Below are 68125 nucleotides of genomic sequence, written 5' to 3' on the forward strand. Positions count from 1 at the left end.
GATGGACTAAACCTGACGATGGATGGCTCTAGTATAATTTTGATGGCGCCTGGGAAGAACGAACAAACCGTGGAGGATTGGGGGTAATCCTCAGAAACAGCTATGGTGATTTTGTTGCTGTGCTCTCTGCGCGAGTCGAGTTTGCGGCATCAGCGCTGCATGTGGAGCTTCTTGCCGCGCGAAGTGCTCTCCTGTTCATCAAACAAATCCATCATCATGAGTCTCGGGTTGTGCTGGAAGGGGATTTTCTTATTACCATTGCCACCATGAACGGCCATGGAGATGATAGCTCTCCCCTGGGTCCAATAATCAACGATATCCATGCGTTTCTCAGTGACTTTTCGCAGACAAAGCTCCATCATGTCAGACGGGAGGAAAACCAGGTGGCTCACAGGCTTGCTCGCGCTGGAGTTGGAAGCTTTCAGGAGCTAATATGGCTGACGGAACCTCCGTACTTAATTTTGGATGCTTTTATTTGAAGATGCATCAAATTAATTTGTATTTGCCTGGCGATGTGAGGATAGTAAACACTTGTTTATTTGTGCGAGATGTTTTTTTTTTTCCTTCCATCAGGTTGAAAGCTCCAGGCTCTTGCATAGGTTTTTACTGAGGTTCATGTTAACACACTATTCATACTTTGTGCCGATTCCTCTCTTATCAATGAATATCATACTCAAAAAAAAAAAAAAAGGACATTAGATGAAGGCCAAATTCCACTTTTGGTTCATATCGTTGGCCCAAATTTTCACTTCTATTCATGGCGTTTTAGTTGGACCTTTCAACATAGGCATGTTACGTGTAGAAGCATTTTTGCAAAAGTTAAAAGAGATAATATTTACTAGCGATATGAGCGAAGTAAGTGTAAAATATCACATTGTAATTATAACACAAGGGGATGACAAATAAAAGGATAGATACTGATGTTATTGATTTTTCTGTATCACATTGTAACTATAACACAAGGGGATGACAAATAAAAGGGATAAATACTGATGTTATTAATCTTTTATTCCTCTCAGTATTTTGATAGTACATAGAACGCTCTATTTATAGAGCAACTTCAACGCACACCTTTTAAAAATACAATTCTTCTTCATTTCCCAAGTCAGCATGTCTCCAACTATTAAGTACTCACTCTTAATCTATATAATTAAATTCAGAGAGAAATCACACTCTAAACAAATTTTCTGATTCCACTAACAAAAAATTACTTCCGCCGACTTTCTCTACGTATCTTTGTATTTTATTTTGGCATCCATCAACAGTTAAGCACCCAAATTCAAATTAGAGAGCGGAAAGTAAATGACAAGTTTTATTTTGGAATAAATCACAAGTTTTTAGGGAGTGTTTAATAATTTTTTTACTTTATGATTCTTTTCTTGGTCAATGTGAACGGGATTTGATGTCCAAACCAAAGGCGGGGTTTCCTTCCCTCATGAATTCACAGAATTGAAGCTAAGCGCCCACTGTTGGACAACAACGAGCATCAATGGCAGTGGACGTTGCAGAATTTCAATGGAGAAAGTTCTTGAGCTCGCTTCGAGACGCCGAGTCGGAATTATCAGGTTCAATTTCCATCATGTACTTCAGAACAATAAAAAGTCTCATCTCTTCCTTCAAGTCGATCAAAAATGGGGCCAGAGAGATAGATATAATGCCCCGCCCTCCTTACGACAACTCTGAAATCATCGATTTTCTCTACAAACTCAACGACGCGTTGGCCGAGTGCCGAATCTTCGCAAGGGAATGCAAGGAGCTCAACAAGAAGCTCTTACTCTTCAACCCTTTTGGATTTTACTTCATCCAGAAGATGAATAATCGACTGGATGGATTGAGGAAGGAGCTGGAGAGTTTGGGGGGCGCCCGGCGGCTGGACAATGACGTCGGAGATTGTTGGGCTGAGGAGGTGGAAATACCACCTTGTCCAGTTGTTGATGGGTTTGATGAGCAGGTTGTTTATGGGTTTGATGAGCAGGCAGAGAAAGTTGAGGACTTGCTGTGTGGGGAGGGCTCTACCGGAAATGGGTTTAGGACAATTGGGGTGTTGGGGATTGCTGGTGTGGGTAAGACCACCCTGGTGCACAAGGTTTTGAAAATGGAGAGAGTTAAGGGTAAGTTTAATCCTATAATTTGGTTACCCTTTTCGGGTATGAGGAAAGAGGAAGAACAGTATAGTAGGTTTAGCTTTGAGACGTGCATTGTCGATAATTTGGGCCAAACTCTGGATGGGAGGATAGTTGGCCTTGGTAAGCTCTTGGAAAGGCTCAACCAACTGTTTTCTGGTAAGAGGTATCTGATTGTGTTGGATGATGTGCAGCAGCGCCACATTAACATTGAGGATCGCTTATGGCGCGGATTGCCTAAGGGTAGCGGTGGTGCGGTCATTGTCACTAGTAGGTTAACAGAAGTGGCTCGAAAGGTGGTGGAAGAAAGGGACTTGATTTATGTTGAGCCTTTGGACAAAGAAATTTGCTGGAGCATATTTGAGGAGACTATGAAGAATAACAAAGAAGTTTTAAACATTTCATGTCACACAACTTTGCGTAAGATTGAGAATGAAATTAAGGATCAATGTCATGGCCTTCCATTGGCTGCTAAGGCGCTTGCAGGAATCATTCCGGAGCAGATTCGTGAGATTGAGTATTCTTCTAAACCCCTCTTTTTCGTTGATGGGTTTTGTAGATATATGGGTGAATTTGTGTACTTCATTCTTCAGTGTAACTCCTTTATTGTGATAGTGTTACATACATATAATATTGAATTTCGTGGAGTATAGACTAATGCTTAGTATTTGATGCTGCTGTACCTTGAATTTGTTTCAAGTTCTTTTATATATGAAGTGAACTAAATAAGGTGATTCGTATATTTGTTAAGATTTGGCTCCCCAAAATTCATATTTACATGCAATAAGAATACTGTGGATCAAATTGTAGGTCCAAACGTTTCTTGAAGGAGATGTATATACCTGATGAATTGCTTAAACATGATTTGGTTGGTGAACCTTCTGTCGACATACCAAGCTGCCCAGTTTTAGTGTTTGTTGATATAAAAGATGAAAAGCTTGGAGTACAACTCCATAACGAATTTTGCTACCGTCTTAATAAAAAGCAGGTATTATTTTCTCTTTATAATTGTCTCTCCTTGAGGAAAGGCATTTTGAAATGATTATTTTAAAAAAGAAATCTGACCTGTATGATTGTAAACATGCTTAACTTGATAGTGTTCAAATTATAATTTCTTTCCTAGGTCTTTGCTGTGCTGGAAGAGGACTCTGATTCTAAGGGACCAATAAAGGTAGAGGATCCTGAGGGCGTGCTAAAGGAGGTTTATGGTGCTCTACATAAGAGTAAAAAATATGAGTTTGCTGATGATATTCAAAAGAGGATGAGAATTATAGTGAGTAGCATGTTAAATTTATCCCTATAGCCAATTGTTCAACACTTTTTCTTCTGTTTTTGGTTTTTGAATTTGTATTTATAATTTCAACAATTTCTGACATACATTTTGGATATTTTTCCCTTAATTAATCTTTGGGTTGTGCTGTAGCTGTCTTTCTAACATATATTTCTTTTCAGATTGTTGGTGGGGGTGATGTGGTTAACCGGATTCTTGGAGTTATTTGTGATCTGAAATTACCAGAGTCGCCCTCCATTGTGCCAATATCACATGGGACTGAAAATAACATCCCACTTTCGTTTGGATGGGTAGGACATCTTTTAGTTTATGAAAGCATCTTTCAAGGGATCAATTATTTTTCTTCTTTTGTTGTTGATTGAGGTGGGTTTTAGGAATAAGGTGAGGTTTTGGGAAGAGTGCTGGGTCGGGACAACTTTGAGCCCTTACATGATTCCAGAGCATGATTTGATAACTACTATTAAGTATATACAGACATGTAGAAGGTGTGTGTGGTTTAGAGCTTCGGAAGAGGGTCTAATTTCATTGTCACATTAGAATGAAACTGAAAGTGGCTGTTACCTACTTCTGCACTTTCTTCTTCTGCTTTCTGTCTAAAATTTGTTTGCTAGGTCAGTATTGTATGCTTCTTTTAAGTTATAATTTGTTTGCTATTTTGCAGGAGGTGCCTAAAGTTGATCGTCAATCAGTGACATCATTCCTGTATCAAGTAAAAGAGGCACAACAGATAAAAACTGACAGGTCTAACTCATATTTATTGTTTTCTTATTAAAACAAGTTGGAATTTGAGGAAAAGTACAATAAGGGTTTGGGCAAACAAGCCAGGCTTGAGACAATATATTGATAGACCGTTTCCAGTAGACAAACAAGCCAAACTTGAGTATGTTTTAATGGATCCCATAATTTGGTTCTAAGAAAATTTAGAAATTGAATGGTGTTGGGTTATATATGGGGCTTTTGTATGTGAATTGCATATTTGTTATAGGCTTCCAGTGGTAATCTTATGTGATTATTATTGGGTTTCAGCTGGCATATTCTCATTAAGATGAGAACTACTCAAAGTTCTACAGATCGTAAAGAAATACCACACTCTTTTCATGTATTTCGTCCTGTTCACAAAGGGGCCACAGAAACTGAGGTTCACAAAGGGGATACAGAAACTGAGGTTCACAAAGGGGCTACTGAAACTGAGGTTCACAAAGGGGCAAGAGAAACTGAGGTTCACAAAGGGGCTACAGAAACTGAGGTTCACAAAGGGGATACAGAAACTGAGATTCACGAAGGGGATACAGAAACAGAGGTTCACAAAGGGGCAACAGAAATTGAGGTTCACAAAGGGGCTACAGAAACTGACGTTCACAAAGGGGCTACAGAAACTAAGGTTCACAAAGGGGCTACAGAAACTGAGGTAACCAAGTGCTCAATTCCCCATCCCCAAACCCCCTACTCTATCCATTTGAATCACTTCTTTGAGATAAAAAGAAAGATCACCATTTTATTTGGACCAACAAAAAATCTCTCATTTCATGCCTTTACCCTCTAGTGTTAAGTATTATTCTCAACGGGCCTATCTTTTCTGTGATCCTGAGATTAATGAAGTAGTCAATGAATGATGATGACGTCATACTTTAACTTAAATTGTAGATTAGTTCAGTTTATAGAAAATATTTGTTACTTGTCAGTTGTCAATTTAATATATTTTCTTAGACCTTTGCTCTTGATTTTATTTCCTTCTCTTCTTCAAGCATCCTTTACCTTCATAAATTATAATATCTTTGTAGATAACACCTTGGCAGTGGAGAAATCCATAATAGAGGGCTGGCTTAACCATAATGGTAATCAGAGGTATGTGCTGACGTTAGTACCACACAAATGCTGGTGGCAGCACTGTAGAAATTTTATATTGCGTGGACTGCATCATGTTAAGTCAATCACATCAAAGGTGCAGATCCCATTGCAACCTTTGATTACTCTATGACAGAAAGACTTCAAAGCTTTCCTTGTAATTTGAGATAAAATGTGTTCACCACTACATGGAGAAATATTCCACCTCCCTCCTATACACCTCTAAGTTTCATCTTTGGTATTTGTGGAAGGTTGGTATTGGGTCCTAATAGGCTTGATGTAGGCTTCTTGGATCCTGATTATAGCCTATATCCAACGGATCTTGAATTTCCAAAAATACCCTTGACTTCAAGAACTTGAGAACACAAACATGAATTCATTAAGTTTTCTAATTTAAGTAAACAAAACGGTTTAGGCATCCAAAGGTTTTATGGGTTTGTTTCACACTGTTGTGACAATAACAAAAGACCTTCCAGATATCAACAATTCTTTAGGTAGTGTTTGGATAAAATAGACAGAGGTGCTTTTATAGTGGTTCCTGGAGAAACACTTATTGCTTGCTAGTGAATATAAGAAGCACTTGGGTTACTACTTATTAGAGGTTTATGCTTTTCTTAAAAGTTCCCACTAATTAGAATACTACTAAGTAGAAGTGCTTTATACAAAGTACTCTCAATTAGGTGAGGAGTGCCAGTATGAGAGTCCTTGTGAACTTAAATCTTATTAACGTTGGCTAGTTTGATATTTCTTGGGCCTTTTCTGCCCCGTCATGGTTGGTTCCGATTTATTTGGAATGATCATCAATATTTACTGGGTGAATCAAATGGTTAGCCGGATTCATGGTGAAATTTCTTGTAATCACCATGACTTCAGGGATATGATCCTGACTTGTTTGTACTTTGAATTGGCGGTTGGTAAAAGAGGTTTCAACATGCAGTACTGAAGGACCACATATGAACAATCTACTTATGAAGTCTGTACTTTTTCATTTTTATTTAATTCTCCTTACCCTCACTTCTCATTTTTTTAGGATAATCTCGAATTATCAGGAGGATTCTGGAGCTATTTCAGCTTGGGTAAGAGTATACAAGGCAGCCACCAAGTTTTTGGATTTTGGTTTTGGGTTTTTGTTTTTTATATTTTCGTTTTCCTTCTTAATCCTGTCAGATATTCCCTTTTTCCATTCATTGATACATAGCTGTATGGTTTTCCCTTTAAGAATCAATTTTGCTAGAAATCAGTTCAATAGGAAACTTTTAACCATTTGGTTATTCGCTAGATGAAGATGTCATTGTTTACCTGAAATCCATGCTGCAATTTATTTGATTTACTCGCTAGATGTCTAAATGCTCCGTGAATGTTAAATAGGCATTCTGAAAACCTGATGGAGTGTAAACCTGATGGAAAACAACAAAACTGATGGATGATAATGCGGAGAACTAAAAATGAGTGCAGAAGCACATGAAATAGGAAAGACTGCCAATAAAGCATTATTAATTCTTTTATTCAAGATATAGTGTAATGAGATGGGTGCATGGACCTTTTAATGAACTTTTCTATATTCTAATAGGACCACAGTTCCTGATTATATACTATTTTTCCAATGAAAACCAAATATATTACCATAAAAACAGACCAGGGTTCCTGTTGTGTTTATGTTTATTGGTTTGAGGACTTCATCATCTTCTTTAATTGACACATATCTAAATATTGGTAATGTTATATTCTTGTTTTCTTGGTATGGGGTCCATAAATTACTTTGTGAAGATAAAAATTCTCTTTCATTTGGAGTTGGTCTTATGATATTCAAGTTTAATGACCTTAATAAATACTATAAGTACAGTGTCTTGTCTATTTATATGCCAACAGGAGTTGATGCTCCAAGATCATGCGGAGGTTACTGGTCTACTGCAAGGTAGTTATTTAGCTTATGTTCATGTAATTGAGAAGTTGGTTTGAAAACTCTTGTTATATATTTTGTATCTGTTAGTGATTGTGTTACTACCATTTTGTGTGTTGTTTAAGCACTTTAGACAGTCACAGATGTGCTCGTTAGATTTCTATCAAGGGAAATCGAGAAGATCTATGGTCATGCTGGTGGCAAATGCACATTTTTAAATACATATATCTAACTTTGTAGTTTTAAGTTTTTTTAGTGTACTTATTTTTATTAATATAAGGGTTAATCTGTTAGTATTGAAACTCTTGAATCTTAACCCTTCAAGACACCAACAAAAGCCATTAAAACTATAGAATCCCTGAATCAGGTCATGTTGATGTCAGCTTTAATCATAATAAGCCTTCACCATGACCTGCTAAGTTACCCTGTTGGTGTCATACAGCATTAAACACAAAAACTGTACAGTAAAGGCTACATGAGCTCAATCTTTAAGATGAGGACTTAATTTATGCATTCCCTGGCCTTTTTCGTGCTTGTTTACATTGCCAATTAGGTGTTAAAAATCTAGTCTATTGGTGTATACAATACCCTGTTTTCATTGCTGCGTTGAAATTACCATCAGTTTTTACACAATGGTTTTATCCCACGAGTCATGACGTATGATTTTTATAGTTACCGACGTAATTAGCAGGGTGTAACGCTTCATATATACTTTAAGCCAAGTTGAATACATAATGTTACTATGAATAGTCATTGAAACATGCTGGTTAAGGAGCAGATGTCCACAGTACAAACTCCATGTTTTATGAATTTCTGGTACTGCAACATGAATACTGCTGGTGGCCTGGCATGTATACTTGTGGTTGACCAGCAGTGCAGAAGCATGGAGTCTGCACTTGATATTGAATTAATATGGCACTCCAGCTCAGATGTTTTAGGTTTTTTGTTATTAGAATATTCGTTCTTTGATGTTAAAATTATTTTTGTCCCAAACAGGTCCTTAAAATCACTTGTAAACGTAGAGGTTATGAAGCATGGTCGTTTGGAACCACTAAAAATTCCTAGCGGGTAAATAATCAAACTTATATTCACCTCATTTTTGTTGCTTTTGACTCGAACACTTACATTTTAAATTGATTATACTAATGTGTAATTTAGTTTCTTAAATATGTTGTTATGAACCATGCTTCATTCTCTCATCTCAAATCTCACTGGTTTGCATGATTAAATGGAGAAAAATTGTTTCTTGACTTTTCATTATGCCGTCTTCCCGCCATTTTTCCTTTTTCCCCCTTGGATTTGATAATTGTTTTACTCCAAACAGATGGAAATTTTCATTAGTGTATCAAGTATTGACGAAGCGACTATGGACTATTTATTTCCCCTATCTTGGCATATTTCTGTCATTGTCAAACAAACTGAAGGGCAATGCTCTGTACACACACACACACATATACATTCTTCTATTACCAAGCCATCTTTTTTCATGATATGTATCCATGTGTGCATGGACAAATGGACAACAGAGGAACAAATTCACAAACATGCATACTGATGCGGAATTCTTGCTGGCATTCTAAGTTTCTTTTTGGTGTACAGAATCAAGTCAATTGTTTGTCTTAACTTGCCAAGCGATCTTGGGGGATCATCCAATATGAACAAAGATCGAAAAGTGAGGTTCTTTAGTTTTTAGCTCTTTACCTTTTATTTGTGTGAGTGCACAGGCTAATGATTTTTGTATTTTTCGTTAGAATTTGCAAACAGTGTTCTTCGTTATTTCCTTTTTACAGTCGTAAATTAACACTTTATTGGTTGGAATTGAACAACAGAACATGAACCCATCGGTCATAAATGATGGACAGCTTGAAATTGTCGGTTTGAAAGGAGTTTTACTGGCTCAGAATGAACGTATTTATCTTGATCAGGTCATATAACATCTTGCATTTATGTTTAGACTTTTCGATTGTTTCTTTCTTTTATTTTATTTAATCTCTAATTTGTAAAACTACCCAGATATTACACATACGCATCAGGCAAGAAAAATATACCATAAAGCCAAATTTTGATTTTTAGGAACTTGATTTCAGTACTTAGTTCTTTATGTGCTTGTAACAAGCGAGCAAATTTATGATATGTGTTTGAATTTTAGAAATGAAGTCACCGATGAATTGCTTTTCCCTCCTCTGTTAGGTACAAGAAATTCGTTTTGAGTTTAAGGGTGCTGCAGAATCTGTAAAGATGAGGATTGATGGATCACCATTGAAACAAATACCACCTGGGATGATAGATATTAAAATCTCTAGACACTCTCAAGTCAACATTCTTGGCAACGGAGATTGCGCGGCAAAAACAGGTACCTCTGACTCATTGGAACCCCGTGCTTCTGGAACCGATGATAATAGCAATGCGAAAGATAAGTCAACTGAGGAAAGTAGCAATGCTCAAGATAGCTATAAAGAACGTAAGAAGTTTGGTTCAGCAGACACTTTCAAATACTCTGAAACCGAGGATAATAGCAATGCGAAAGATAAGTCAACTGAGGAAAGTGGCAATGCTCAGGATAGCTCTAAAGCACATAAGAAGTTTGGTTCCGCAGGCACTTCCTAAATCCGTAATCCTACAGCCATCACTCTCTGTATTTTACTTGCCCAACCCCCTGAAATTACATTGTCCTCTTACACATTTCACCATATTATATCAAACAATTTTGCTGCATGAATTTCATCTAATTCGTCGTTGTAAATAGTTTGGATATTGCCATAACTCATGAACTTGTATCGAATTTCAAGTGGAGAACAAAAGCAATGTGTAGCAAGAGGACTTTCTTCTACTTGTTTCTCAATTGATTGTTTGAGAAGTTCAGTGTTCCAGTCATCTAGCACGTTGTTCATCTCATATGAGACATCTTTCAGCTTCTCCAACCAGTCTCTCACAGAGGCTTCCTTCACTTGCCTCGTCTCTGCATCGGCCATTCTTGGCGTCGGATTTGGTTGACAATTGAAGAAGAAAAACAAGGAATATATAAAGTAAGAAATGCAGAATGGTTCTGCTATTGCCCTTCTTCTCCCCAGTTTATGTATTGTCCAATACCAACTCCATGTCAACTATTCCAGCAGCAAAGAGAATAATGGACCGACTATAATAATTTAGTATCAAACGTGTCATTCAAGTTAGTTGAATCTAACACATCCAGCTTAATTCCAAGCAAGAAAGAATATCACCAAACCAAAATGTCAACTAGCAATTGATAGTTGTAATACAAGGGCAAGTTTCACATATTCCCTTCAACATAGGGGGCATCTCAATCGTTTTGAGGTTTGTCAATTTCCTCCATTTTACCACAGGTAGGAAGCTCGATATTAAATTATTAAGTTTGATTTATTGTGATGTTTAACCTGCACCACATAACAAACGTTATCTTTATTTGGATCTCGACCTAAAACTAAAATTTCGAAGTAACCTAGTGGGACCAAAATTGAAATTTGTGCAGGGAAAATTTCTACTACATTTTCTGGCTATTTTGTCCCCATTTTGGTGTCTTTTTTTTTGTCTCTTCTTTATTTGCTTGACATGTGTTCATTCACTTAAATCAAGCTGAGGAGGTGTTAGTATAATGTCACAAATATAAGGGAATTTTGTGAAAACTCGATAAATCTCAAAGAGTGTTAGTGTCATTAAGTCATTTTATGTCAAGTAAACGGACACATGTCAAAGAAAGAAGGAGACATGAAAGGGACACCAAAATGGTGACACCAGATCCGCAGCCACATTTCTCACCACCAAGTGCTTCCATATCCTGTTATCAACGACATTGTTCACTCGTTTGGTCCTTCCTTCAGCAAACCCCCAAAGCAATGGAAGTGGAAGTGAAGCTCCGCCTCCCAGACGCCGCCGCACACCAAAAGCTCACCGACCTCCTCTCCCCCTTCCACACCCAAACCCTAATCCAAGAGAACATCTTCTTCGACGGCTCCAACTCCGAGCTCTCCTCCAACCTCGCCATCCTCCGCCTCCGTTTCTACGACGTCGACAGGCGCTGCGTCCTCTCCCTCAAGGCCAAACCCGTCATCTCCGGCGGCGTCAGCCGAGTCCTAGAGCTGGAAGAGCCCTTCGACCCTGTCCTCGGCCGCGTCTGCGTGGCCGAGCCGTGGAGGCTCACGGCCGTTGACTCCTCCGACATCTTAAAGCGCGTGAGGGAGGAATACAGTGTTGGAGGAGGGCAAGGGTTTGTGTGCTTGGGTGGGTTTAGGAACGTGAGGGGTGTGTATAAGTGGAAGGGGCTGAAGATAGAGGTGGACGAGAGTATTTACGATTTTGGGACGTGTTACGAGCTCGAGTGTGAGAGCTCCAACCCTGACAGGGATAAGCAGGTTCTGGAAAACTTGTTGGAAGAGAACGGGATTAGGTTTCGGTACTCGGAGGTCTCCAAGTTTGCGATTTTCCGGTCCGGGAAGTTGCCGGAGTGAAGGCTACTTTGGAACTTGGACGCCAAGTAATTGGTGTGTAAATTGCATTGGGATTCAAAGCTTTCTCATGTAGAAAATGTAGTGCTTGTGCATTATCTTTCAATTAACAAAATAATTCCCTAGTAACGTGCAATTGTGCTTATGCTTAACAAACCGTGAATGACTGTTAGCCGTTGATGATGTGTGTTGGTTCACTTCGGTTTTTTCCTCCGACGCGATTCTGTTTTTCTTTTGGTATGGTTCTTCCGAGTTTAAGTTCCGTTGCGGAAATGGGAACAGTGTGTAGCAGAGACTCAACAATTCAACTTTTAACGACTACAAACAATAAGAACAGATCGGAAAAGATGGTAGATGCCACAACTTCCGGGACTGATAATGTTGTAATAACAGTAATATTTTCCGACCTGCCCCAAGTTTCTAAAGAAACAGTCTAAAACACTGCGAAACATTTTATTTTACTTTCTTTCTTTCTGAAGGCAACTTGTTAAGCTCCTCGTCATCCTCATCCTCCTCATCATCATCGTCTTCATCATCATCATCACCATCATCATCTTCATCATCATCTTCATCATCGTTTTCTCCATTGCCATTAGCCTCAACCTCATCATCAGAATCTTCTTCGTCATCATCACTATCTTCTTCCGAATCATTACCGTCATCCTCATCATTATCGTCACTGTCCTCATCGTCGACATCTTCATCATCATCAGAGTCGTCATCCTCTAGTTCACCTGCATCGTTGTTTTCAGCATCAGGCTCTTTCCCTTTATTAAGTTCGGACATTGGAAACCTGAAATGCAGTCTCATACGCACTGCCCCATCACTTTCCATTCCCCATACTATGGAGATACAACAAACAATACAAAAAGTATATGCAAAATGTCTTTCCTACCTCTGATCTGTTCTCACTGAATCTTGAAACACATCACGATCATCACGCAAAGATCCAACCTATTAAATAACAAACATAAAGCCAACCTGAGAAATGTAATAAAATGCATAACATGTATCTAAAAACGTAGAATTTGGAATCAAGCAAGCTCTTCACTCCAATCATTCTTCATTCAAAGAAAGCAGAAAATCCATATCCTTCATTGAAAGAAAAAAAAAAAAGCAGAAAAGTTCCGTATCATATACGAGTAATGCAGAGACCTCGAGAAAAAAAAAAGGGACTGTTAGGCAAAATGTTATGTCTACATACACTATCCCACCAGTATGATCCATACACGGAAATATAAGCATCTTTCTTTCAAATTGTAACATCAGAAATGCTCAAATCTTCAGCCCGCCATTGTAGCCCCAAATAAAAAATGCTCAAATGTACATGTTTAGACAACATTAAAGAGCATGATGGTCTGAAAACCAGTTTTCTTCTTACTATAAATAAGATAAAGCTAAACCCATCACCACAAGAGCATGTAAATATATCATTGGAATTAATCGCTTCTGCAAAAACGAAGCTTGTATTAAAGGCTTCCAAGAAAACATTAGTGCTTCAATTGTGGAAAGGAGAACAGTTCAATCTGAAAGCCTTACACTTTATCATTCTATTTGCTGATGAGAAACTGTAAGAAAGGAAAAATCAAATAGAATACTAACGTTCGATTACAGTTGTACTTCAACAGAAAACCGTGCATATTCAATCTTGATGATGTTTAATTATGTTGGAAGAAATTTCAAGGAACCCACTTCACTCCAAGACGTATATTTTTTTTTTTTACGAAGAAACGATAACGTTTTTATTGATTTAAGTATAAGTACAATCAACTAGGAGAAAAACCCGATAATATATGTTGGTGCCTCGAACCAAAAAGAAGAACCCTAATCTGAACCTAAGAAGTGTTGCAGCAGGATGCCCCCAATAAGTAAAAACAGCCAAATAACACTTTGCATCGAATCAAAACCTAAACGTAGAGGTAGACGCAAGAAAATTCACAGACTTGTTAATGGACGACTACAAATTAACGCAAGCATTCATAAAATCATTGATAACGACCCAGAGAAAAAGAATCATCATAGTTCAATCAATTGTATCAATTTTTGAGCTTCATGGTATATATAATTCACGCAAGTCAAATTCAAAATCACAGAAAAAAATCATTTGGTAATGAATAGTGAGCCCCGGCAAGAAATGAAATTCATTATGAGCTAATTGGAGGAGATTATGAGCAAACAAGTCAAAATTAGAGAAAATAATTATAAGAAAAATAATAATATAATTAGGGATTGAGTGATGAGTACCTGAAAAATCAGTAAAAGAAGAGATTGGTGAGCAAGAATGGCAGCATCCACCAGCAAAGAAAGCAGCGTAAAATCAGCTGCAGTAGTGTGGAGGGAACTCTGGATCTCCATTGTAGCAGAGGGGAGTGGTGTAGGCTGTAGCTAAACTACGAGTAGAAAATATCACGCACTTGACAAGTAGAGGGGACAAGTGTTGCAATTCGCTCAAACCCTTGGAGATGGTGGCTGACTGCCGGTGCTGCTCGCGGCGGTGAACTTTTCTGTGTTTCTCTCAAGCTTTTTATGCCGGATTAGTTGTTTGAAAGGAAGGAGAAGGGACAGGCAATTAACACAACAGGGTCATTTAAGTCTTTTTACGTGTAACAAAGGGCAAAAATCTAAAAACCGTGGAAACAAGGCAAAGTCTTTTTAAATAATTCATCAAACGAAATATCAAATTCAAGATAAAATGTATGAATTTCACGAGGTACATTATGGGTTCAAATTTTAACGTTTTTCTAATACGACAGGATGTTGACTAGAAAAAAAATAAAATATCTATATAAGTCTTTTTAATTTTTGAAAAACTGAATTTGAGTAACGAAACCATAAACTGATTTTCTTATATAAAAATGAGTTTATAAGAATAAAAAATATTTATAAATTATATAATAGGTTAATAAAAAAAATACATTAATAAACAGTTAAATAATAAATTATAAAATATAATTTAAATAGATATTTCTATCGTTACCCCTTTTCCAAAACCGCGGGATATAAACCTTTGAGACTCAGAAGAAAACCCATCAAATCCATCTGGTTTTGCAGAAGCTGTAGGCATCACGCCCCCTATCGTTCTTCTTCTTTCTTCTGCTGTGACTGTAAGTTTTCCCTCACCTCCTTCTTCTGCTTATGTAACCGTCGTTCTCTTCATTTCATTAGCATACCGTCGAATTGGGGATTTTTTTCTTAGTTTTGTGAATATCAGCTTAAATCGATAACCTTGTTGCATAAATTGATTAACTTTTTCTTTTTTCAGTTTCAATTCTATTGAGTGTTTTCTTGTGTAAAATTATATATATATTTCAAGATTTTGGTGTTAGGATTCTTGGGTCTCTTTAGTTTTTTCTGTTTTGGATATCCTATGTCTTGAATATTCAATAATTGCTGTAGATTTTTGTTTGACTGCAGGAACTTGAACCATGGAAGAAGAAGATGATTATTCTGAGTATGTTCCAGTGACGAAGCGACGAGCAATGGAGGCTCAGAAGATTCTTCAGCGCAAGGGGAAGTCTTCCGGGCTTGAGGAAGAGTTGGAGAAATCGATGCTTGCTGAAGCAAAACCTAGCCTTCTTGTAAAAGCATCACAGTTGAAGCGTGACGCTCCTGAGATTACTCCAGCTGAGGAGATTCTGCAACAAGAGAAGGAAATGATTGAGCACTTATCAGATCGCAAAACCCTCATGTCAGTTCGCGAATTGGCAAAGGGAATCACTTACACGGAGCCTTTACTGACAGGTTGGAAGCCCCCATTGAATATAAGGCGGATGTCGAGCCAGCAATGTGATTTTATTAGAAAGCAGTGGCACATCATAGTTAGTGGCGATGATATTCCACCACCTACTAAGAATTTTAAGGATATGAGATTTCCTGAACCGATTCTGAAGAAGTTGAAAACCAAGGGGATTGTTCAGCCAACCCCCATTCAGGTGCAAGGTCTTCCAGTGATTTTAACCGGGAGAGACATGATTGGTATTGCATTTACGGGTTCAGGAAAGACATTGGTTTTTGTGTTGCCTTTGATTATGATAGCATTGCAGGAGGAGATTATGATGCCAATTAATCAAGGTGAAGGGCCTTTTGGATTGATTATTTGCCCATCCAGGGAGCTTGCAAGGCAAACTTATGACGTGGTGGAAGAGTTTCTGCATCCTATGAGAGAGGCTGGATATCCAGAAATAAGGCCGTTGCTTTGTATTGGTGGAGTGGATATGCGTTCACAGCTGGAAATTGTGAAAAAAGGTGTCCATATAGTTGTTGCTACTCCTGGGAGGTTGAAGGATATGCTGGCAAAGAAAAAAATGAACCTCGATAGTTGTAGGTAGGGAATGCCATTATAAAAACTCTTAAAAGTCATTATTTTGAGGTGTTCCGTCTGCATTTCTATTAGTGTAATGTATAGCTACTAGAATACTGATATTTAGCAAACAACACTGCTTTTTCCTGTATACATAACTGAATCGTGAATCCCTAATGATTTTTATCTAATTGACTCTGATTTTTTTTGTAGTCCTTAACATGAAGTTTGTACATTGATGCAATTGAATTATGAGAAGTTCATTTTTTGGGTAGTTTTCCAATGATTTTAAGAATGCTTATGTTATTGGTTGTCGTCCATTAACAAGTGTTTGTGCATTTTCTTGCTTTTGCCCATACATTTAGGTTTCCAACTTTCGATACGGTTGTCTGATTTGGCTGGTTTTAGTTACGTTAAGTTATTGGGGCATCCTAATTCCTAGGTTTAAATAAAGATTCTGGCTATGATATACAATCTTTGATATGGAGAAACTTTTACCGTGCTTCGTAGACTTATGCTACTTTTATTTGCAGATATCTAACTTTGGATGAGGCAGATAGATTGGTAGATTTGGGCTTTGAGGATGACATAAGAGAAGTTTTTGACCACTTTAAAGGTCAACGACAAACACTTCTATTTTCAGCCACCATGCCCGCAAAAATTCAGAACTTTGCTAGAAGTGCTTTGGTAAAGCCTGTAACTGTAAATGTGGGAAGAGCTGGAGCAGCAAATCTTGATGTGATTCAAGAGGTTGAGTATGTGAAGCAAGAGGCCAAGATCGTTTACCTTCTTGAATGTCTACAAAAGACCCCACCACCTGTTCTAATATTTTGTGAAAACAAAGCTGATGTGGATGATATTCATGAGTATCTTCTGTTAAAAGGAGTGGAAGCAGTGGCCATACATGGAGGGAAGGATCAGGAAGAGAGAGAGTATGCCATTTCTTCTTTTAAGGCAGGGAAGAAAGATGTTTTGGTTGCCACTGATGTTGCCTCAAAGGGTTTGGATTTTCCTGACATTCAACATGTCATTAATTATGACATGCCACCAGAAATTGAAAACTACGTTCACAGGATTGGACGAACAGGTAGATGTGGCAAGACTGGAATAGCAACAACTTTTATAAACAAGAATCAAACTGAGACAACACTTCTTGATTTGAAACACCTCCTGCAAGAGGCAAAACAAAGGATTCCACCCGTTTTGGCTGAGCTTAATGATCCAATGGAAGATGTGGATGCAATTACAAATGCAAGCGGGGTTAAGGGTTGTGCTTACTGTGGTGGTCTTGGTCATCGTATCAAAGATTGCCCCAAACTAGAGCATCAGAAAAGCATGGCAATTGCCAGCTCTAGAAGGGATTATTTTGGATCCGGTGGTTACAGAGGGGAAATATAAGATTTATGTATACCTCCTTCACTGTTCACTTTACAAGCTGAAACAGGTGAAACTTTGATCGTTTGAACTCTTTTTTGTTTATTTAGGCATATGTAGTGAGCCTTTCCCTAGACGTGAGCCGTAACTTTAATTTGTTAGTGCTTCTAGACCATCTCATGTATGTCTTATAGATGTTTACATATTTGTATCTCATAATATAATATCTACGAACACGTTTTTGCATTGCTGTGAGCCTCTTTAATGGAAGAGTAAATGTTTAACATGCAGCTGTTAGAACAACTTATATAGAGATTATTGTCTGTTTAATTATGATATAACAGTAAAGTTCTAGCCATGAAAATAACAGAATATGGTTGTCTATATTAATAGAGAGGAGATTTGAACATGGTGTTTACAAATACTATCTGGGATTACATGTTGATGGAATCATCTATATAGTTTACAATAGATGCATCACATGAGGATCGCCAAAGTATTAGCTCTAAGATTTCTGTTGACCAGAGATGGATTTTGATCTCGGCGTAAAATATCTGACAAACTAGCTCCCATTCTTTGATCCTGTTTATCCATCAAATGCATTGAAATCAGTCAGCCAAACATTTCAGCATATGAGTGCTGAGAAAGAATGAAATTTTGTTTCAAACTTCCAACCAATAACTTATATATGTATTGAGGATATAGCATAATTTACCTGTGACGAGTAGATACTTGTGTTTCCATCGATAGACTTGAGTTCTATTGCTGCCAAACATCTGGGATCAATTTCTAGCATCTGAAACTGCTGATATATCTCCTTCATCAACTTGTTTCTCTCTTCTGCAATCTCCAACATTTCTTGCTTCATAGTTTCAGTTTCTTCTTCAAGAACTCTCAGTCGCTCATTTAGTTCTTCAACTTCACCAGTGCACACTACAGCCTTCCCCTTACCGGAAACATTGAGAGCCTTACTCGTTGAACCACCTCCAAGCAGCAGCTTTTTCTTCTCTGCTTTTTTAGAATCCGAAGCGCTTGAATCCTGCAACGGTTTTTTACCACTTGACAGAGTCTTCAACTTGCACCGAGTAAATTCTCTTTCCTTTCCTATCCTTTGGTGCACCAACATAGAACCATTGTCGTCAATTCCTTCCTCACTAATGTTTGCACTTGCACGCTTCATTCTCGAAAGCTCTTTTGTCGATGAAAATGTTTCGAACTCAGGTATAACAATTTCCATTGCAGAAAGTATAATGATTTTCCTTGGAATTTTTATAATTTGACAAGAATGTTAGGGCATACGACAGGTAAGAATTGGTTAAAGGCCATGTGGGGGGAGTGGCTTATGATTGCTTCCATGCTTTTGCTTCACTTGTAAGAAAGACGGTGGTGTTTGTAGTGTTATCATCAGTTATGGCCTATGGATGCGTACTTCAGAATTGCAGTACTGAGAGAGAGAGAGAGAGAGAGAGAGAGAGAGAGAGAGAGAGAGATAGAAAGGAAATTGCAAAGCAGTTGCAGGTATTGTCCTTTTCTGCAAATTTGGCCTCCATTCTTATTGGGAGGAGGAAATGTCAGCAAAATCCAAGCGAAGCGTAAGTTATACGCAAGCCCTTCCCTTCTGTTCTGATAAACAAGAAAATCGTCAGCTTTGTATGGTGGGCGAATTTGGCTCCATTCCAATTTCGAGCTGAGGCTTTCTAGTGAAGGAATCAACATAGAACCAAAGCTTCAGAAAATATTAGTCAAGTCCTTCACTTATTTGCCGATAGCGCTTACTGCAATGGCAGAAAACAATCATGCTTATACACCCTAGTGCAGGTTCGATCCCTATCAATCCTTCTCCCCTCTAACAATTAGCAATTTAACCCACTGATGTTATCGTTTTTTACCAAAAAAACAGTCTTTCCGCCTATTTCTACAACCACGACAAAACAATGAAATTGCACCATGAGGTTTTGAAATCAAATAATGTGAATGGTTTTCATTTTGAGATACAAATGATCGATTAAGCAAAAGACGAAAGCTCTAAAATGACAATTTTTTGGCCCATGGTGCAAGTGTGGGTACCTCATCAACATTAAACGGGTCCCATAATTGTCACATCATCATTTTAACAAAGAATCAGAAGTCCAATAACTTAGAAGACGGATTTAAAAACAATAAACCTGAAGGGTGCAAACGTAGTTCGCCCTTTTTTCTTCATCCAGTATCAATATTCAGTAAGCAACAAGGAAAGCCTAGGAATTTGTCTTCAACAGAGAACAAACAGAACTCATAGCACATCCTATGTTCCGGTATATAGTGTGCGTGTGAGTGTGCGCGTAGTTTCTGAAATACAGCGAAACGTATAGACACAATGTTCTCAACTTCTCATTTCGACGGGAGGGATCCCGCTCCAGTGAATGCGTAATGTACGAGACCATAACAACGAAAGGTACAAAATCATTTACAGAGGACCTGGAGAAGTAGCCATCCACAAAATTGAAGAGAAAAAGAAAAAAACAGAGATTTGACATTTTATTGTACTCGATACACAGGTTGGTTGCCTACTCTGTTTTATTGAATTTGGAAACAGAGAATAAGAAGCATTCATACAGGGTGTCCGCATCATCTAATTTGTGCAGCAGGGATTGTCGATGTAGTTTACCCGCCACTTCAAACTTCTTCTTGAATTGATACAGGGGGGAAATCGAACGGAAAAGAAAAAACCAGGCCAGCTAACTTAGTCGATTGGCACTTCAACCTCCATTTTCAGACCATAACTACCAAGAACCTGCATCAGATACAAAGCCATAATGAAACATGTTAAACGCCTGATGAAAATTTCAGAAGTTAATAAAAACACGGATAGGTATTGCAGAAGTAAAAGTTGTTCATCGCGTTATTCATATTCAATGTCTCAGGAGCCATCTGGAATTTGAAATTGGGCTAATATGGGACAACAAAACAGTATAATAAACAAATGCAGACTTTTATAAACCTGCAAGTTTGTTTTTTCTATGTAGAGGCAGGTAATCAGATGATTATTTCATGGTTTTTAACTGGGAAAGGTGCGAAACCAAATGCTCGACCCAAGAATCTAAAACCCAAGTTCGCCTTCGCCCTGAAAGATAAAGCACACTCGTGCATTTGGCTAAACTTCCATCTCTATGACGGCATTTCCACACCATTCTAATGAATGACTCCTTTTTCCAGCTTCTGGGTTGGGATTAAAATTTTACTCAAAAGATAAATTTCTAAAGAAGAAGAAATTTACATGCTGTAATACTGGGAACACCTATATGAGCAATTTAATTATTCATTAATTAGCGAGCATTGGCAATATACCATAGCCCGGCTTAGCATCTCACAGCTACATGAAGACTAAACACTATGTTCAACTTTATAATGTAGGCTTCTGTAACAAGTTCGATCCACAAAATATGAATTTCTGATATAAGTTACATCCTCAGTTACTTAGCTAGCCACCTACTTTCTGAGTGTCTGTAATGCAACGGTTTTTTATACTTCCTTAAGACGATAACTTCATGAAGCAAAGCAAAACACAAATAACTGCACTTGATTTTTTAGCACAGACTACCAGCTGTGGAGACACACAGGGTACTACTTATTGTATGTGTCATTGGGTGCTAAGATAACAGATAAAACAGTGATGTATGGTTCGCTTTCCTTTGTCCCTTCTAAGTAGAGCAACTTTTGTTATTGGACTAAAAGGAATGCAATAGTGATGTATGCTTCGCTTTCCCTTGTCCCTTCTAAGTAGAGCAACTTTTGTTATTGGACTAAAAGGAATGCAATGCTTAAACATTTTAAACGGCGTTCAAACAATTCAAGATCTGTAAACGTTCAACTTTGACTTCTGTTGTTTGGCTAGGCTCCATATAGACCTCTAAAATAACAAAGGTAAACTTAATGTAGATAAGCCTCAATTATCAAATATGTTTGGACATAAGATCAGCCGCTGTAAGACTTTTTAGTTGGATAAGTTTTCTGAGTTTCTTTCTGTTTAGAAAGGAATCGTATGTCCTTCTCATTTTTTGAAATGAGAAAAAAATTATATAAATAACAGCCATATCAAGTTTCGCATCATTAAAAGCCTAAGAAAGTTCTGAGAAAGATATAAGCCAGCAAGCGTACACATTGTCTACCCCCTTTGCTATGATAACTGTTGTCACACAAAAAAAATATGACAGCAAAATGTAAATACCTTAACAAAGTCATCTGACGTCAAATAAGATTCCCTTGTATACCCTGCTTCTTGCAGGACTTGAGTCAACACTTTCTGCATTTGAAAGACATAGAGCACAAGGCAAGTTAATAATTTGGTCCCTGGCTACACAACATTTCAACAAAGTAAAACAACTTATCAATGTATCCTAGTCAAGAACTGTCAAAAAAACAAACAACGATAAAAAAGTCGATGCCAAGACCAAGACCTAGGACTCACATGTGTAACCAAACATGCATACCTAATCATAGATCAGATATAGATGATGAGTATTCCAATTTTATCTTTTAAATGACTAGTCTGAAAATGTTACAGCTTAAATGATACTTGTGGAAAATGACTATTGAACTGATACTTTGATATAAAACTCAATATCCACCAATTAGGTGAGATTCAATCAAAAGCATTTAACTCTCGTCCTGCAATGCTATGACTATATGAACAAAAGTGGGTAAAACCATGATTTTACCTCTCTTTGCTGGTCAGACAGGAATGAACCCGACAAATCACGCAGCACTTCTAAAATATCATTGAAAGACACCTTTCCACTACAGTCTGAGTCGTATACCCTGAAAATAACTGGAAAAGAGACAATGTCAATGTTAATCCACCACATAAACACGTTCCTCAGAGCGCAGATCTTTCCTAATTGTCATGAATGCAAGAAAAATATATGAACATGTCACACAGATGCATATATGTATATACATATATATACATACACACATGAAGTATTCAAATGAGTATTTGAAACAGTCAATAACATCAATAATGTAAACGGAAATACGAGTAGTCCCTAGCCCACTCATTACGACAGCCAATAACTTATTTAGAACAATTGTACTCAAAATAAACCAAAAACATCACAACTGTAAAACTTAGCATGACCAATCACTTACGTTCACTTTTTTGCTGCATACTGGCTCTAGCGCTGAACGCAGACAAGAAGGCCACAAAGTCCTTAAAGTTCAACCCATCGACCATCTTAAGCAACCTCTAAGGAAAGAACAAAGCAGAGCCATAAGTTACGAAACACACACCATGCATTACCAATTAAACAGACGGAGTGGATTAAACAACTACGCTCATCGTAGCAGTGGAATACCTGAGAGAGTGGATTCATCGCAAACTCGGGGACCGATAGGAATTCATCAGCCGAGATAAAACCCTTTGCATTCCTGTCTAGTTGACAAAATCTTTGATACAAGGATACAATTTCTTGCTGAGAAACTGATTTTCACACAAAAATCAGACAAACAAGTATTAGTATTAGCATTAATGACAACAATAGCAAAGGGAACAAAAGAAAGAGAGACAAATAGAATATCAAAACAAAAGCTTACATAAAAAGTTGCAGTGTTCTTGGACTTCTTCAATGTCGTACTGAGTTAGCATGGAAGAGGCATTCCCCATTGGCTCTAACAACAAAACTGAAAATTTTGAGCAAAACAATATAAACCCATTAAGCACTTGCACCTGTAAGACAAAACCCAGAAACCAATAAATAAATAAACACTAATTTCCCACTTCAAAAGATTTGGCAGCAGTGTTTGGCAGCCGAGAAAACTTGCCAAGAAAAATCAAAACTTGAAAAAATCTGATCTTGTCTTATAGCCAAACATAGTTAATTTTATTAATTTCTGGGGCAGCGATTCAGTATAGGAGGCTTGAAAATCAAAAGAGTCATTACCAGAATTCCTTGCTTTCTTTTTCTCGGCAGCCAAACAGAAAGTGAGAATAAATAGGAAAACGAGAGAAAAGGTCGCTGGAATCTGAGCCAAATGGATTGGTTGGACGATCAGATAAGATGATGATAGGATAGGTTGGGGAAAATATAAGAGAGGAGCTAGAGTTTGTCAGCAACGATAAACTTGAAAAACAGACATTGTTTTTGTCTTAGGAAGTGACGACAACGATGTGGATGCGTTTGGGTAATGGCTAATTCCCAAAACAGTTCGTCAGGGTCTATGGGATCAGCGTCACGTAGCGTCAGAATCAAATTGAAATGAAAACACGTAGCGTCAGAGTCTAGTTGAAAAAAAAAAAAAAAAAAAAAAAAAAAACTTACAGGATATCATATATTATGGACTACAAAACGACGGTGATGTTGGGAAAAACTTTTTAAATCTGTAAACTTAAGCTTGCTGCTTAATATATTGATGGCTAAGAAGCTCTGAATTTCATAACTTTAAATGAGAAAGATTACAACTTAAATAGGCAAACATCCCTACTGCTGCAAGTAATACAACGCTACTTTGCAGATTTTGTGGAGATACATCCCACGACTCCAGCATGCAAAAACAAACCCTAACCATGACTCCTACAACTTAGGGATCCTAACTACAAGCAACCACTTTATTTAAAAAAACAAATAACCTAAAGATAAATTTTAACACCCTCCCTTAAACTGATTTCTGCAGAAAACAGTTTAAAACCGATCTTTAGCTTCACTTTTCTTTAGCGTGAGTCCCTCCCTTGAACAAACTCCAAGCATACTTCTGAGCTTCTCGAACACTGGCTGTTTGAGAGGTTTTGTCATGAGATCAGCCACCTGATCTTCACTCTTGCAGTAGTGCAGCTCAATCACACCTTCTTTGCATATATCACGTAAGAAATGGTATCTAACATCGATATGTTTGCTTCTTCCATGCATGACTGGATTCCTGGATAGCTTGATTGCTGAAACATTATCACAATAAATTAATGTTGAGTCTTGTTGCTGATTACCAAGAACTCCTAGCATTCTTCTCAGCCAAATGGCTTGACAGGAACATGAAGCAGCTGCCACGAACTCAGCTTCAGTTGTGGATAATGTCACGATTTGTTGTTTCTTCGAGGACCATGAAATTGCACCTGAACTCATTAAAAACACATTTCCAGAAGTGCTTTTACGATCATCAATGTCTCCTGCATAATCACTGTCAGTAAAGCCAAAAAAATGCGACTTTCCTCCCTTCTTATAGAAAATCCCAAAATCTGTTGTGCCTTTTAAGTAACGAAAAATTCTCTTGGCTGCCCTGAGATGCATCTCAGTAGGATTCTCCATGTAACGACTTATCACACTTACAGAATGCATGATATCAGGCCTTGTGGAAGTTAGATACATCAGACTCCCTACTATCTGTTTGAAATAAGTGTTGTCAACCCTTTCCCCTTCAGGATCTTTACTCAGCTTGAACCCTACCTCTGCAGCTGTTCCGATGGGATTGCTGTTCAACATCTAAAACCTTTCCAATATTTCCAGTATGTATTTCTTTTGGCAAACAAAAATGCCAGTTTCTGATTGTGCTACTTCTATGCCAAGAAAGTAATGCATCAATCCCAAGTCGCTCATATCAAACTCTTCCATCATAGATTTTTTAAAAACATCAAACATATCAACTCCACTTCCAGTAAAAATCAGATCATCAACATAAAGGCATATAATGAGCATTTTACCTTCATCTCCTACCTTAACGTACAAGGTATGCTCATATGGACACTTTTGGAAGCCTTGTTTGACAAAGTATGCATCTATGCGACTGTACCAAGCTCGTGGTGCTTGTTTCAGTCCATAGAGTGCCTTCTTCAACCTCAAAACCTTCTTCTCTTTTCCTTGCTGCACATAGCCTGTAGGCTGATCAACAAACACTTGTTCTTGCAGTTCACCATGTAAAAAGGCGGATTTTACATCTAGTTGATAGATAGGCCACGAGTTTTGAGCAGCGAGAGAGATTACCAAGCGAATTGTGTCTTGTCTTGCAACCGGAGCAAACACCTCTTTGTAATCGACACCATACTTTTGCTTGTATCCCTTTGCTACCAAACGGGCTTTATACTTGTCCACCTCACCTTTTTCATTCAATTTGGTTTTGAAGATCCACTTCAACCCAATAGTCTTCTGACCTCTCGGCAAATCTGTAAGCTCCCACGTATCATTTTTCTCAATGGACCTAATTTCTGCACCATTGCCTTTTGCCATTTTGAGTCTTCAACTGCTTCCTCAAAGGTGAGAGGAGTGGAATTTGCAAACAAGGCAAAGTATGCAGTAGTGTCATCATCAGAGAGTTCATCTCCACTTACATAATCAATCATCCACGATGGTCTTTTCCTCGGTCGTTGAGTTTGAGGTGGCTGGTCATCCGTAGGTTGAGCATTTTCTGGTGGGATTTCGTCAGGCTCAGGAGACTGCTCAACCCTAACTTCTGTTTCTTCAAAGTTAGCCGGTATTTGCTGCTGCTGCTTGCTCTTTCCAGCCCAATCCCACGTCTTTTCTTCATCAAAAAACACATCTCGACTGGTAACCATCTTCTCCGTTGTTGGATTGTACAACTTATAAGCTTTGGAGTGTTCACTGACTCCAAGGAAAACACACTTTGCGCCCTTGTCATCGAGCTTCTTTCTTTTCTCGTTTGGAATGTGTGCATATGTTATGCAGCCAAATATTTTAAAATGATCTACTGAGGGTTTCCGCCCACTCCAAGCTTCCTCTGGTGTCATGTTCTTAACAGAAAAAGTAGGGCACCTGTTTAAAACATGAATGGACCACAGTACAGTTTCAGGCCAAAAACTTTTAGGAACACCTCCCTTCACTAGCAAGCTTCTGACCATGTTGAGAATGGTTCGGTTTTTCCTCTCGGATACACCGTTTTGCTGAGGTGTGTATGAGGCAGTGAGCTGCCTTCGAATCCCTTGCTCATCACAGAAAGCTTCAAACTCCTTTGAACAATATTCACCACCACGATCAATTCGAAGGGTTTTGATCTTTCTGCTACTTTCAGTCTCAACCAGTGCCTTAAAGCTTTTAAATGCATTAAAAGCTTCTGATTTTTCCTGCAAAAAATACACCCAAGCCTTTCTACTGAAGTCATCAATAAAAGAAATAAAGTATTTCTTTTTACCATTCGACATGGGACTGATTGGACCACAAATGTTCGAATGTACTAGCTCCAATAGGTTTTGAGCTCTCCATGCCTTTCCCTTTGGAAATTGATCACAGTGCTGTTTGCTAATGACACATGCTTCACAGACTTCAGATGGAGGTGTGATCATGGGAAGGCCAGTCACCATTTGCTTCTGATGCAGTGTCCTCAGACCGCTGAAATTCAGATGGCCATAACGTAGGTGCCACAGCCACGATGAGTCGTCTTCTTTAGCCATCAAACTAGTTTGAACAGTTTTGATCTTAAGCGAAAACAATCTGTTTTGGCTCATTTGAACAACAGCAATGACACCCCTTACTGGATCATATATCTCACATGCATCTTTCTGAAGAGTTATTATATAACCCTTTTCTTGTAGCTGTCCAGCACTCAACAAATTTGTTTTCAAACTAGGCACATAAAATACATTCGAAATCGTTTCAACAAAATCATTCTTAGTCCTAATTTGAATATCACCCTTTCCCATTACATTGACACGTGACCAATCCCCAAAGCTCACAGTAGTTTGAAAGTTTTCATCCAAAAATGAGAAAGATGACTTACTGCCAGTCATATGATTGCTGCAACCTGTGTCAACATACCATACTTCGAAATCAATCTCCTCCTTGACGTGGAAAGCCATCAACAGTGTCTCATCATCCTTCTTTTCAGCAAAGTTAGACTTCTCTCCTTTCTCTTTGTCTTTTGGCAGCTTTGTGTAGCATTCGTTGCAATAATGCCCAAGGTTTCCACACCTATAGCACTCGATGTTGGACTTGTCAACTTGTCCTCTGCCTCTATTCTGAGAGTGATCATCATGTCTCTTGGAACTTTGGTGTTGTCTGTCTCCATCCCGGTTGCCTCGACCACCTCGACCTCTTCCTCTACCTCTACCTCGGCCTCTTCCTCTTGAGCTTAAGGATTCAAAAAAGGTAGAAGCTTTCAGAGCTTGTTCTTCTGAGTTGACACGTTCTGTGATCCCACGGTTCAGCTGCTGCTCATGGACCAACAATGAGCTTTGAAGCTCATCAATCGACATCTTTGCAGTGTCATTTGACTCTTCAATAGAGCAAACGATATAGTTGAACTTTGGAGCCATAGATCTTAGGATCTTCTCTACATTGGAGCCATCATCAAGCTTGTCACCATGGATTCGCATTTTCTTTGCAATCCCCATGGTCCTTGCAAAATACTCGGTGACAGACTCTCCATTCTTCATTTGAAGAGTCTCAAAGTCTCGTCTCAGGGCCTGAAGCTGTGCACGCTTCACTCTTGCTGACCCTTGGTACTTTCTCTTCATGGAGTCCCAAATGTGCTTGGAAGTATCCTTCTGGAGAATAGTCTCCAAAATAGCACGATCAATTGATTGGAATAGGTAATTCTTTACCTTCAAATCCTTCAACTTCAGTTCTTCAAGCTTACGTTGTTGCGCAGTCGTAAGCGTACTTTCTTCGGGTATAGTATAACCTGTTTCCACAAGATCCCAGTATTCTTTGGACCTTAGGAAATTCTCCATCAACATGCTCCAATGATCGTAGTGACCATCGAAGCGTGGAATCACTGGCTGAACAAAGTTTTTTGCTGGCTTGTCAGACGCCATGAATGCTTGCTACTGCAAGGACAAAAGCTGCTGCTTCTATTAAGAAACTCTCGACACAGGCCCAGTGGGGGCTCTGGTACCAAATGTTGGGAAAAACTTTTTAAATCTGTAAACTTAAGCTTGCTGCTTAATATATTGATGGCTAAGAAGCTCTGAATTTCATAACTTTAAATGAGAAAGATTACAACTTAAATAGGCAAACATCCCTACTGCTGCAAGTAATACAACGCTACTTTGCAGATTTTGTGGAGATACATCCCACGACTCCAGCATGCAAAAACAAACCCTAACCATGACTCCTACAACTTAGGGATCCTCCTGTAGACTAGGTAAACAATCCTAACTACAAGCAACCACTTTATTTAAAAAAACAAATAACCTAAAGATAAATTTTAACAGGTGACAGTAAATCCATTCATTCATGTAAGTTTTTCTCTAATTTTTAGAGAATGGATACATTATCTTTATCAACTAACCTATCAAGTAATATTTTCTTATAAAATATGTATCATGCAACATTTCTACACGAGATGCTATCAACTTTCGCAACTTTCTTTGTTTTACTTTTTCGACTCTCATTCTCATTTTGTAATGTTGCTTAATAAACAAAACAGTCTACTTTTTAAATGACCCTTTCCAAATTAACCATGTAAAAATCTACCAATAAAAAATTATTTAACTATTTGATCAACGTGGTCAAAATTTGAGTGTTTAAATAACTATTAAATGGCTAGCTGATTTCAGATTTAGTTAATTTTTGCAATGACAATCTTTAAAGGGTGATCTAAAAAGTGGACAATTCCAATCATAACAAAGCAATGTATGATGAAAAGGAAAGTCGATAAGGTCCAAATGAGAAGGCTGCTAGCATCCCGTTTCGTACCTCATTGGTGATTTGGTATCATCTACCGTTTTCCATCAACTAGTAGTTTGGGATGACACGGTACAAGTCCTGACATGACACAGTACAAGTACCTGCATTTTGTTCCAAGTCTCAAAGTTGTACTCATGTATGATGCATCCAGGGCACGACATACACCGAAAAATACTAGAATTTCCGCCCAAATACTTTCCAATTCACAACGACCTTAACGTTTTTGACAACTCAGTTATTATAAAAGAAGAAACAAAGATTCAGGTGGTTTAAGTTCTGGATATTAATTAAAAGCTGTGAAGGTTAAACCACGGCATATTGAAAGACGAAAACATACACAATTACATCACCGGCAGAGATAATACTGCCATCTTAGTACAAAAAATGGTCGAGCATAACAAATTCGACAAGTGCTCACAGCAAAGGGAACCCTGACAGCATCAACCTTTGCTTTATTAGAGACATGTACCATAGTTTTAACATGCGTCAAGATCCCGGCACGGAGGAGGTTTGGGCTCACCAAGCAACGTGGTATTTCCTCCTTCTGGACCGCACATAATGCGCTTAGGATTCTGAGTACCATGCTGGAAATGTGGAAAAATGGTATTAAACTTCATAGCAACAATATAGATAATCTAAACAAGAGCAATCAACTAGGAAGAGGAAAAGTTTCACAACGTAACAAAACCTAGTTTCCTTACCGGTGGCTTCTCGCCCTTTTTTAACTTCTCAACTATTTCCACAACTCGCTCGGGAGTAACATCTTCCTGAAATTGACAAGAATACAAATATAAACTCCAAAATTTTCTGATCAATATTATAGGACATGAGTAATAATAAATTTATAAAGTCATAACTCACGTAGTAATTGTACGTATATCCCTCTGATCCATTGGAGTAATCAGCGACTGTAATCATGGGAGCATTCACACAGCTTCCCTGTAGACAACAAACGACTTATATGAGTCCATGCATCACTCGTTCAAAATGAATGGCAATAATTGTTGGAAAGGAACATTACAGAAAAGAAGTGGGTAAAAACAGGGTCAATAGAAGTTATTTATCATAGTTAGGGTCACAGGCTGTCAACCGAGGAATTGTAGGATGGTGAGGACAACTAGTGAAATTCCATACCAACATTAACTCTTAATTTGTGTTGATATGAGATGAGTCTTTTCTCTGTCGGAAACTGTAACTAAGTTTTCAGGCACCAACCTTTCTAAATTTTATCACCAGACATTATAATAAAAGTTTCATGAACCACTACTCACCAATGTATCTATTTGTTTCTACTGTTATTTATCTTATTCAAGATGAATCACACAAAACCAGTGCTAAAGACTAGCCAGAAGCGGAAAGTTCAGACCACCAAACAGTTAAGAACAGACTCACCATGCATTCCATTTCTCCAACAGAAAATAATCCATCCTTGGTTACTTCTGCACATGGCCAATACACAGTTTACTTGTACATGCCATTTTATCTTAGAGTGGTTTAAAATGAAAAAAATAAAGGATTTCAAAGCCATATATACTGCATAAGACTCACCATTGCGCTTCACTCCTAAATGTTTCAGTAAAGCTGCTTCAATGTCTCGTGAACCACGAATCATACATGGTGTTGTGCCACAAACCAAAAGGTGGTACTTGCCCACCTAAAACCAATCAAAGAAATGCACATGGGTACAGGAATTGGCATAATGACAAAATGATACATAGATAATAAAATCGAAAACTTTTTTACCTTAGTCCGATTGAACATTGAGTAAAATGTTGCAACCTCATATACACGTATAGGTGCAACTTCTATTACCTTCGCTACCTAGACCATCCATGAAACAATAAAAATAAGTTAAACTGTTCATGTAGCCTCTTTAATTTCCAATAACTGGAACGTCAAATCACCACAATAATGAGTTTTTTAACATGTTAAGCTGTGAAAAAAATACTATACTAAGGACCAAATTGCATTTCAAGAGCAAAGTTTGAATCTCACAAATATGTGATGCAATCTAGGGATAGAACTTCACTTAGGCCAGTCCAACCAATCTGAAGTTCAAGGACAATTGGTAAATAAAGCAAATACAGATGTAATTTCTTAACCTGAATTAAAAGTTGGACAATTCTTAAACTATTGGGCAACACTTAATTCAGGTTAAGAAATTACATCTATGCTTGTTTTATTTATCAATCGTCCTTACTTGTTTGCCCGAATTTCAGATTGGTCAAACAAATGGACAAAGTGGATACTGACAAACACTGATAGACACTAACCCTCTAGGCTGCTCATATCCACCCCTAATGCAGAAAGAATGACACAACACATAACGCACACCAAATTCATAAACAAATCCTCACGGATAGATGAACAATTGACCAAAAGGACCACCAGCCTAATTGAACAGAAAACTTATGAAACAACATCAGACAAATAGCTAGCCTGGCAATTATAGATGAAAATTAAACTGCAACAACACAATCTAAATATCACTATTTGTTAAATATCAGTGTCCAACAAGTTTTCATCTAGTTAAATAAACTGAAAGCAGGAACTGCTGGTTGTGCAAACATTCATATATTCTAAATTAAGAAGTGTCAGACTAGAATTATTCTATGGTATTGGAAGTATGACCTTCAAACAAACAGCGAAAAATGCTCAAGGATATTTTTTTTCAGTTAAGGCCTTTCAATAATTTAACGCCTGCCGATTACTTCTTTAGTAGTGATGACAGCATTATTACTATGCTTCGTACAATTAACTAGGCAAATGAGTCTTAGTGAATCACTCTGATCCCCAGATTTGTCTCTTTTTAACAGAACACATATGAATCTTAGTTTGATCTAACAACTATAATATGATTTGAATTGGGCTTGCAACTAATATATATACACACACACGCACATACACATGCATATAACAAGAACCGAAAAACTTAAAGTACAATTAATACAATATTAATAACTAGGGCCTAGAAGAAGGTGTCTATCATATGCTTCAACACATCCCAGTGAATGAAGGAAAAAGCAAACCTCAAGTAGGTATCTATCATATACTTTTCTCTTGCAAGTTCCATAACAAGGTTATGATTTTTAATTGTTTGATCAAAAATGGATGATTGAGGTGCATAGTGGGTGAGAACTGAAGCATCAATACATATCATACCCTCCATCAGACCTAATTTAAAGACCCTAGGAGAGTTTTCTTATGTGTATTTATAATCTACATATATAATCCCAATAAAATTCGTAGGTGTTAAGTGATAACATCTTGTGTATCAGATATGAACAACATAAATGCTAATGAGTCAAGCGCATGTTGAGATGCAACTAATCAAAAGTTAGCAACTTGTGAGAACGGCACTATATACCGTCTGTGTATGTTTAAGTGAGAACAAGATAAACATCATTCAAAACAAGCATCCATGCAAACATACCGCATTCATTGCTGAAACAGGGAGCCACCCTCCATGCTGCTGCTGTGCAAGATCCAGCAAAGGAATCACTGCAGACTGCTTATAGTTGGATGGATAATGGGATAATATCTCTTTCGCCTAAAAGTGGAAAGATTACACCTTTTAGAGCTCAATAAGCATAAAAGTAATCTTGCAAGTGCCAAGTAATGGACATAATTAATGCTCGTGGTCCAACAGTTTATATTCAGAAGCTCAATTCAAAAACTTATATAACATCATCATTATATGAATCATTAAGAAAACTTTCTAAAATGTGATACATAACTTGGGGAGATTTAAACCTTATAGGACAACCCAATTCTAGTAAATCAACTTAGCTACGCGGTTGGAAAGTTCAACATCCTCTGGGCTCAAGTAATGCTTAGATTCGAAACCGAGCATGTTTGAATTGAGGGTGCTAAGAAAAATCCTCAACCTTTTGTAAACATCTTTGCTTAAATATCCGGGCTTGTAAAGTTCGACATAAATAGCTCAGCCTAAAGCACACATTGACAACCAAATTACACAATCTTTCTCCCATTTTTCATCTTTTAACAATTACACGTCTTTTGCCGCAGTAACTGCATTGCATCGTCATTTAAATAATATGCGAATACAAATGACAACAGAAGGGGGCATTCCAGAGATAACAAAACAAAGAAATAAATATATTTTAGATAAATGAAAGATAAGAAATTTTGGATTACCTTCTGCTTGTTAGCTTCCGAGAACTCCCATGGTAGGTCTGGATTGTTTTCCGGCGAATCAAGATGCTGCTCGAAGTTTCAAATTTCAATCAATAATCCAATCCTTAATACATTAAGTTCGGAAAAGAAAATACATGGAAATGAAAAGATGATTGGAACTCACGTAGTTGAGGGCGGTGGAGAAGGATCGGACAGGCTGCGGAAGATTCAAAAAAGAAAATTTGGGAGATTAGGGGAGTGTTTGGGAACTGAGAAAATAAGGAGGGAAAATGAGAGAAAATAAACCTGAGTGAAAATCCGACGGATCTCCTGGAGCCGATTGGAGGCGAGGCGAGCCAGCATTTTGGAACAGCTCCGAAGTTCAAAGGGGAGCTACTACGCACACCACAGTGAGAGGAGGAGACAGTTTTGGGACTTCCGATGGAATCTGAAGCTGATGAAATGGGGTGTGGGAAAAGATTACGGACCGTTGGATCTTGTTGTTTGGTTGGGATGATCAGGTGCTTCGCGGCATTAGTGACACTGTGCGACTGCGAGGAAAATGGCATGAAAATTATGGGCCTAATGTTGAAGAGGTTCTTGTGTCAAGTCACAGGATGTGGTGGGTTATACGTGTGGTGTAAGCGGGAGTGAGACACAAAATGAGGCGGGTGAACCTGACAAAATCAGGAGTGGATTAGAGGGTGGATTTTGTCTCTTAACTTGTAGGGACACGTGATCCGGTCTAGATACGGAAGAATTTCTCCTAATTTTGATGAATCGAAAGCATTTTAGTTTTGGCTCAGTTGGTTGGAAGATAATTCGAAAGTGCAAGGAGGCGAGCTCTCGCCCTGATCAAGATAATTCGATTCGAGATCAAGTGCACAGGAACGAGCACATGCCCTGAACTAGTCCAACTCACAAAAGAGTTTGAACTCAAATAAAACTTGCGCTCATTATTATGGTTTCTATATTGGTCACTAAATTTAAGAATTGTCCAACTATAACAAAGAGGGACGCTTTGGTCTCTAGAATTGGATTGGCGTGGATAATCTACATCTGTAAGACAGAACCCATAAACCAATAAATAAATAAAAGGAAAACTAATGAAAATAGTTTGAAAACTTTGAGTTTTAACGATAAGGACAAAATAAAGGATAAAGTGAATAGTATCAGGATTGAGATTTTAATGTAAAAATATGATTTTTCGTTAAAGTGAACAGTACCAAAAACTTTTTGTTAAAGTTCCCATAAATAAACACTAATTTCCCACTTCAAAAGATTTGGCTGCAGTGTTGGGCAGCCGAGAAAACTTACCAAGAAAAATCTAAACTTTACAAATTCTTAACTTGACGAAATCTAATCTTGTCTTGTCGCTAAAAATAGTTAATTTTATTAATTTCTGGGGCAGCAATTCAGTATAGGAGGCTTGAAAATCAAAAGGGTCATTACCAGAATTTCTTGTTTTCTATTTCTCGGCAGCCAAACATGACACAGTACAAGTACCTACATCTTGTTCCAAGTCTCAAAAGTTGTATTCATGTATCATGAATCCAGTGCACGTCATACACCGAAACATACTAGAATTTTTGCCCAAATACCTTCCAATGCACAACGACGACCTTAACCTTAGACAACTCAGTTATTATAAATGAAGAAACAAGGATTCAGGCGGTTTGAGTTCTGGATATCAATTAAAAAGCTGTATAGCTTAAACCACAGCATATTGAAAGATGAAAAATACACAATTACATCACCGGCAGAGATAATACTGCCATCTTAGTACAAAAAATGGTCGAGCATAACAAATTCAACAAGTTCTCACAGCAAAGGGAACCCTGACGGCAACCAAGCGTTGCTTTATTAGAGACAACGTATACCATAGTTTTAACACGCGTCAAGATCCCGGCACGGAGGAGGTTTGGGCTCACCGAGCAATGTGGTATTTCCTCCTTCTGGACCGCACATAATGCGCTTAGGATTCTGAGTACCATGCTGGAAATGTGGGAAAATGGTATTACACTTCATAGCAACAATATAGATAATCTAAACAAGAGCCATCAACTAGGAAGAGGGAAAATTTCACAACGTAACAAAACCTAGTTTCCTTACCGGTGGCTTCTCGCCCTTTTTTAACTTCTCAACTATTTCCACAACTCGCTCTGGAGTAACATCTTCCTGAAATTGACATAGAATACAAATATAAATTCCAAAATTTTTTGATCAATGGTAAAGTACACAAGTAATAATAAATATATAAAGTCATGACTCACGTAGTAATTGTATGTATATCCCTCCGATCCATTGGAGTAATCAGCGACTGTAATCATGGGAGCATTCACACAGCTTCCCTGTAGACAACGAACAACTTATATGAGTCCATGCATCACTCGTGCAAAATGAATAGCAATAATTGTTGGAAAGGAACGGAACATTACAGAAAAGAAGTGGATAACAAGAGGTTTGATAGAAGTTATTCATCATAGTTAGGGTCACAGGCTGTCAACCAAGGAATAGTTCAAATAACAGGATGGTGAGCACAACTAGTGAAATTCCATACCAACGTTAACTCTTAATTTGTGTTGATATGAGATGAGTCTTTTGTCAGTCAGAAACTGTAACTTAAGTTTCAGGAACTGCCTTTCTAAATTTTATCACCAGACATTATAATAAAAGTTTCATGGACCACTACTCACCAATGTATCTATTTGTTTCTACTGTTATTCTTATCCTAATCGAGATGAATCACGCAAAACCAGTGCTAAAGACTAGCCAGAAGCGGAAAGTTCAGATCACTAAACAGTTAAGAACAGACTCACCATGCATTCCATTTCTCCAACAGAAAATAATCCATCCTTGGTTACTTCTGCACATGGCCAATACAAAGTTTACTTATACATGCCATTTTATCTTAGAGTGGTTTAAAATGAAAAAAAAAAAAAGGATTTCAAAGCCATATATACTGCATAAGACTCACCATTGCGCTTCACTCCTAAATGTTTCAGTAAAGCTGCTTCAATGTCTCGTGAACCACGAATCATACATGGTGTTGTGCCACAAACCAAAAGGTGGTACTTACCCACCTAAAACCAATCAAAGAAATGCACATGGGTACAGAAATTGGCATAATGACAAAATGATACATAGATAATAAAATCCATAACTTTCTTACCTTAGTCCGATTGAACATTGAGTAAAATGTTGCAACCTCATATACACGTATAGGTGCAACTTCTATTACCTTCGCTACCTGGACCATCCATGAAACGATAAAAATAAGTTAAAGTTCATGTAGCCTCTTTAATGTCCAATAACTGGAACTTCAAATAAGCCTCTTTAATTTCCAATAACTGGAACTTCGAATCCGCACAAAAATGAGATTTTTAACATGAAAAAAAATATTATACTAATGACCAAATTGCATTTCAAGGGCAAAGTTAGGATCTCACAAATATGTGATGCAATATAGGGGTAGAACCAGTCCAACCAATCTGAACTTCAAGGACAATTGGTAATAAAGCAAATACAGATGTAATTTCTTAACCTGAATTAAAAGTTGGACAAATCTTAAACTATTAGGCAACTCTTAATTCAGGTTTTTGAAATTAGATCTATGCTTGTTTTAATTATCAATCGTCCTTACTTGTTTGTCGGAATTTCAGATTAGTCGAACAATTCGACAAAGTGGATACTTAACTTGGACAAACACTGATAGAAACTAACCCTCTAGGCTCCTCATATCCACCCCTGATGCAGAAAGAATGGCACTACACATAATGCACACCAAATTTATAATCTACATATATAATCCCAATCAAATTCGTAGGCATTAAGTGATAACATCTTGTGTATCAGATATGAACAACATAAATGCTAAATGAGTCAAGCGCATGTTGAGATGCAACTAATCAAAAGTTAGCAACTTGTGAGAATGGCACTATAGACACCTCCTTAAGTGAGAACAAGATAAACATCATTCAAAAAAAGCGTTCATGCAAACATACCGCATTCATTGCTGAAACAGGGAGCCACCCTCCATGCTGCTGCTGTGCAAGATCCAGCAGAGGAATCACTGCAGACTGCTTGTAGTTGGATGGATAATGGGATAGTATCTCTTTCGCCTAAAAGTGGAAAGACAACACCTTTTAGAACTCAATAAACATAAAAATAATCTTGCAAGTGTCAAGTAATTGACATAATGAATGCTCGTGGTCCAACAGCTTATATTCAGAACCCCAATTCAAGAACTTATATAACATCATCATCATATGAATCAGTAAGAAAACTTTCTAAAATGCGATATATAACTTGGGGAGATATAAACCTTACAGGACAATCCAATTCTCTACTAACTCAACTTGGCTACGCGGCTGGAACGTTCGACCCATTGGGCTCTAGTAATGCGTAAATTCGAAGCTCAGCATGTTTGAATTGAGGGTGCTTAAAAAATCCTATACCTTTTATTTATACACATCTTTGCTTACATATCCAGGCTTTTAATGTTCGACATAAATAGCTCAGCCTAAAGCACACATTGACAACCAAATTACACAATCTTTCTCCTCTTTTTCATCTTTTAACAATTACACGTCTTTCGCCGCAGCTACTGCATTGCATTACGATTGGATGATATGCTTATACAAATTACAATGGAAAGGGGCATTCCAGAAATAACAAAACAAACGAAAAAATAAACATATTTCAGATAATGAAAAAAAAGAAATTTTGGATTACCTTCTGCTTGTTAGCTTCGGAGAATTCCCATGGTAGGTCTGGATTGTTTTCCGGCGAATCAAGATGCTGCTCGAAGTTTCCAATTTCAATCAATAATCCAATCCTTAATACATTAATTTCGGAAAAGAAAACACATCGAAATGAAGAAATGATTGGAACTCACGTAGTTGAGGGCGGTGGAGAAGGACCGGACAGGCTGCGGAAGATTCAAAAAAAAAGAAAATTTGTGAGATTAGGGGAGTGTTTGGGAGCTGAGAAAATAAAGAGCGAAAATGAGAGAAAATAAACCTGAGTGAAAATCCGACGGATCTCCTGGAGCCGATTGGAGGCGAGGCGAGCCAGCATTTTGGAACAGCTCCGAAGTTGGAAGGGAAGCTATACGCAAAGCACAGCGACAGGAAGAGAGAGTTTTGGGACTTCCGACGGAACCTGAAGCTGAGGAAATGGGATGTGGAAGAAGCTTACGGACCGTTGGATCTTATTCTTTGGTTTGGATGATCAGGTGCTTCGCGGCATTAGTGACACTGTGCGAATGCGAGTGAGATGGCCTGAAAAATATGGGCCAAATTGGAGTGGTTCTTGTGTCAGGTCACCGGATACGGTGGGCTACGCGTGTGGTGTAGGAAGGAGTGAGACACAAAATGGGACGGGTGAACCTGATTAAATCAAGAGAAGTGGGGTAGATGGTGGTTTTTGTTTCTTAACTATAGAGACATGTGGTCCGGTCGAAATACAAAAGAATTTCTCCTAATGTTGGTCAATCGAGAGGATTCTAGTTTGGGCTCAGTTGGTTAAAAGATAATCCAAAAGTGCAAGGAGGCGAGCACATGCCCTAACCAAAGATAATTTGACATGTTCTCCGAAAAAAAACAAAAAAAAAAGAAAAAAAAAAAGGATAATTTGACCTTAAGTGCAAGGGATGAGCACACGCCCCGACGAATTAGTGTTACAAAAGAGTTTGAACTCAAATAAAACTTATGCTCATTATTACGGTTTCTATATTGGTCATTGAATTTAAGAATTGTCCAATTATAACAATTGAGGGACGTTTTGGTCTCTGGAATTGAATTGACGTGGATAATCTACTATATTCAAAGTATGTTGCTTCTCAAGACCCAAAATCTTATATATCGCGTTCCAAGGGTTTGCTTCCCAATGCAGTGGTATTCGTAAACAAGGCCCCGTTTGCCATGCCCTATAAAACACCGGATAGTACTATACTACTACTATAAAATAGTGAGATTACAAGTCCAGACGACCAAAATAGTCTTTGCATAAAATTCCCACAGTAACCAAATAATGTAATTCCTTTTTCTTATCAGGGAGGAAGGAAGAATTTCAACACTGGAAACATAAAAACCATTAGACGAAGAACAAGTTCATACGAATCCAACCCTTCCATAACAACCAACAACACACGATACAATGTCCTTCACAAAACAATTCAGGTACAACGCTGAATAGATTACTAATTCGATTGAGCAAAGAATGGATCTTGTTACCTGCTCGACTCTTTCACTATTCTCTTGTCCTCTGCCCACCTTGTACAAGGGTCCGATATGTTTCAATCATCGCACTTATCAACGACAATTACACTAACAAGTTTGGAGCAACCAGCGCAGGCGGAGTTCCTAGTCGAGCCGCTAATATGGCTGGTATTTCACTTCTTCAAGAATACGACTAGTACTGATTCATGGACTTACTTTAAACTGAATGGGTTCCTTCTCCTTATCTCCAACTTCCTCGTCAACAATACTCTCCTTTCATAGAGCCAGATCGGCACTCGATTCCTGGGGCTGCTTTCAGGGTGATCATTTACACTACATAGTTGCTTTTGCTTTAGTGCAGCTGCTCCGTTCCTGCAAGTGTGTGTACAAGAAAAATAACTTTCCCCATCTTCTTAAGAAAGATTGTTACACATAGTAAGCCAACATATACTTTGGAAGTGATCAAAGGCCATGTAGCAATTCGAGTGCAAATAGAGGACATCAACTTATCAAGAGCCAGCCATAATTTGGTTGTTTTAAAGATGAAAAGAAAGACGAGAAAGACGATCAGAAAGTATAATGTTGACAGAAGTGTTGTACATATCAGATCCTAAGCTATCTATATCCATATAGTGCAAACTGAAACTTTGGAGCATGTTAATCCATTTCCTTCCTAATCTGCAGTGAAAAGCAACAACATTTTATAAGCAGTCAACAAACAGAAGATATGAAGAGTACCAGTTGCGCTCCTGATGTTTTACAAATCTAATGGTACCAATTTCTCGTGCTTTTTTCAATTTCAGTAAAATCTACAAGATTTTGGGGATTCTAATTCGAATAGTTTACTATTATATACATTCAAACCCACACCTTTTTTCAATTTATTTTCCATGAGATTGCATCTGAAAAACCGGACGGCAGCAGATGGACAAGATCAAATCAAATGGTTTAAGATATTAATTAACACCCAATACTTCTAACAACTTTTATATTAAACAGAAGTAAATCAACTTTGAATGTGAAATTTCACCCAGAGCAAGCATGTTTCCATTAATCAATTACACAACTAATAATACAGAATTTGAAATATGTCTTAAGTACTTTAAATACATGAAAGCATGTGCCACATTGTGCAAGGCTGCAAGGCTTCTGGCCCGAGGAAATCAAATCCAGTCAATGATTCACAAAGTCATACATCAATTAATTGAAGGAGTAAGACGAAAGATGAAACACGAAACACGACATGTTCACACATTGAGCATATTATCTTGAAGGAGAATTCAGAGGAGCACCATTTTCGTGACCTTTCTTAGGAGTCTCATCATGCCCATTTTGAGTACCAACCGTAAGCAATTTCTGCGGCTGGGCAGTCTCTTCTCTTGGAGCTTCTGCTGCTTCTACAGTCCCAAACAACTGCTTCCTACAAACCTCGTGCAAATTCCCAAACAACTCTTGCTTAAGAGCCTCAAACGCATTGTCCAATCTCTCCAACTGCTCCATTGCATTCTTGTTATACATAAACAACCCGTAATACAAATCAAAGCTATCCCCGGATGTATTCTCCACCAAATTCAACAATGTCTCGTACCCTTTTGTATTAATTGGTGAAGACTCCAAATTAAACCTCTCCAACACCCTCCCCATTGTATGTGTCACAAATTGCGACCCTGCCGCATGCCTATCATGTTCGGCACACGACATTTCAACCATCCTACACCCCTCCTTAGCAAAAATGCCTAGAAATTTCTCACACCTATTGAGCCTAAAGCCATTATTCCCAATCCGAACTTTATCATACACAAAAGGAAGATTAGCCCACGAGTTCTTCCCACTCTCTGGTCCAAACATTGGGTGGGTGCACAGAATATCAAATTCAACAGGCAAGTACTTCAACAACAAATCCCTCGGAAATTCCTTGACCGAAAGAACATCAACAAAAAGAGTGTTTCTTTTAAGCCTCTGGAATGGGAACGATCTGATTACCTTTTCAGAGGACAAAATCGAAGTGCACAAGATAACAACTTCTGGGTGTTGCTCGCAGAGATCATTCGGGTCGGTGTAGAACAAAACCCCGAGGCTTTGTGCGGCTTTGGTGTAGTCGGAGCGAGATTGTGCGAGGACTGTGTGGCCTTGCCCGACGAAGGCTTTGGCAAGGAACTGACCGAAGTTTCCGAAGCCAAGGATGGCGATTTTGAGAGCGTTGGATTTGTGGTAATGGGTTTTGATCCGGGTTTCGTAGTCGAAGGGCTGAGCTGCATCGATGGCTCGGATTCGGAGGCGATGGGGATGGAGCTGGGTGTGGGTTTTGGGGAGTTTGAGAGTGGAAGGAGGTGAGGGGAGAGAGTGAGAGATTGAGTGGGAAGAAGGGTAGAGATTTGGAGTGTGAGGTGAGGGTTTGGTTTGTGTGGAAGAGAATGGGAGCATCGTTGCTGTTGATTGCGGCGGGGACTTCTGAGAAAGAAGGGGTGAGGGAGGAGAGGCGGTGCAAATGCCCTATTACTCTTGCGAATTAGAAAAAACTGTAAACGCTAGTACGCGGCCGGCACTAGGAACTTGGAGCTTAGGCGAGCTTTTGAAGGGGGGCCCAGTTTTTTGACCCGTATTTCTTTGTGCATTGATATCTCTACTGTTAGAAAGTCAGAAGTTAATTTTGATGTCTCAAGGTTTCATCAAAAATAATTGAACAACAATGCCCCTGAAACAAAAAAATGCATTAACTGAAAAAAAATACAGAAATTTTTATTAAGGGTACTTTTGTAAGTAAAAATTAAAAGAGATTAAACAGAAGGAAAATAAGAAAATGAATTAAACGTGCAAAAAGGAAACATGATCGTGCAGGACCCTAAATAAACTGCCGCAACGGAGAAGATAAAGTAACTCCTAAGAACTCACAAATGTAAATTGAGGAAGAAGCTTCGTCCCTGCTACTTTGAGTGGTTTGGGTAAATTTTAAAAATTATCTCCCTTATCGTTTTTGGTTTTTCTTAATTTTGGTGGTTTTATTTCAAGAAAACTAAGTTAGATTGATTTGTTCATGTGAAATTAGTTTTTTTTTTTTTCCTCTGTTTTTTTAGTATGATGAGTTTGAATTGACGTGAACTTTTGTGTTTGGAAGGTAAATTTTGATTGAGATAGAATTGGAAAGGCAAGTTGATCGTGGGTTACTTTGAATTAGCATGTAATCAGGTAATTTCTGTCGACATACTCTTTCTTCCAACTTCAAGTTGGATCAGCTTGTGTAAACTATTGATAAAATCATTCGTTGGTTATGTATTATGAATACCTTCAAGAGAGAATATAAATTATAGTTTTATTCTCTCCGTTTGCACTATGGACATTAGTAATTGTTTATCAGCATGTTATTGCTTCAACAATTAGAATTCTCTTTAAAATCTTTACCTCTCTGTCAAATGTTGGTGTTTATGTAACATCACACATCGTCTAGAAGAGTGGATCCTCTAAGCCTTATATATATATTCACTAGCTTCGGAGTTCATTAAGCGAGTTCGGACAAGAGCAATCCCAGGATGGGTGACGCACTAGGAAGTTCTCATCTGAGTTCCCAGAAACAAAACCGTGAGGGCGTGGTCGGGGTCCAAAGCGGACAATATCGTACTACAGCGGAGTCGAACCCAGGATGTGGTGGAGGCCTGGGCCGGGATGTGACAATTTAGTTTGTGAGAAATATGATGATTTACTTAAAGAAATAATTTCTATTGTGTTTTTTTTTTTCCTTTACGTTTTCAGGAATGCAAGAAATTATTTTATTTTATTTTCTTAGTTTGATTTGATATGTTGATGTCTGTTGGGTGACCAATTCGGACTTCAAGTTTGTAATTTCATTGTGATCTTTCTTCTTATAGAGGGTTAGTTTTCTCTATGTATATCGAGGTTGTCTTTTTGTGCAATTTATTTACTGAGTTTGATGACAATTTAAATTGTGTATTCACATATGAATTTGTCTGCTATCATTTGGGCATAAAGTTCCACTTTTTTGTGGCATTTGTGATGGAGGAGACCGATCAGGAACATCATTTTTAGCTTCATTTTGTTTATGAGTGTTTCTTTTCTCAGATTGAGAGGCTTACAATATCTTATTTTAAATTTAGCAATGCAAAATTTTCTACAAATTGTTAACTAAAAAGGTTAAAATGAATGAATGTCTTTTGACATGTACAAATGTACAAATAAAAATTAAACATTGTACATTGTGCATAGCATGCTGTAATTATAAGAATGTCTTTATGTATGAACAAATGTAAAAAGAAAAAAATAAATAACTACACGCCGCGTGTAACGCGCTGTGATGTAAAAAAGGCATTTCGCACTCGTATTAGCACGTGCAGAAAGGCTAGTGTATAATAAAAGGTTCGCTGAATACATTAAAAGTCTATTTCTACATCAAATATCATTAAAATTTAATATCAAAAGAAGAAAGATACATAAAAATTATTTAAATATTACACGTCTCACGTTTTTAGACGCAAATGTATTAATTAAGTTTATGTAATCTAATTTTTAAACCAATTTGGACTAAAATATGAGTACCTATCTATTACACCAAATTCCATTTATTTTTCTATTGTTACAACGTTAGTTACTATGTGCAGTAAATGAATGAATTACAAGGACTGCATACTAGAGCGAAGGGGATAGTAATTTTCATATACATGAAAATATAGTTACATTTAGTGAGAAAAAAGAAAAAAAAATAGAAAAAAAAATTTGTGGAAAATTATATTATTATCCATGATTTTTTTTTTATATATATTTTCATTGAATTTGAATTGTAATATTTATATAAATATTTGGAAAAAAAAAATTGGGGACTCGTCCAAAGTCTTTGTCCTAGGTAGGCGTCTACTTTGGCCACCCTCAGGGTCAGCTTTGCGCTAATAGAAAAAATCTTCTAGATCTCATAGGATTTCTTCACATAATCTACTAGCATTTACACAATCACACATGTCATAATTCTGACAACACTACTCCCATTGAATGTGTAAATACTCCATTAGATGTCTTGCGTGGTTCAAACAAGTAACACGTGTTAGCAAACTAACAAGGCAAACATCATTTCAAATACCAGAGAGTGTAATGTATTTTGAGATGCATCATGATAGAACAAGCCCAAATCCAAAATACCTTTAACGTAACGTAGGATGTCTTGATCACCAATTCAATGGTGGCATGCAGCGTAATGCTGCATCTTGCCAAAAGATTAACAACAAATGAGATGTCCATTCTAATGCTTTGAGCTAAGTACAATAGACGCCAACTACATTCAGATATGGAACTTTAGGCTCCATTACCTCATTAGAGGTCTCCCTTGCATCTAATGCACATATGATAATGGGTAGGCAACACCTTTTGGTGTAGTTCGACTGGTGAACCAGAATATCATCTAAATAATGCAAGACTTGCAAGTACATTATCGGTATTTAAAATCTTTACTTCTCTATTATATTGCTCAATACGCTCTCGGATAATATTACTAATTTTGAACTTCAGGCCGAGACAGTGTCGAGTTTTCCAAGATCTTTCATCTCAAATTCTGACATCAGGCAATTTTCTCAAAGCTAAGTTCAATTGAGATTCATGTCATTGATTAAAACTATGGTACATTCAGAGTGTAACTTGAATACACAAGGCATAGTTTATTCATATGATAATGCCAGGGAGACCATATATTTAAACTATATTTTGTAAAAATATGACGTGGTTGTTGATGATTAAATTATTACTTAAGTGTTTATTAGTGTGTTTATTTTCTATTGTGACACATCATACAATTTGAAAATTTGGTCTAAACAATTGATTTACCTAGCATTACTCTTATTCATATATTTATAACTAATCAAATACTCACTTAGACCAAACCCAACCCTGGGCTAAAAGCCAAATTTTAGGTTTTATTCCCCCCTCACCCCCCCCCCCCCCCAAAAAAAACCCAACCCAAGCCAAATTTGTGGGCTAAAACCTAAAAGTCAAACAAAGTCAAATTATGCCCAGAAAATAGCCTAGGATTCGGTGTGGGCCCCACCAGTGTGACTGAAACCAGGCGGTTGTGCGCCAAACGCCCCCCACCCACTCGCCAAACGTGCACGACACGCGAGCACTCAGACGAACTGGGCCCCACCCACGTGGGCATGTCAGTCACGTTTCCCAGGCAAGCCAACAACTTTTTTCATCAGACGAACGGAATCAACAGGCCGTTGGATCTTAGATTCAAACCAATTTTTTTTAGTTTTATATTTATATATTTATTGAATTCAACGGCTAAGATCGAATATAATCAAATCTAAGGTTGAAATTTAAATCCAATGGCTAAAATAATTAAAAAAATTTATTTAACTCAAAATTCACCAAAAAACTCTATAAATACATATGCATTTGTTCAAACATGCACACAAAACTCACTTTTCTCATACAATTCTTCCAATTTTTCTTTCTACCGTTTCTTCCTATTTCCAAATTTTTCAAGATGGTCATATTAAAGGTCGTAATTGGACCTGTGAGGAAGATGTTACTTTATACTTGGCATGAGTTTCTATTAGCAAAGATGGTGCAATTAGCACGAATCAAAATAAAAATGTTTTGTGGGATAAAATCGTTGATATGTTCCATGAAAACTACAACGGTGGGGAGGGGGGGAGGGAAGGTGGTGGTGTTTACGATCGGTGGAAGGTTATCAACAAAGCATGCATTTTATGGAAGGGAAGCTTGGAGAGAGCCGTGGTTGGCATGGTGCACAAATGAACGTCCCGTGACAGAACCACGATAGCTAGATTCGGCATGGTGCTCATATTGCATAAGCGAGTTTGCAAATTCAGCTTCTGCATTGATCATTTCTGCATCCACATTGTCAAGGCTTACTTGGTATTGTGTCATCTGCATTGACAAGCTACACCTTCTTCTATCACCCATTGATGAGATATTGAGGATTTTTAGGAAACAAAAACACTTTGAAAGTTGAAAGATTTGTGAATATGTTGTGTGATGATTTGATATTCAACCTGTGTTTATATAAAGGATGATTGAAGATTTCAGTTTCATGTGTGTAGGTTTGTGTTTCATGCGTTTCATGTGTTTTGTATGTATTTGGTATGTGTTTCGTGTGTGTCATGTGTTCTGTGTGTGCTTCATCTCTATCATGTGTTTTGTATGTCCTTTAAATGTGTTTTGTACGTCATTCACATGTGTTTTGTATGTGCTTCACATGTGTTATGTATGTCATGTGTGTTTCATGTACTTTGTGTTTATACATCTCTATCATGATTTTCATATTCTTCCATAGTGTTTCATGAGTTTCATGTATTGATTTAGTGATTTTTCAATATTTATCGGAATTTAAATATTTTTAGATTTAAAATGTTCATAAAATTAATTTACGATAAGCCACATTTTTTTTTATAAGTTAATTTAAGAAAAAAATTAGTCTAAATTCATTCTTTAATAATCTGGAGCTAAAATTTTAGGTCATAATGGTTGGAGCAAAAAAATTGTTTATAGGCTAAAAATTTTAAGTTTTAGGCCAAAGGTTAGAGATGGTCTTAGAGGGGAAATACCACATCTGCTCCGATTGTTTCAATCCGTATGGTGAAAGCCTCATTCAAATCGAGAGCTACAAAACTTCCATGCAAATTTTGTATCATCCCCATAAAGATAGGCAGCAACCACTTAAGTTGCGTAGTCAATGTATCAGAAACCACCAAACTGACAAGAAAGTGAAACGTTATGACGTGCATCACGAAAGAATGCATCGCCTTGTAATCAATCACAGGGCATTTTGAGTATCTTCCATATCAGAGTCGTACCTATTCATGTTCAACACAATGCCAAACAATACATTCAGTAACCATCAACAAATTGTGTTAATAACAGAAAATCAAATTGATGATTCCAAAGGTCTGCAGTGCTCCCAAAATTCGGGGGAAAACGAAATCTAGAGTTCAAGATAGAACCCAATTTTCATTGGACATTTCATTTCGGTACATCTAATCTTCGTCATTAATTCTCAGAGTTTGCAATTTTACAGAAACACTGCCTAACAAGCAAGGAGGGAAGAGGAATACTGGTACAAGAAAAAGAAAAGTTAATAAAACCTCCGCTCTCCGGACCAAAAATAGAACAAAATGATATTACAAGGCCATTTCCCCCTGATACAATGGCCATATCATACACTCCTTCCCTCAAAAGATCTTGAAAAGTAGGCCGCCATGAGTGGCGAAGAAGGGAGCAAACACAAGGGACTCCACGGCCATGAGCTTAATAAGGATGTTGAGTGATGGCCCTGAGGTGTCCTTGAGCGGGTCTCCAATGGTGTCACCAATCACCGCTGCCTTGTGTGGGTCTGAACCCTTCGGGCCGAGGGTCCTTGCATGCTCTGAAGCACCGGCCTGAAAACCAAACCCCATATTAATCCATGATACGTTTCAAATTTTAGTAAACAGATAACTTAACCCGATGGATCAACAGGGAGGAGAATTCAAACTCGGGACATCTTCCAACATTCGTAGGAGAAATACAATCAAGAGCTAGTTGATTAAAGAATCTGAACTAACAATAAAGAGTCAAAATGTTTACCTCAATGTACTTCTTAGCATTGTCCCATGCACCACCAGTGTTAGAAGCAGATATCGCTATCTGATATATTCAAATCAATAATTGGCGATCAATACGGAATATCCACAAATATATACTTCATTCCCAAATTTCAAATTGATTATTGCATATAAATAAACCAGCAATCATAGATATGTGTAGTTGCCTATGGTCACAACATTACCTGCACACCAGAAACAAGGGAACCAGCCAGAACACCGGATAGGGTCTCCACGCCAAAGAATGTTCCAACAATAAGAGGTGTAAGAATGACAAGGGCACCAGGTGGAATCATCTCCTTGATGGATGCATCAGTGGAGATCTTGACGCAGGTAGCATAGTCAGGCTTAGCAGTGCCCTCCATGAGACCTGGAATGGTATTGAACTGCCTACGGACTTCCTCAACCATTTTTAGTGCAGCACTTCCCACACTCTTCATGGTCATGGCAGAGAACCAGTAAGGAAGCATTGCACCCACGATAAGTCCAATAAAGACCTTTGGGGTTAAGACATCAACAGTTGAGATTGCTGCACGACTGACAAAGGCGCCAAATAGAGCCAATGACACCAGAGCAGCAGATCCAATGGCAAATCCCTATAATAAAATAATTCATTGATCAATCAGAAAGACCTCTTCATATGTGAAATCAGAAAAAAAATAGAAACATCCAAGCACAATATAACTCTCATAGGAGGACATTTTGAGTTAGCTAAGCACTGTAGTAGCACTGTAAAAGTAGGTTTCATAAAGATGAGCCAAGGAAAACAGACACAAAGCAGTAGTTAGTGAAGAACATTATACTAAATATGGAAACTTAGTAGATTAAGTTGCTGAATTACTAGCACTTCCAATAACAGCAGCAATATATAGTATTAAATCTAACAGTGGACTCTCCTGTCTACTTTTAGAACACACAGGCATACTTTTTTAAAAGAAAACAACAAAATTATACCATGTTTATTGGTGTATTTTTCAACTTCAGAAACAGGCCAAACAGAAGAAAACAGACGTCTAATTCACACAGAAGGATGGCTTGCACAAGCAAATAAGACGACAAGCTACAGGTAGATAAGGCACATTCTGAAAGTATGTCAATTATACCTTTCCAATAGCAGCAGTGGTATTCCCAGCAGCATCAAGAGCATCAGTTCTCTCACGGATTCTATGGCTCATGCCAGCCATTTCAGCAATGCCTCCAGCATTGTCACTGATGGGACCATAAGCATCAATGGCCAATCCTGTAGCAATGGTGCTCAGCATCCCAAGTGCAGCCACTGCAATGCCATACATAGCAGCAAAGCTAAAACTAACATAAATGCTGACTGCAATGGCAAAAATTGGAATGATGACTGATTTGTATCCCAGAGCAAGCCCAAAGATAACATTGGTGGCAGCACCAGTTCTGCAGGAGTCAGCAACATCCTGCACAGGGCTGTGGACAACAGAAAAGGATGGGTCAAGACAGGAAGTGAAGGCGGTAAAAGAGGAGCAGTATTGTCAAGTATATTTAGTACCTGTATGCATTGCTAGTATAATACTCGGTGACGAACCCAATAATGAGTCCAGCCCAAAGACCAACAGCCACACACAAGAACAATTGCCTGCAAAGCCAAATTACATCAATGACATATTTGAACAACATGCCAACTCAATTGACAGCTAATCCATGGTACTCAACATAACCAAAGAGTAATTACAACTTGATAGACTAAGTGCTGATAATAAAATAAACCTTAATTTTGTCGTTTCGCAAAAATAAAGGACACACGTGTCTGAATTCACACAGAACTTACCAGTTTTTAACAACTTTCTGAACTCCAAAATTGAAAATTGTGAAGGATGACGGCAGAGCAATCCAGCTAACAATTGCAATTCCAATAGTCATGAGAACAGTGGAGATGATAAGCTGCTTTTTCAAAGCTGGTTCAATTTCCTTGACAGCCTTGATCTCAAAGAAATCAGTGGCAAATAGGGTTGTGATTAAACAAACAATGATGCCCACAGAACTGATGAGGAGAGGATACAACATAGGGGTGAACTCATGGTTGATTCCAAATGAGGAAATGGAAGCAACAACCAAGGCAGCACAAGATGATTCGGCATATGAGCCAAAGAGATCAGATCCCATACCAGCAATATCCCCAACATTGTCACCAACGTTGTCAGCAATCACCTGAAAGTTAAACCAAAAAAATTAATGTCAAAACCCCATTATAATATCCCAATAACAAAACTTAATGAGAAAAATTGATACTGCTTACAGCTGGGTTTCTTGGGTCATCTTCAGGAATGTTTCTTTCAACCTTTCCTACCAGGTCAGCCCCAACATCAGCAGCCTTGGTATAGATACCACCACCGACTCTCCCGAAGAGAGCCATAGATGATCCACCGAGACCATAGCCAGTAATGGACTCAAAAAGTCCTTCCCAGTCATCACCATAGTACAGCTTAAAGAGATTGATAGTAATGAAAAGTACTAAAAGACCATTTGCTGCAAGGAGGAAACCCATAACTGCACCAGACCTAAATGCAGTGATAAAGGCCTTCCCAACACCTTTTCTGGCCTCCAATGTTGTCCTAGCATTGGCATAAGTGGCAATTTTCATGCCAAGAAAACCAGACAGGACAGAGGTTATACCACCAAGTACAAAAGCTACAGTGCTGAAAATTGCAGTTGCAAGTGCTGGCTTGCAGGTCTTTGCGGCATCATAGGTGCAGGGCTGGCTCTTTGTGCTGAAGCCCTCCACAGACCCGAGGAAGAGGAAGATCAGGATTGCAAATACAACCATGAAGACCCCAACATACTGGTACATGGTGAAAAGAAAGGATGTTGAACCTGTACAGCCATGCATATGGAGCTTATTAATAACATGGAGATACATATAAAAAGCTAAGAAAATCTGCTTGCGGTCTAGACATATATAGAAATAGCTTATTTTCTATGAGCATAACACTGTCTGAGCATACACTTTGATTATAAACATCTAAATAAATCCAAACTCAAAAACCCCAAAAAAAATAAAATTAAAGGGCCAAAAAGACCAGCAGTGTCTCGCTCTATCAGTGCTAGCGAAGTAAAGCTAGTAGTTCATCGCTCCATGTTCAATGTTATTCTCAAGGTACTAATCAAAACGATGCACAAACCCGATTTATCTTTGTACATTATCATGTCAACAGACATAGTTGTATGTCCTGATAAATTTCATACATGTGCCACCATTAATGCCCTTTCCATGACACATATTTCTGGTTTGAGATCTACACTTTAAATAGTCAGAATACCGCCCTTAAACCACATAGTTTGTTCAACTGCATTAACGTGTGAAATACCAATAGTTTGAGACCTACACTGCTTCTAAATTGCTAATTGCAGGAAAAAGAAACTAAACTCACTATATATCTTGGTATAAGACGCAATTATTTCACAGCACTAGCACAATAATTCAAATCAGGAAAAAAAATTAAAACTTTTATTTATAAACGACAAGAAGATAAATTATGCTCCCGACAACAACACAAGACCCATGAAACAAGATAATAAAAAATAACCTTAATTTTATACTGTAAGATGCCCTACCACATGCTAGTAACAATATTGATACAGGACAAAATTATTAACTGCGATTTATCACAATAACAACAAGGTCGAGGAGATAAAGCTGCATTATAGGATATTCTTCCCAGTATTAAACTAGATCTGGATAATTAAATTAAACAATAAAAAATTAAATAATCTGTTTAACAAAACGCAAAAGCAGATCTTGAAAAAGACCCAACTCGGATATGCAATCCAAAGCTCAAAGCTTGAGCTAACATAAGCCCTGGAATTCCATGAAAAGCATTCGCCTTTGTCCAGAAAAAAAAGATAAATCTGGGTTTTTTGGGTCTTTCTCTTACTCCCAAGACATTGTTTGGCTGCCGAGAAATTGCAAGAAATTATAAATTTAGTTAGTGGGGATTTTTACACTCAAACCAAGTTTAAGGTGACCATTTGAATGAACTGCTAATTATTTTCCGTCCAATTTCTTCTTTTACTCAGCGGTAAATTTCTGAACTTTCCTTTCATTTCCTGCGTTTTCTGAGCAAACAAACACAGTATAAAGCTCCAACACTGTTGGAGGTAACAAAAAAAAATCTAAACACTGTAAAAAATTCAAGAGAACCACCAGATCTAGCAAAAAGCTCAAAAGATCTAAAACAAGCTCAGAAATTTAAGCTCTACCTTCAGAGATAGCGTTCTGTATCTCAGCGCACTTAACGACGACGTTCTGGTCATTCAAGCCTTCCTCCTCCTCGATTAGGTAGTCATTGCAACCGTTCTTGTTACTGTTGGGGCCGGACGGCGGCGCGTTGCGCTCGGGCGTGACCTTCACGAGCGAGACCAGGAACCACTGGACGAGCGAGAACACGATCCCCACGACGGCGGCGACAGGGATCACAATCTCCGTCGCGAGAGTTGAGAGCAGAACTGCCATACTCGCCGGAACCCTAGCTTCGCCGGTGTCCGTATGCCGGAGAAATTAAAACAGAAAAAAGAGACTCTTCGAGCTGCTGTGAGCTTCGTAGTGTGAAAAGAGATAAGAAGATGGAGAGCCTTTTGCTAAGAGGCTCAGGTGGATTTTATATTCGCAGAGAGAGCAAATATTCGAGGAGTATAAGCGCAGTGTTGCGGCTGTATTGGTACCATGCAGTGTAGGAAATCTGGACCGTTGTTTGGGATCTCTGTTGTTTGATTGGACGGTGGGATTGAGGTGTGTGAGGAGAGAGGGGATGGTAATGCGGTAAGGGGCAAATGGATAGAAATAAAGGTTGTTCGCTTATTTTGGACGCATAGATGCCGGAATCACTTTTTTTTTTTTTCTTTTGAAAATGGAACCAGCTTATTGCTTTACCACGTTAGTTCGCTCTTTTGAGGTCGGAAAAATTCAGATGAGCATTTTAGTTTTTCTTTAATCTTCATCTTGTAATTCATCAACGTTAAGAATCGAACTTAAAATATATCGTATGAAATACGGATTTAAAATTCATCTACAACTATTAGACCAAGCAGATAACTTTTCTATCACGCTATTCTTTTTTGGTGATGAGTTGGCCGTTGTTGTTGCGACATTTTTGGGCAAGGTAGGGCTGCTTTGCAAGTACAGGATTCATGATGCACCCAATAAAGATTTAACCTTGTGATATGATGACATCTAATCCAATGCTTCAACGTATTCCTCATGAAATGGACATCACATTCCTCATCGTTTTTTGTATTTTATATTTTATATCTTTATAAGAGCAACAAAAAAAATTGAACCTGTGATTTCATAAGCAAATTTTTGTAATCACGTTGTTATTATTATTTAAATGGCGTGATGCTGAGTAAAAGATAAACTTTTTTAGTACACATGAGAATGACTTCTTCCATAGACTAAAAATTTGAACTCATGATTTTTATAAGTAAATATTCTTAATCATGTTGTTAGTATTATTTAAACGGCATGATGTTGAATAAAAGATGGACTTCTTCAGTTGAGAGATTCTTCAGTGCGTTTGTAACAGAGGTTCGAAACCAGCTGAGAGCACTTTGTGGCGAGAAGCAAGCAGAACCTCGAGCGGAGATTAGTCCCCCCTTCAATTTGAGGACACTTAGTGGTCTTTACTCAAAAACAAAAATGACTTGCTTATACCAGGAGTATATCACTGCTTTACTGATGAGTGTGATAGGGATGACAACATATTCTTATGAGAAAATGATAAACATACACTATTTTCTTCTTATACACATTTATGTTTTATTTTGTCTGTTGATTTAATTGGATTTATTCAGTTTATTGTCCAAAAATAAAAAGTGATGTATGAGAGATTAAAAATGATGTCTGAAATCAACTCTCACCTCATCCCCATAAAAGAAAATAATTTTTTTTAGTATATCAATATTTTTATACCAGAAGAGAGAGAATTCGGCTAAACCAGAACAACCTAATTTGGTAATGAATTCGTCATTCACGAAATTCGAACAAAAAACATCTTACTTTTAAGCAAAAAAAAATACTACTAAATTCTAATACTAAGTGCAAGAAAAAAAAAAGGTCGTTCGGGAGACAGACATTATTGCCTACGTGAGCTATTTCAAGTATAGATAAAATCTAGTGTTTTTTATCTATTTCAAATTGACTTTATGATATGCGCTATCATATTAGGCAATCAAATTCTAACGGTCAATTTAGCCAATAATCAAGTGAATTTGTATATACGTCAATTTGTAATCATCATCAATATTTACCAATCTTACTTCGGCAGCTAGACTTTCAATTCAACGATCAATAATCTACTAACTAATTCTTGATCTAATTTATATTTCTAATTTTTCAAATTAAAACTCGTTTGTGAGTAACTATTATAAAAAGATTTGAACTCGTAACTTCTTCCTAACAAAATAAAATAAACTAACTTACAAATGTTTTCTACGAATATAATACTTTTTTGGTATAGTTTACATGTTACTTATATATATAATGATTGTCTACTCTCCCACTTCCGGTGCCCTCTTGTGCTCTCTTGTTTGTGTGGTCACGATAATAAGACAAAAATGAATAGTAATATAAAATATTGATGTAGTTTAACCGTGACTACACAAAACAGGAAGGCACGGGAGGCCAGACAATCCTTGTCCCCTAAACATGCCAAAATAATACAAAAGTAGATCTCGAAAAGGCCTTATGATTTTTTTTATTTTTTTCCTTAAAAAAATGAGTCAGTTTGGGGATTTGTTACGACATTTCACCTTTTTAAAGGTAAGAAAGATTTACATAAGTATTTTAGCTTTTTTCTAACCATCATCTTACCATTCACCAGTATCAAAAATCGAATTCAAAATATATCGTGTAAAATAAACGCATGAAAATTACTCTCCAACCATGGGGCCAGCCCATGGTGGTTCGCAAAGCCATTATTTAGATGCTACAAAATATATGATGACCATGTGATTATATTAGGTGGCTCATTCATTCTGTAGGTGGGAAATTCCAATATGTGTGGTCCCCACCGCACATTTGAATCAAGTGGAGCCCGTTGTTTGTTAACCGAGTTTGGATTATTCCTTTGTTAATTCAGCATTAATTACGCTAATATGCTGGATTAAGAAATTTTAATCCTCCTGCTGGTGTGATTTAAGTTACGGTGGGGAGAGAAGCAGGGAATAACTGCCCATCCTGAGTAAGTTGAGGATATTGTGGTTGTTTTCGAGCGGTTGCAGGGGTCCTGACGTTGCGTGTGTTGAATGGCGTGCAGAGCATCCTATCGGATAATCCTCATTTTCCTCTTTCTTAAAATTTTTTTTAATTTTGTCTTCCTCAGTATTCACTCAATCAAGGAGATCTTTTTCACTAAGTTTACCGAATTAAGTGATATGAATTTTTGAAATTTAATCCAATGATTAAGAATTATTATAGCTTTTAAAGAATCAAAACAGGTGGACCATTGGATAAAATTTTAAAAACCCGTATCACTTGATCCAACGACCTTGATGAAAAAGATTTTCAAATCCGATAAGGATCTCTTCCTCTCAAACAATACCTCGCATTGCACTCCAACGATATAGGGGGTTTGGATTAAGAGGTGGCCACCTACGCGAGCTAGGTGGTTTGGTGAGTTTTTGGTGCAGATTATGTCTTTACTATTCTCTTCCCTTACAATTAATAATTTAATCCGCTATCAATTGTCAAAAATAAAAATACACATAAAAGTTAAGAAATGCTTAACACTCATCAATCTTACTTATTGGGTTAATACTAAAGATATCAATTTTTTTGAACCAAATTACAAACTAAATAATATGTCACCGATAAGAAATAAACACGTTCATTGACACTTAATTAATATTCAATCATCTACAATCACATAATTTAGTTTACAAATTTAATTTAAAAATTTGTTCTCTCTAACATTACCCTATTTCCTACATAGTATAACGAATAAAAAATACTACAAGTTTTAAAATCATTTTTAAATTTAAAACCTTTTAATCACACGTTGATGTATCAACTAGAAAATGTCTAACTTATTGTTCTTTAATTTTGGTAACCGAATATATATAGTACAATACTAGCTATCACATTATGGCCATTTCAATCTTATAAATTAATTTAAAGAAAATTAATGAAAATGGTTTGAAAATTTTGAGTTTTAACGATAAGAACAAAATAAAGGGTAAAGTGAATAGTACCATGATTGATTTTTTAGTATAAAAATGTTATTTTTTGTTAAAGTGAATAGTACGTGGAGCTTTTCGTTAAAGTTCCTATTAATTATATGATTCATTGTCTATTGTTGCACCCAAATTTTGCTTTATAAAAAGGCAAAATGTAATTAAAATTACAAGAAACGTTCTTTCAACCTTGTGTGTCGCCCCATTAAGTTCGAGTCACGCTGTCAACAATTTTTGTTGGTGTGCAATTTGTAAATTCTTACATAAATCTATATTAATTGCAGCTGATAATTAGGTGTCACGCATAATTTCTTTCAACTTGAGATTGTAAGTATACTCTGACACTAATAGTAAAAGTAACCAATTTCTTCCTAAATTTTCTTTCAACCAAAGAAACTAACAAGCATGCCAAATTACTAATGTGAAAAGAAAACAAAAAATTAGAAAGTAATCAATCATATTAATTGACGTGAAACCAAACCCTAGAAGGCTAGTAATGGAAAAGAGAACAAATAAAGAGAAGTGGAATTAGCAAAAGTAGAAGCGCATACAAATACGCAATGGTATGGCAAAAGGGGCTGGTGACCTTTTTGTAAGCATACAAAAAGACAAACAAGTAGTGGGAGGGGGATCAACTTCCGCTTTATTTTATTTGTTTGCTTCATCATTAAGTGAAACTGTACAACTCGGAAAGAAGGTTCACAAAGTGTGGGCCGTGAGAGTGAAACAGAAGATTAATTAGAGCATTTCCAACGAAAGTTCCGATTTAGGGGCTTCCGCCATTATATTTGATGACTCATTTACACATGTAAAAGGAATATATCTATTCTTAAGAATTTTAGTTTCATGAGGGTTCTTGTAGTATAATCTTTAACTTTAAGGATTAAAAAAATTAAAACAATTGTTAATTTTCCAACGTTGATTTAAACAACAAAAAAACTTCAAAAAACTATCGATAACCTTTGATCTTCCATCAATAAGCAAAACAAAAAGTAGCGGGACCCGTCCCATTGAAAGTTGCACAATATTGTAAGGGCTCCTTTTCTAATCCGTAATCAAAATAAGTGGAATTGGATTGAAGGAAAATTGAATTGAGGAGAATTGAAATCCAGATTTTCATTAAAGCTGTTTACTACAATTTTCTGGAATCGGAGTATAAATGGTTATGTTTGAATATAAATTGTTTACTAATTCACTTGAATCAGAATGAAAATTTGTATGATTACTAAAATGCCCTTTATTATAAATAAATATTTTATAAGAACTTATAGGAAATCAATCCAATTGATATAAAATTAAAAATAAAAAACTAACCAACCAAACCCCAACCCAACCGTTCTCTCTATCTTTGCCTCAATCATCTTTCAACAATTTGAAATTCACGGTAGGTTTGAGGCCTTTGGGAAGTGCTGGTTGTGGTGATGTAATTTCTTTGAAGTTTAGTTTACGAGGTATTTCGTGTTGATTTGAATGTGAGGAGTTTGGTTTTTAACATTGTATGAAAAATAAAATAACTAAAATGGGTTCTTCTTCAGCTTTCACTTGATCTTGTTTTCTGGTTGTCGAGGAAGATGATGGTGGGTATGTGGCCTTGGGAAGACAGGAAGGGGGCGGTAGCGAGGGAGAAGGAGACAGACTAGCGTTGGGCACGGGTGCTAGTTTTATCATAGGAGTTTTAACGAAAAACTCGCGATACTGTTTACTTTAACGAAAAACCACATTTTTACACTAAAAAGTCAATCCTGGTACTATTCACTTTACCCTTTATTTTGTCATTATCGTTAAAACTCAAAGTTTTCAACCCTCTTTTCATTAGTTTCCCTTTTTATCTTTGGAATTTCAGCAATTATGTAAGGGCATTATGGGTATGAAAAATGGATTCCCCATTCCCTCATTATTCCCGAACTCAAATATCACTTGCTATCAAGGGATCCAATTCCTCCAAAGTGAGGAATTGAATTCCAAACTTTGTGTAGGTACCACCATATTTTTTATTCCTTAAAATTTAGTAAACAAATGAGTAGTCCGTAATCGGAATATGATTCCATGTTTTGATTCCCATTACGTGTACGTAAACGCGCTCTAAGAGTCTCATTCATGTGCTTGGAACTTTAGGGGTGGGCATAAAAAATGCCAAATAGGAAAATCGAATCGAACCGTGATAAAAAAAAATTGTAAAAAATCGCGTTGACCAAAAAAGTTAAAATCGAAACAAAAACCGAACCAAACCGTTTCAAATGGTTCCGGTTCAGGTTTGGAAATGTTAAGAACAGAAGGAACTGGACCGAACCGCTTTTAATATAAATTATTGTTTTATTATTATTTTTATATAAATAAGACATTTTTCCAAGAAGACCATGTGTATAAGCCTAATATTTTTCTTCACTTCTCTCCCCCTCCTTTGTTGTTTTATCACTTTTCTTCCCCTACTTTAATTTTCTCCATTCTTTTCCAATATATTATGCATTATGTACATTTTAGTTTTAGTTTAAGATCTACACTTTGGTCTTAATATAAGCCTTTCTATCTTTTAATTTATATTTATATGCATACTTTCTATTATCCGGTCACAAATCTTGTAGATCTAGTAATGCAAACTCAAATTTACTTGAATTTGTGGTTGAAATATGTGTTTGGTATTAGAAGTAGAAAATTAGAAAAAACATTTATATAATTTTGGTTAAAACCGTAAATAGGCATGAACTGAACCGGAACCGTCATGAATCAAACCATACAGTTTTAGTAATAAATTTAAACAAAACCGCACCGAATCGAACTGTTGAAATTTTCCGATTCCGGTTCTATTTTGAGAGTGGAACCGGACCGTGCCCACCCATATGGAACTTCACCCAAATCAAAATGGACATAGACCCATCCTATTTGAGAGTCCATGAGTAGTCCTCAGCCGTGAGGAAATACGTGAGGTCTCCGACCACTCCCTTTACTATAGGGACTAAAGTTCTGGCCATTAGAAGCCACAAAATCTTTAAATTTAAGGACACGAGGTAATGAGGACAGGTATAGAGCTAAGCGTTGGAGGAGATGCTCTTAGGAGCAAAATTTTTTACTAGAAACGGGAACACAATTCATGAAGTATATCATTTCAAATGAATTGAGAAGTGTAGATGACAAGGTCGAAATAACGTTTTTTGTAGTTTTGCTAAGATAAATTCAGATCCCTTCTCTTTTAGAAGAATTATATGTCTCTATTCATCCCTTAAGTAGGAATTTATAAGATGTCACAATCCTATCAACAAGGAAACATCTAATTTACACGAAATCATACTAAATTAAGAATCTCAATATTACAAAATATACACAAAAGTCAACAAATTCATGTATCATGATTTGAGTAAGATAGTAATATTATATGTTCGTGTTCTGTAGCGTTCTGTGTCATATAAGAGAACGACTTATATGACATGTGTGCACTACTCTAGTAGTATCTGTATCAATAAAATAAAGACAGTGTGCAAATTTTCATTTAAATGTCCTTATTTCATCAGCACAAGATGTTACATAACTGTATTATCGTACTATGTAAATTATTTTGGTGTTTTGGGCACCAAAAAACTCTTGCTTAGTTAGGAGTTAAAAGGACTCACTACCCACTTCTGCTCATAGAGATGATTGAGCTCCCTTTTGGTCCCCCCCCCCCAAAAAGTACCGGTTCCTTAGTTTCTGACGATTCGATTGAGTTATTGATTTACTAACTTCCATTTATATTCCAGTTGGCTTTGCTGGCTGTAGTTTGACGTCAAACCTAATCCTAACCCTAAAGGCCACCATACATTGCATACGTAGTTGGATTTGAACCCTCAACACTAGAGGACGCAAAGTACCCTACTTGTAAACAAAATCCACCTAGCAAGGAGAGCGACTACTACTCGGATGAAAAAACATGGCAAGTTGCTGCGGGATAAAAGGATAACGGACTCATTTCAAAAATCTTGATAGCTCATCGACTCTAAACGTCAAGCTTTTTCTGATAGTTATACCTTGACAATCTACATGTGTTGCTCGATTTTGATTGTTTTTTTTTAATAAATAATATTCTTTATACTAAAGAGAAGGGGGTGAGTTTAGTCTCATAATGAGTTAGTAATAATGTGGTTCAAATTCACTTTTAATGATAATCGAACCTAAGATTTCTCACTTATAAGTGAAGTGGAATATCACTAGACTGTAGTAAGTGATGAGATTGTGTTTTGATATCATATGATGTGAGAATATATATATATATATATATATATATATATATATATATATAAGTTATTTCATCAAGTAAAATATGGCCTCCCTCATGTAGTTTTTTATGCGGAGCATAACACTAAATTTATACACGAAATGATGTGACGTCGATCAAAATCGTTCTTTAATTCAAATTAAAATTTGATTAGTAATTGTGATTAAATTTATATAATGTAGAATGTGCCACATCATTTTGTGCACAAATTTAATGCATAAATCTGGTGTTTGTAGCTTCACCTATTAAAATTGTAAAGGCATGAATCTCCAGTTTAGTTTGGTTTGATGCTATTGAAGTGGGCCTAAAATGAAGGTCGGGCTCAAGTTGGGTCGAGCCCAAAGGCCTCATATAAGATTCAAAAACCCAATTTTATATAAGACGACCCAAGTAGAGGACCCGAACCATCGACGTTTTAAGTCCTTCTGTTAACAAAATAATATCCCAAGGGAAAGGTGGACAAGCTCCGAAACGTTGGACGTTGGTCTCACGTATACGATATAAGAGCGCAGAAATTCAACGTAAATGACGGCCGTCTTTTGTTGATAACATATCAATAAAATGTTAATACTTTTTTTTTTTTTTACTACAATTATAACGACACATAATTGACTGTACGTCGACAAACCATTATCTTTACTAAGTATTAAAACATTCATTGTCAATCAAAATCTTATAAAATTACCAGTTTAATTCTCCAATTAAAACAGAACATGAATAAGAAATATGAGGTAGAAATGTAATTTCACACAACCAAATTTTGTTTTTTTTTTTTTTTCAAAGCCTTACTTATATGTAATCCTAACATATCTCTAATTATAAAAAATAAAAAATAAAAAATAAACTTCCCACTCCCTTCCTCTCTCCTTTTACTTCAAAAAGAAAAATAAAAAATTTTCTCACACGCTTTGTGTGTGGCCATATGATAGTTTAATTTAAAAAAAGTTGTCCATTCGGTTATCAAATACATTCAAATTTTATGCAGGTATGGGTTTTGGATGATTTTGACGTGAAAAATGTCCTTTTTGCAAAAGTTAAAAATGAATCCGGCAATCGGCATCTTCGCTTAGTGAGATACAATTATCGTGTTAGCGCTTTAGATCTGTGGCAGTGTGATTGTGCGGTGATATTAATTAGTATTTGCTTAGTGATGGTAATTATATTAGAGACTTAATTAGCCCTAACTTTAACTCAATATTAGCATAGATGTGTGCGTGTATAATCGACAAATAATTTGAAGCCCTCTTTTTATGGAGAGAGTGTGTGCGGAACACGAACACATATGTCATATGTCATTATACAAGAAGATGGACACTTAGAAAAAAAAAAAAAAAAAAAAACTTTCCTCCACTTGTATGACATATGGCGTACCACCCTATGTGCCGGACACATTAAAAAATCTCTCCCTTTCATGACAAAGTCTTCCTTCACATCTTTTACATTTAGTTATTTCACTCTTATTTTTTTAACCAACGTAACGATGTTGTCATGGAGTGTGGCTACAGTACCTTGGGGCTTTGTAGAGATAGTATCCTCGCTCATTTACACTCAAAATTTAGATCTTTTTCTCCTAAACTAAAGTAACATAGAATATCAGTACAAGTACTTAACACTATCATCTAACAATTAGATCTGTTGTAATGACACCCAAGAAGCATAAATGACCGCCAAATAGGATAGTACTAGTTAATTATATTCGTAAGTAATTAGTCATTGTTGTCAAAACTATACTCATAAATAAAGACATAGTTGGGACAAGTAAGACTAACAAATATTGGTGCAACTGAATCTTATGCAGGTAAAGGTTACTAAGCTGCTCTAATCCTACTTTAATAAGCATCACTTTGCGTTTCCTATGCAGTGCCAGCGGCCTTTACATCCATCTGTATTGTAGATCACTTACATCATATGTGATTTGTATATAAAGTTAAGACTTAGACTACTCAAAGATGAATAAGATCTCCTACTCAAAAAATTTTGTATTCGAATCATAGAGCTTCATATTTATGATCAGAATCATTCATATTATGAATCACTATATAAAGATCATATCTACAAAAAAAAAAAAAAAAAAAAATCGCATATGCAAAAAATGAATTAAAACTAAGGTCGTTTAGTCAGTTTATTGTAACAAATGAATAGATGGTTTGTAATATAGTCCGATGACTAAACAACTTAATTTTTAATTGATTTTTAGAATAGGCGATCTTTATAGAGTTATTTATAATATAAACAGTTCTGATCATAGACACGAAGTTATATATATCTACAATGAACAATTTTGAGTAGAAACTTTTACTCATCTTTAAGTAGCTAAGTATTATTCTAAAGTTAAACTTCAACTTCCTTTCATCGTGTGTTCTTCTGAGGCTTGGTTTGTAGTCAACTGAGAATCTGAATGGATTGCAAGCTTCTTCACCACTAAGTCTTTCGCTAGCAGAGGCTGCTAGTAAGGCCTCATATTCTGCTCCGTCGTCGGATGCTTTGAAGTTTGAAGTAACGTGGGCTTGGTCGGCGTAGATAGGAGCATGAAGGTGGCACAACTGGGAGCCTTGGTGCAAGATCGACACGGTTGTGAGCCATGGTAATAGATCAAGGGTGGTCAGGGGCCGTGAAATAGGTAGGCACGATTTTGAGCGCGGAGTTGTGATGAAAACAAGACATGCCCCTGGCTTTTGGTGGTTGGGCCGGTGTGTCATTCTGGTACCTGTCTGCATTCGACGCTCGATTAGGCTGAGTTGGTGCATTTGTTGGAATAGAAGTAATCATTGTATCCTCCAGTGTATGTGGGATGGTTCCGTCTTCTCGATCTTGTCAATGAAAGGTGACATGTTTATGTTGGTCATGTCTCATCAGAGCACTTTGTTAGTAGCTTTGTTGAGTTGGAAACCATGCAATTGTGCAGTCAGGAGCCTCTCAACTTCTTCTTGAAATTCCCTCTATGGGGCAGCAGAGCTTTCGGCTGCCTTCAGTCATGACTTGTTGGTCTAGGCTGCTTTTCCTTATGCTCAGCTCGTCTATGTCACAGCTGTGGTGCATGTGGTACATTCCTAGCAACTGAGTGAGTCACTCGCAGGTTGCCGGTTAAACTTGAGCCGGATTGAATGACTGCTTTTTTCTATCCACCGTGCTGCCTACTCCGATGTGAAGTAAATGATGCTCCTTGCGGGCCTAGCCGCGAATAAACACTTCGACTGGTAGGTTGTCCATGTTAATTATCGGAATGTGGGCCCAAATGTGAATATATGCTTATCCGTGGGCCTAACCAGGAGTGCACGCTCCTCCGCATGCTAAGACGAGAGTATATGCTATCTCGGGGGTCCAGACAGGAGTGTACATTGCCAGAACGCTTGGTTGATGGATAGTTAAAGGGCTGCTTGCCGGGACGCTGCTGGAGAGGTTCGTCGTTAGCCCTTGTCCTATTTTGGGATACCTCGTCTGGGGCACGTTGCATCTTGGTCCGCTGCAAAAGCTGATTCACCAAGGTCGTTTGCTGCACGAGGGCACTTGTTAACTTTATGACTTGTCGAGACAAGTGTTGTTCGCCATTTGGGATGGAATAATTTGGACGGTATGCGTCTTCTTGAGTAATATAAGTGCAATGGACTCTAGGTGTGAGATTTGAGTTGAGATATGTCAAATTTATAGAAAAATGGGGTGAAATAACCCTTGGTTCAATTGTCAGTCTGAAAATCTGAAGCCGGGACAATTGAACCGGTCTGGGCAGCTAGGTGAACCACGGGAGTGGGCTGGACCGCGGGTGAGGGTTGGATCGCGGGCATGGGCCAGATCGCAAGCTTGGGCTGGGCCACAGGGGTGCGCGGGCACTGGGCCTTTCTTCTTCTCAGCGTGGCTTGGGCTCGTGTTGCGTCATGGGCCTACGAGTCTTGGGTTGGTTGCCACTATCCACTGCCACGACAATTGCCATGGCTGCCATGGTGGTGGTGCTCCGTGGTGGCAAGGTTACTCCTCTTGTCGCGATGAGTCTCATAAATCGTCATGGTGGGTCTACATCGCGTCCTTCATCATTTGATTCAGATCTTTGAATTTAAGAAGTTTCGTTCGTTGTCGTTTCCGAATTTCCCGCCATTGTATTTTTCTCCTACGTCTATTCAAAGAATTAAAAAAATTTATGAATGAATGAGAAATGAGAAACTTTGAATGTGAGAGTCTTCTTTGAGCGTGTGAATCAAACTCTCAATGAAAGCACCAATTTGTGGATGCAAATTTCCGCCGTCTCTTCCTTTGATGAAAATGCACATGCAAAATAATCACACCTTCGATTAAGGCCAAAAGTCTTACGCTCCCATGATGAATGGGGGGCTTTAGCCGAAGAATCTCCGATGCTAAAGTTAGAATTATGAAAAGTATGTGTTTAGGAGTTTGTCGGTAGCAGATGACCCTCCATTTTAATGGGATAAGAGGGGTATTTATAGGAGGGTGCCGACCCTATTTGGAGAATAGTGGCTGGCCATATATGGTGTAATTGGAAAATAATTGCAAGATATTATATGAAATAATATCTTACAATTAACATGGTAATTAATCCCAAATTAAATAGGAAGTTTTAAGAGTTACCTTTTGAACAAAGATTTGATGAGGAGTGATGAGAGAGATTTGAATAAATACCATTTTGATCACATTTGACTCTTCCTTGATCGAGCCGTTATTGTCTGTTGTATGAGCGTGAGAATTCCGGTGTGTCTCGAGGGTAATTTTGTCCTTTTAACCTAAAAGTCCACGTGTCACCTTCATAATTTTCTTGATTATTTTTAACTCCACAATGCGATACACTACTATAGCAGTGTACTCGAGTTGGTGTCGAAGTTCTCGACTCAAAAGTTTGAACGTCAGATGCATTACAACATTAATCAGAAAATCCCGTGTATGTGAAAAAGGGTGCACACTAAGTCAAGAGCGTGCCGAAAATCACAAGCAAAAGTGCGTCACAAAATCAAAAGAGGCGCCGTAAATATAATGCCAATGGCGGTCAAAGTAGTTACGAAACCAACTACCTCCAAGTCCGGAAATGAAACTAAACAAACTTAAAACCTCATACTCTCCGCCAATAAAGAAGCTCTCCACTAAAATTCTAAAATCCCAAACAAAATTCTAAATTTTTCTCTCTGTATTTCCGTAGTTCATTTCATCAATCTTATCCAACCAATACAATCTTTGTAATTTTTTAATTTAACCCCATTAATGGTGGTTGGATAAACTTTGTTCACAATCCCAAGAAACCATTTCTCCCAAAATCCTCACTCTTTCTGTTCGTTCTCTTCCTCTTCAGAAATCCAGAACAAAAGTTTGGATCTTTGGAGCTTGCAGAAACAAAAATGTCGAAAAAACCAGATGAAGTGTTGATTGGGTCGATTGACCAGGGCACCACCAGCACCAGATTCATAATCTACGACCGTTCAGCCCGCGCTATTGGGTCCCACCAGGTCGAGTTCACTCAGTTCTACCCGGAAGCCGGGTAAGCAAATCAATCAATCAAAACTCCATTTTTTTTTTCACTTTTTCTTTGAAATATGATGTTTTCCTGAATTGGGTTTTTTGGGGCAGGTGGGTCGAGCATGATGCGATGGAGATATTGGAGAGTGTGAGAGTGTGCATGGCGAAGGCGCTGGACAAGGCCACAGCTGATGGGCACAACGTGGACAGTGGGCTCAAGGCCATAGGGTTGACCAATCAGAGAGAGACAACTCTGGTTTGGAGCAAATCCACTGGATGTCCTCTCTACAATGCTATTGTTTGGATGGATGTCCGTACCAGTTCTATTTGCAGGTACTGCTTTCACTATTTCATTGTTTTTTCATGTCTGCAATTGTTTGCATTTGAAGTTAGGATCTGCAATTGTGATTTCTCAATTGGGTTTCACTGATCCTGAATTGGGTTTTGGTTATTTTTTGGATTTTGATGAATATTGATAGTGTTTTTGTTTGGTCATTGGATGAACATTAATAATTAAGATATAATTCCGTACTGATTTTCCTGCTAATGGTGTATTTTCTTTTATTAATACAATACCCTTTTCTTCGATGATTTCAATGATAGGTGGGTTTCCTAGATTTTCAAATTTTGATTCCTGCTCATTTGATTGGGTTATTTATAGAGAAGATTGGAGCATTGATCCCGGAGTTTGGTCCAGTTGGAGCTTTGTCCGTAAACTAAAAATCTGTTGGAATTTCCATCCAAGATTAAGGATTTAAAGGCACAATAAGGACAGAAGTTTTACCCAAAAGAACTATATTGCTCCACATTGTGACAAGTTCAGGACCAATGTTCCAATTTTCCCTTATTTGTATTTTAAGTTCGGCGTGAATGTTTTTTTATGATCGATCCTTTCCATGTTTGGTTTTTTAGAAAATTTCAATTCGCCTGCTGTTCATATCTTCATTTCAGATTTTGGAGTTGTCTTATGATTGTAAGTTTTCCGGTTATTTTGGTTACAGAAAATTGGAGAAAGAATTATCCGGGGGAAGAACTCATTTTGTGGAAACATGTGGTTTGCCCATAAGTACCTATTTCAGTGCATTGAAGCTGCTCTGGCTGTTGGAAAATGTGGATAAGGTGAAAGAGGCTGTGCAATCAGGGGATGCTCTCTTTGGAACTATAGACACTTGGTTAATCTGGAATTTAACCGGTGGTGTCAAGGGAGGAATACATGTCACTGATGTCTCAAATGCATCGCGGACTATGCTTATGAATCTCAAGACCCTTGAGTGGGATAGTACCATATTGAAAACGTTAGGAATTCCAGCTAAAATTCTGCCCAAAATTGTCAGTAACTCTGAGGTTATTGGAAAAATTAACACAGGATGGCCAATTACTGGAGTCCCAATCTCTGGATGTCTCGGTGATCAACATGCAGCAATGTTAGGGCAAGCTTGCAGGAGAGGAGAGGCCAAAAGCACTTATGGGACGGGGGCTTTCATCCTTCTCAACACTGGTGAAGAGATAATTCAGTCAACGCATGAGCTTCTAAGCACTTTGGCATTCAAACTTGGCCCTAAAGCTCCGACAAATTATGCTCTAGAGGGATCGATTGCTATTGCTGGAGCTGCAGTTCAGTGGCTTAGAGACAGTCTTGGGATCATTAAGAGCGCGAGTGAGATTGAGGATTTGGCTTTACAGGTTGAGTCCACAGGTGGAGTTTATTTTGTGCCTGCCTTCAATGGATTATTTGCTCCGTGGTGGCGTGATGATGCTCGTGGGGTTTGCATTGGTATTACAAGGTTTACAAACAAGGCTCACATTTGTCGAGCAGTGCTCGAGAGTATGTGTTTCCAGGTCAAAGATGTGTTGGATTCAATGCACAAAGATGCTGGGGAAAAGGGAGAGGCTAAGAACGAGAAGGGGGAATTTCTGCTCAGAGTGGATGGTGGTGCTACTGTTAATAACCTTTTAATGCAGATTCAGGTTCGGGCCTTTTTTCATATTTTATGCTATAACTTGCAGTATGTAGTTCAGTTTTAATCAAATCCACCTTTTTACCCACATATTCTTTCCTTTTCATTCTTCTTGTTTCTAGTTTACAAGGCTTCTCTTTGTATCTTTCTATTACTTTAGCAATTGTGGTTTCCTTGGCATCCTCTTAGCATGTTGTCCTCATGTCAAAATAGCCATTAGTTGCGTAATCCAACAATTGATGGTGAAAATACATATTTGACATTTTCTCCAGTACGTTAGATAATGGAGAAGTTCAATTCTTTCCACTCATTCCTTTACCAACAAACCATCCTCGGCTTTCCTTATGGAATTATATATATATATAACTATTGCTTGATATGAAAACAAGCGAAGAATGCAATTTTGCTTCTACATTC

The 68125-nt window shown here is 37.6% G+C and overlaps 11 protein-coding genes across 13 annotated transcripts in view; 4 read left to right on the forward strand and 7 right to left on the reverse strand.

Moving 5' to 3' along the window:
- Positions 1-1330: 1330 nt before the first annotated feature.
- LOC137709382 (uncharacterized) lies at positions 1331-10001 on the forward strand. Its single transcript, XM_068448476.1, has 12 exons — positions 1331-2640; positions 2934-3111; positions 3247-3396; positions 3576-3704; positions 4076-4155; positions 4441-4822; positions 6290-6335; positions 7129-7174; positions 8156-8227; positions 8759-8831; positions 8989-9084; positions 9350-10001. The coding sequence occupies exons 1-12, from the start codon at positions 1490-1492 to the stop codon at positions 9764-9766; spliced, it is 2820 nt and encodes a 939-aa protein (XP_068304577.1). The 5' UTR covers positions 1331-1489; the 3' UTR covers positions 9767-10001.
- A 901-nt stretch (positions 10002-10902) lies between these two features.
- LOC137708515 (triphosphate tunnel metalloenzyme 3-like) lies at positions 10903-11747 on the forward strand. Its single transcript, XM_068447611.1, has one exon. It carries the CDS (start codon positions 10903-10905, stop codon positions 11623-11625), a length of 723 nt encoding a protein of 240 aa, XP_068303712.1. The 3' UTR covers positions 11626-11747.
- A 144-nt stretch (positions 11748-11891) lies between these two features.
- On the reverse strand, positions 11892-14113 carry LOC137708516 (uncharacterized). The gene is made up of 3 exons (XM_068447612.1): positions 13867-14113; positions 12518-12576; positions 11892-12415 (listed from the first exon to the last, which is right to left on the reverse strand). Exons 1-3 carry the CDS (start codon positions 13975-13977, stop codon positions 12076-12078), a joined length of 510 nt encoding a protein of 169 aa, XP_068303713.1. The 5' UTR covers positions 13978-14113; the 3' UTR covers positions 11892-12075.
- Positions 14114-14601: 488 nt separating this feature from the next.
- On the forward strand, positions 14602-17542 carry LOC137707712 (DEAD-box ATP-dependent RNA helicase 35-like). The gene is made up of 3 exons (XM_068446617.1): positions 14602-14726; positions 15037-15946; positions 16456-17542. The coding sequence occupies exons 2-3, from the start codon at positions 15048-15050 to the stop codon at positions 17318-17320; spliced, it is 1764 nt and encodes a 587-aa protein (XP_068302718.1). The 5' UTR covers positions 14602-14726; positions 15037-15047; the 3' UTR covers positions 17321-17542.
- A 109-nt stretch (positions 17543-17651) lies between these two features.
- LOC137707713 (uncharacterized) lies at positions 17652-18670 on the reverse strand. The gene is made up of 2 exons (XM_068446618.1): positions 18012-18670; positions 17652-17878 (listed from the first exon to the last, which is right to left on the reverse strand). The coding sequence occupies exons 1-2, from the start codon at positions 18531-18533 to the stop codon at positions 17774-17776; spliced, it is 627 nt and encodes a 208-aa protein (XP_068302719.1). The 5' UTR covers positions 18534-18670; the 3' UTR covers positions 17652-17773.
- A 974-nt stretch (positions 18671-19644) lies between these two features.
- On the reverse strand, positions 19645-23442 carry LOC137708411 (uncharacterized). 3 transcript variants are annotated; one of them, XM_068447480.1, is made up of 7 exons: positions 23215-23442; positions 22868-22954; positions 22630-22754; positions 22424-22520; positions 21994-22103; positions 21504-21578; positions 19645-20069 (listed from the first exon to the last, which is right to left on the reverse strand). In XM_068447480.1, exons 2-7 carry the CDS (start codon positions 22935-22937, stop codon positions 20019-20021), a joined length of 528 nt encoding a protein of 175 aa, XP_068303581.1. In that variant the 5' UTR covers positions 22938-22954; positions 23215-23442; the 3' UTR covers positions 19645-20018. The 3 variants fall into 3 exon arrangements, with proteins under 3 accessions (XP_068303581.1, XP_068303582.1, XP_068303584.1); XM_068447481.1 differs by having other exon boundaries at positions 22868-23000; XM_068447483.1 differs by lacking the exon at positions 23215-23442 and adding an exon at positions 23052-23189.
- A 5742-nt stretch (positions 23443-29184) lies between these two features.
- On the reverse strand, positions 29185-33594 carry LOC137749256 (NADH dehydrogenase [ubiquinone] flavoprotein 2, mitochondrial). The gene is made up of 10 exons (XM_068489358.1): positions 33343-33594; positions 33221-33253; positions 33058-33123; positions 32333-32449; positions 30643-30720; positions 30448-30553; positions 30292-30338; positions 29761-29838; positions 29601-29666; positions 29185-29483 (listed from the first exon to the last, which is right to left on the reverse strand). Exons 1-10 carry the CDS (start codon positions 33397-33399, stop codon positions 29376-29378), a joined length of 756 nt encoding a protein of 251 aa, XP_068345459.1. The 5' UTR covers positions 33400-33594; the 3' UTR covers positions 29185-29375.
- A 1108-nt stretch (positions 33595-34702) lies between these two features.
- On the reverse strand, positions 34703-38240 carry LOC137749257 (NADH dehydrogenase [ubiquinone] flavoprotein 2, mitochondrial). The gene is made up of 10 exons (XM_068489360.1): positions 38059-38240; positions 37934-37966; positions 37771-37836; positions 37041-37157; positions 36209-36286; positions 36014-36119; positions 35856-35902; positions 35310-35387; positions 35149-35214; positions 34703-35031 (listed from the first exon to the last, which is right to left on the reverse strand). Exons 1-10 carry the CDS (start codon positions 38113-38115, stop codon positions 34924-34926), a joined length of 756 nt encoding a protein of 251 aa, XP_068345461.1. The 5' UTR covers positions 38116-38240; the 3' UTR covers positions 34703-34923.
- A 786-nt stretch (positions 38241-39026) lies between these two features.
- LOC137708071 (arogenate dehydrogenase 2, chloroplastic) lies at positions 39027-41779 on the reverse strand. Its single transcript, XM_068447053.1, has 2 exons — positions 40550-41779; positions 39027-39629 (listed from the first exon to the last, which is right to left on the reverse strand). The coding sequence occupies exons 1-2, from the start codon at positions 41679-41681 to the stop codon at positions 39610-39612; spliced, it is 1152 nt and encodes a 383-aa protein (XP_068303154.1). The 5' UTR covers positions 41682-41779; the 3' UTR covers positions 39027-39609.
- A 5402-nt stretch (positions 41780-47181) lies between these two features.
- LOC137707889 (pyrophosphate-energized vacuolar membrane proton pump-like) lies at positions 47182-52480 on the reverse strand. The gene is made up of 8 exons (XM_068446824.1): positions 52082-52480; positions 50121-50695; positions 49653-50032; positions 49374-49460; positions 48961-49291; positions 48043-48453; positions 47841-47900; positions 47182-47653 (listed from the first exon to the last, which is right to left on the reverse strand). The coding sequence occupies exons 1-8, from the start codon at positions 52332-52334 to the stop codon at positions 47447-47449; spliced, it is 2304 nt and encodes a 767-aa protein (XP_068302925.1). The 5' UTR covers positions 52335-52480; the 3' UTR covers positions 47182-47446.
- A 12848-nt stretch (positions 52481-65328) lies between these two features.
- Positions 65329-68125, forward strand: part of LOC137707989 (glycerol kinase-like) — a 3812-nt gene continuing 1015 nt past the window's right edge. The window contains exons 1-3 of the mRNA XM_068446949.1: positions 65329-65772; positions 65862-66083; positions 66752-67718. Of these exons, the coding sequence (XP_068303050.1) occupies positions 65633-65772; positions 65862-66083; positions 66752-67718 (1329 nt within the window). The 5' untranslated portion in view covers positions 65329-65632. The remainder of the gene's footprint in view (positions 65773-65861; positions 66084-66751; positions 67719-68125) is intronic.

The sequence above is a fragment of the Pyrus communis genome, chromosome 11 (genome assembly GCF_963583255.1).
Source record: "Pyrus communis chromosome 11, drPyrComm1.1, whole genome shotgun sequence".
NCBI lineage: Eukaryota > Viridiplantae > Streptophyta > Magnoliopsida > Rosales > Rosaceae > Pyrus > Pyrus communis.

What these genes read in the sequence shown, in the direction of transcription:
- LOC137709382 (XM_068448476.1), top strand. Translation starts at nt 1,490, where the DNA reads ATGGCAGTGGACGTTGCAGAATTTCAATGGAGAAAGTTCTTGAGCTCG. An exon ending in ACCGTCTTAATAAAAAGCAG is followed by an intron (nt 3,112 to 3,246) that starts GTATTATTTTCT and finishes TTTCTTTCCTAG; the next exon opens with GTCTTTGCTGTGCTGGAAGA. An exon ending in TCCCACTTTCGTTTGGATGG is followed by an intron (nt 3,705 to 4,075) that starts GTAGGACATCTT and finishes GCTATTTTGCAG; the next exon opens with GAGGTGCCTAAAGTTGATCG.
- LOC137708515 (XM_068447611.1), top strand. Translation starts at nt 10,903, where the DNA reads ATGGTGACACCAGATCCGCAGCCACATTTCTCACCACCAAGTGCTTCC.
- LOC137708516 (XM_068447612.1), bottom strand. Translation starts at nt 13,977, where the DNA reads ATGGAGATCCAGAGTTCCCTCCACACTACTGCAGCTGATTTTACGCTG. An exon ending in TTCTTTTACTGATTTTTCAG is followed by an intron (nt 12,577 to 13,866) that starts GTACTCATCACT and finishes GTTATTTAATAG; the next exon opens with GTTGGATCTTTGCGTGATGA. An exon ending in TCAGTGAGAACAGATCAGAG is followed by an intron (nt 12,416 to 12,517) that starts GTAGGAAAGACA and finishes ACTGCATTTCAG; the next exon opens with GTTTCCAATGTCCGAACTTA.
- LOC137707712 (XM_068446617.1), top strand. Translation starts at nt 15,048, where the DNA reads ATGGAAGAAGAAGATGATTATTCTGAGTATGTTCCAGTGACGAAGCGA. An exon ending in ATGAACCTCGATAGTTGTAG is followed by an intron (nt 15,947 to 16,455) that starts GTAGGGAATGCC and finishes TTTTATTTGCAG; the next exon opens with ATATCTAACTTTGGATGAGG.
- LOC137707713 (XM_068446618.1), bottom strand. Translation starts at nt 18,533, where the DNA reads ATGGAAATTGTTATACCTGAGTTCGAAACATTTTCATCGACAAAAGAG. An exon ending in CAAGTATCTACTCGTCACAG is followed by an intron (nt 17,879 to 18,011) that starts GTAAATTATGCT and finishes ATGGATAAACAG; the next exon opens with GATCAAAGAATGGGAGCTAG.
- LOC137708411 (XM_068447480.1), bottom strand. Translation starts at nt 22,937, where the DNA reads ATGGGGAATGCCTCTTCCATGCTAACTCAGTACGACATTGAAGAAGTC. An exon ending in TATGCAGCAAAAAAGTGAAC is followed by an intron (nt 22,104 to 22,423) that starts GTAAGTGATTGG and finishes TCTCTTTTCCAG; the next exon opens with TTATTTTCAGGGTATACGAC. An exon ending in TGTCTGACCAGCAAAGAGAG is followed by an intron (nt 21,579 to 21,993) that starts GTAAAATCATGG and finishes TTTCAAATGCAG; the next exon opens with AAAGTGTTGACTCAAGTCCT.
- LOC137749256 (XM_068489358.1), bottom strand. Translation starts at nt 33,399, where the DNA reads ATGCTGGCTCGCCTCGCCTCCAATCGGCTCCAGGAGATCCGTCGGATT. An exon ending in TCTCCACCGCCCTCAACTAC is followed by an intron (nt 33,124 to 33,220) that starts GTGAGTTCCAAT and finishes AACTTCGAGCAG; the next exon opens with CATCTTGATTCGCCGGAAAA. An exon ending in CGGAAGCTAACAAGCAGAAG is followed by an intron (nt 32,450 to 33,057) that starts GTAATCCAAAAT and finishes TTCCACTTTTAG; the next exon opens with GCGAAAGAGATATTATCCCA.
- LOC137749257 (XM_068489360.1), bottom strand. Translation starts at nt 38,115, where the DNA reads ATGCTGGCTCGCCTCGCCTCCAATCGGCTCCAGGAGATCCGTCGGATT. An exon ending in GATATACATACAATTACTAC is followed by an intron (nt 35,215 to 35,309) that starts GTGAGTCATGAC and finishes TGTCAATTTCAG; the next exon opens with GAAGATGTTACTCCAGAGCG. An exon ending in AAAAGGGCGAGAAGCCACCG is followed by an intron (nt 35,032 to 35,148) that starts GTAAGGAAACTA and finishes CCACATTTCCAG; the next exon opens with CATGGTACTCAGAATCCTAA.
- LOC137708071 (XM_068447053.1), bottom strand. Translation starts at nt 41,681, where the DNA reads ATGCTCCCATTCTCTTCCACACAAACCAAACCCTCACCTCACACTCCA. An exon ending in TAAGAAAGGTCACGAAAATG is followed by an intron (nt 39,630 to 40,549) that starts GTGCTCCTCTGA and finishes ACACACTTGCAG; the next exon opens with GAACGGAGCAGCTGCACTAA.
- LOC137707889 (XM_068446824.1), bottom strand. Translation starts at nt 52,334, where the DNA reads ATGGCAGTTCTGCTCTCAACTCTCGCGACGGAGATTGTGATCCCTGTC. An exon ending in ACAGAACGCTATCTCTGAAG is followed by an intron (nt 50,696 to 52,081) that starts GTAGAGCTTAAA and finishes ATGGCTGTACAG; the next exon opens with GTTCAACATCCTTTCTTTTC. An exon ending in TATACTAGCAATGCATACAG is followed by an intron (nt 49,292 to 49,373) that starts GTACTAAATATA and finishes TGTTGTCCACAG; the next exon opens with CCCTGTGCAGGATGTTGCTG.